This window comes from Paramisgurnus dabryanus, chromosome 6 (genome assembly GCF_030506205.2).
Source record: "Paramisgurnus dabryanus chromosome 6, PD_genome_1.1, whole genome shotgun sequence".
Taxonomy (NCBI): Eukaryota; Metazoa; Chordata; class Actinopteri; order Cypriniformes; family Cobitidae; genus Paramisgurnus; species Paramisgurnus dabryanus.
Window position 1 is genome coordinate 48,522,346 of NC_133342.1, and position 72,089 is coordinate 48,594,434.

General features: G+C 39.2%; 2 protein-coding genes across 3 annotated transcripts in view; both read right to left on the minus strand.

Annotated features, from left to right (window-relative positions):
- Window positions 1-878: 878 nt before the first annotated feature.
- polr2d (RNA polymerase II subunit D) lies at window positions 879-23,911 on the minus strand. 2 transcript variants are annotated; one of them, XM_065272938.1, is made up of 4 exons: window positions 23,707-23,911; window positions 5,607-5,787; window positions 5,192-5,287; window positions 879-1,089 (listed from the first exon to the last, which is right to left on the minus strand). In XM_065272938.1, exons 1-4 carry the CDS (start codon window positions 23,774-23,776, stop codon window positions 1,011-1,013), a joined length of 426 nt encoding a protein of 141 aa, XP_065129010.1. In that variant the 5' UTR covers window positions 23,777-23,911; the 3' UTR covers window positions 879-1,010. The 2 variants fall into 2 exon arrangements, with proteins under 2 accessions (XP_065129010.1, XP_065129011.1); XM_065272939.2 differs by lacking the exon at window positions 879-1,089 and adding an exon at window positions 4,988-5,104.
- A 38,814-nt stretch (window positions 23,912-62,725) lies between these two features.
- cacna1eb (calcium channel, voltage-dependent, R type, alpha 1E subunit b) overlaps window positions 62,726-72,089 on the minus strand; it is a 301,888-nt gene continuing 292,524 nt past the window's right edge. Inside the window, exons 44-45 of the mRNA XM_073815042.1 lie at window positions 63,959-64,101; window positions 62,726-63,705 (exon numbers count right to left, since the gene is read on the minus strand). Coding sequence (XP_073671143.1) covers window positions 63,145-63,705; window positions 63,959-64,101 — 704 coding nt within the window. The 3' untranslated portion in view covers window positions 62,726-63,144. The remainder of the gene's footprint in view (window positions 63,706-63,958; window positions 64,102-72,089) is intronic.

The window sequence follows — 72,089 nt, forward strand, 5'->3', positions numbered from 1 at the left end:
AATCTGGTCATGGTTATTTTGTTATTTTTTTGGTGTTGTTTTTTTATGTCGTCAATAATTTCTAATATGTAACTTTCCTCATATAAAAATGGGGTAGGAGTTTATAAGGTTTTTTTCTTTGTCCTACTCCTGTTCTTCTTGTCATGAAATGTATTTTTGTTGTTTGTTGGATTGTTGTTGTGGCATTTCATGTTGCATTACCATGAAAAGGAACATAAATAAATAAATGAAATATGTCTATATTAAGAAAAATACATACTCTAAAAAGTGACTTAGGTGAGACCTTTGATTACAAATGTTTTTGCTTGAAAATAATGTAGTATTAAATATGAATGTCTATTAAGTAAAAACATGTCTGTCAGTTATATTAAGAAAATATAAAAACTAAAGAAATAAACTTCCCATTCTAATCCAGAGCTCACTTTTGACACCTTGAAGTACTCTTAGTATGCATTTGGTTATTTGGTTTGCTGCCCAAAATACTTTAAGATTCTTGATTTGTTCAGTGAGTAAACACACGAGAAGCACATTAAAAGAGGTGTGGTGAAAGATCTTCAATGTAGTTTCAATGAATAAGATGGTCTCAATTACAGAATGCACAAAACAGGAGTAAACCTTCATCTCTGCAAGAAACTGGGACCAAAACAGAAAAGGTATGCAGCACAAATATGTCAATTAATCAAGAATGAAAGAAGAAAGTTATTCCAGTGTCTGTACAAGCGCAAAACAAATTATTGAAGAGGAAAAAAATCAAATAACCAACTGTCCGCTGTTTTACTGACAGAATGCCAGCACGATTTCACTTTTTCTACTTTTAATTGCAGAACTGTTTCCAACTTTCATGCAGCTGCATATAATGTATAAAAAACACAACAAAGTTTATCATAAAAAAACAAGCTTTATAAACAAAACAAACAATTACAGAAGAGTTAAACAATACTGCCATTATGGCATATACAAGAAAGAGAACTGCAGGCTATGAAAAGCATTTAAAGACATGTCATGGTGTCTTAGTACTGGAAGCTGCGTTTGGTCTGAATGTCATCCAGGATTTGTTGCAACTCCTCATCCTCAAACCGACCTTCCAAACTAGAAAAAAAAGAAAGAAAATACATTAAATAACCAATCAGACAGACTGGTTACATTGTTGAATTCAAACTGAATGAGATGTAATTATTTAAATATACTTCTGTTTATTCTAGTTTAACATGCAAGACACTTTAAGAAACTACATTTAGACCCTAGTGAATTAGGGAATATAGACAAATTTTAAATGTACCCTATCTGTCTAAAATACAAGGAAAAGGTAGTGTCCATGCAATTGTGCTCATACTTATAAAAAAGAAGAGCACAGTTGACGTGCATGAAAAATTTCAGTCTGGTTTTTGGCTGCACTATAGTACAGAAACTGCGCTAATTAAAATCACAAATGACTTAGATCTTAGTGCTGCATCTGACACTATAGAGCAGTGGTCACCAACCCTGTTCCTGAAGATCTACTTTCCTGCAGAGTTCACCTCCACACCTGAACCTGACAATCATGCGTTTTATGGCTACCCAAAAAATGGAGGCAGGTGTGCTGAAGCAGAGTTTGATTTAAAGTTGGCAGGAGGGTAGATCTCCAGGAACAGGGTTGGTGACCACTGCTATAGACCATCTCATACCTTTAGACCAACTGCAGAATTACACTAGTATTCAGGGAAACGCAGATTCAGATCATATCCATCTAATCGTTATCACTTTGTTCATATAAATGGGAAATCATCATCAGAAAAAATGCAATTTGAATGTTTGTTTGTTTTCAATGTGCCACCGCAGAGTTAAAGCTACTGCTTATTTAATGCTTTTTCCCTTCACCTGTTCTGTCTTTTACAGACTTTAATATAAAACATACATGAACATTAATTTGTATTTATTTCTGATTGTTTTGTCAATTCAAATGGCACACTCATTTAAGTATTTAGAGTTTTAACGCCGGGTTTTCTGATTTTGTACACTGGCTCGTGTGTTATTAGTTTTTCTGAATTGCTGAAACACTAAACCCCAATCTCTAAACCAGATTCATAGTGGCCTAAACCAATTTGTAAAATCATATACTCTAAACACAAACATGTCACTGCAATGCACTTGTGTGATAAATGCTAAACACAGGCAGGCAAAAGTTGAACACAACTACAACACAGTTGTCATCAAGCAAACACAACAACTCAAAATTCTACAAACTTTTTTCTAATGGTATTTTATACTAATGGTGTGGATTGTAAACAGTCTGAGAGGAAGATGAAGAGTATGAGGAAGAAAAGGACACCAGAGACGATGGAATTGCTGACTTTTTAGAAAATACAACTGCTGCTTACAGTAACATTGAAAACTTACTATTACTTGCAGTACTTACTATATTAAGTATTCGCTATATTCACTGAACTAAACTTGTGATTCCAGTAATAGACATTTTAACAGTATTTATCAAGTGTGTTGTTATGTACAATAAACATGCCTTTTTCTGTAAGCAGATGTCCTGGATGTTGTGTTTACTATTTTTTAAAGTAGTGTCTGATGGATGCTCTGTAGTGTTTTATATTATAGACTTATGTGTGTATGATTAGAAAGATTAGTTTGATTTTGAGCACAGATGAAATGGTTTTGAAGGAATTGTCAATTTTGCTGGAAGAGTTGAGGGTAAGGATGTAACGATACCTCACAGTACGATATTACGTGGTACAAAAATGCCACGATGTTGCATCGTGCATGATGGGGATATTTATACGATGACGTTCTTTTAATTTCATTCGTTAACCGGTCAACACGTGATCTACTCTGCGCCAGCTTCACCTGTGCTTCACCGCAGTCACGCAGACATCGCTCGAGTCACCTGCAGCTTGAACTGAAGGTCAGCAACATGACTTCGGTAGAAACAGAAATTGATATAGATAATGCCCCGTCATCTTTTAAGTCCGACGTCTGGCAGCATTTGGTTTTCATATCACTCAACGTGAATCTTAATCAATCGCACGGACGCGTACACGCACCAAAACATGTCAAGACGCTTACAAAAGCTCAGTGACGCCACGCGGTTGAGATATATCTTATGCAGTTTTAAACAGCTAAATATGGATGTTAACTTCAGGTGTGCTCAACTTTTAAGTTAAAAGGTTATGATTGGCCTGAAGCTGTCAGTTAACAATACAAGATATGTAATCTAGACAGGTGTGTTTAACAAGTTAAAAATAAACTTTATTATCCAAAATGATTTTGATATAAGTACACAAAACAGTAAACTTGACTTATTATAAATAACTTTAAAACACAAACAGAACAATATATAACTTAAATCATTGGCCGTTTTGACGAGAATAACGTTATATTGGACTTTTTTATTAAAAAGGAAACTTTTGGAGTAATTACTTATTAACTTTACAGTAAGTTATGTACTTCACAAATCAGTTAGCAACTTACCGTTAAGAAGACAATGATTGACTGACAACATAATAATGTAGGCTAATGTGTAATGTACGGTCTTATTTTCAGAATATTAACTTTAAAATGTTGATTATTCTTCATAGTTAATCGTAAACTGTTGTAATATGCTTATGAATTGCGAATGTAATGCTCAGTTAACTTAAATAAACCAGGCTTGATGACTTATGCGACTTCCAATAAACAACCTTCAGATTGAGACGGCCTAAAGCGCTCTGATTCTACCTCTATTCATTTAACCGTAACTCCTGAAGCATTTGCACCATCAAAAAGTTTGAATTGTTCCTAAAAGAAGACAATTGCTTTTTTTGGAAATATATGGTTTATTACGGTACGTTCTTGCTTTCTGTCCACCAATCGCTGCTGTTTGTGGAGATCTGAAGAGGGAGTGCGTTAGGTACGAGTGTGTTGCAGCAGAAAACAATATTAAAGTCTAAAATATAAAACTGTGTAACACTAAAGTTGACACGCTGTTGGTGGCTCGTGACTCGATGGCCTGACTCTTTAAGTTGATTTTCAATAAAGCAGTGTTGATTTTTTTTTAGCTTCTGGGTCCTCTATGTTTCGGAACCTGGCAAATCCTCAGGTAAGCCACTGGCTAGTTGGTTAAATTACGTTACCCCGAAAAAGATTTTTGCTTATACAAAACTAAATTTAAGGATTGTTTCTCGCCAAGCCCACAGTATACAATCAGATCACAACACCTGAAATATAGCTTATGGCACAATTTGCGCCGTGGAGTATGACAAAGTGCGAGAGGTTTCCTTTTAGAGACCCACCATCCCATCATACACTTTCCTCCGCCACTGATTAGTTATTCAGCGTTTTAAAGTACTATTTTACTTTCTGCGGACAACGCTTTCCGGGAATGAACGGAGGTAAGAAATTTAAGACTTGAGTAAATTAAATTTAAGACCTAGGATAAAAATCTGGGTGTTTTTAAGACTTTTGGTTACCCTGGAACCCTGGTTTAATGTGTTCTGTAAGAAACGTTCATAATGGCTGCATATCTGTGACTTATACGCCGATACAGATATATCTGTGACATGCTCATATCGGCCGATAAAATCGGTCAGCTCTAATAAATTGGCAGCATTGATTTTCCAAAAAGGTTCTGTTCACACATGACCTTTTAACTGCAATTTACCAGTAAATTACCAGTAAAGACTGTATGTGTAATTTTCACAGCATATCGCTAAAAATATGCAGGATATATGTTTTATTTAATAAATAAAATTATCCAGTGTAAATAATAATTAGATGCTGTCTATATTGTCAGATACTATTTGCAACTCAGTATTTCTGTACATTAACAGAATAAAATATAACAACATAATTGTAATAAATATAATCATTTACACTTGAAATGGATTCTGGATAATTGTAAGAATAAAAGCTGTCCCTACACTGAACCCTTATCCTACCCTATATAAACTTTTATTCTTAATAAACACTCCAACTTTATTTTCTCTTTTCAAACAAGTTCTTCATTTTTATTGATGTAATCTTATACAAAAAGGGAGAAAAGCGATGTTGGCAAAATGTGGATTTAATCCAGCGACATCGTGCCAAAAGGCTGTTCCACGAACCTTAGGCTGTGCCTGCGCCACTGAAGCAGTTGATTTCACTGTAAATTTAGTGCTCTAATCAGACATTGGTGGGTGTAAATACTCAACACCATAATAATTTTCTCATGGCTTGATCTTAAACTGACCTAGGAATGAGGGCTTTGGCCTCCTCGGCAGCCTCTGGACACAGATTGGCCAAACTTGCCAACTCAAACTTGTGAAGTTTCTTCTGCAACAGTAAGCTGTAAAACATGGGCATATATTTGTCAGATGTGTAAAAAAAACTAAACTACGAATATCACACACTGGCAGATTTCTCACTTAAATTTTGTCAATTTCTGTTGTTCAAATTTCCAATGGCTTCCTTTTAGAAAAATGAATAACTCCGCAAACTGAATGATTCAAAGCATGCATTATTTTGTCAAAAATAAAATTGTAACCATCTAAAATTTTATCCGGGGCAACTTCCAAACTTGGTTGATTTGACAGTGAATGACCCAAGCATCAGGCTCTTAAGACACATGGAGAAAGACTTAAGCACACATGTTAGATGGCATTTACCTGCGCACACTAGCGATGGTCTCCCTGTTTTTGAAGCGGCTGAATCTGGCGGTATAGTTCAGGGTCTTCATGAAAACCTCAGACAGCTCCTGCTCGTCCTCTGCACTTTCATTCTGCTGCTTTCGATGCTCCAGTAACATGTGAACTTCTGAGTTTAGCAACGTCTCGGCATTCTCAAACTCTGAGATAAAGAAAGCTTTCGTCAAAAACTCCAACAGACTGTTAATTCTACTGTGATGATGACGACAACATATTCAAATAACTCCGTTAAAAATAATGACAAATAGTGTTGTTTAAAATATTCTTTTTTTTTACAATACAATAGTATTAATGCAACAGCAGTATATTTCTGTCTTAACCTACTTTTTCCCTCCTACGACTTTTTGTTCCTCCTAAACAAAAAAGTTGGGAGGTTTTTCTCTTAGGGGGATTTTCAACCCCGGGGAGTCAGCCGACATTGGTTTAACTTAGCACCCTCTTCTATACAGTACATTATTAATACGCTCACTTGTAAAGTTTCTTCATAGCCGCTGTATTTTGCTACTTATATTGTCTGTCCATTTTTATGTGTTTCCCCTGCTTCTATTAATGTAGAGCTGCTTTGAAACAATTAACAATTGTGAAAAGCGCTATATAAATAAAATTAAATTAAAAAATTTAATTGAATTAAAAAATCTAAAAAATTGAAAAAATATTGTTAAAAATATCGATATTTTGATAAATATCAATACTGAAAATGTAAAACGATTCCAATACTCTTGTCCCGCGGAATCGATACTCCAAGACGAGCTGCGCATTGTTTTTTTGTAACTCTGCAAACACCAGCTGCGCATTCTCGCTCTCTCTTTTTCTTTTAAACAGCGCGCGCACACACACAATGCACGTGAATGCAGTGCTCGTGCTCCGCCTCCTCGTCTCGTTCGCTCTGATTTAACAGTACAAGAAACCCAAGCAGTAGTGCTGAATGGAGGTGTTTTCGGATGCCAGTCAATAGGAAGCCGGAGGACACAAGTGAAGGAAGGCAAATATGCGTTGCTACAGAGCCGTGTGCTAACCCCGCTAGCAAAGCACTGAAGGACCGACACGCCGACGAGAGATTGTTAAAAATCCCTAAGTATTAATTCTAGACTTACCTAATTGTTGTTGATATGCGTGTTGCCACGTTTTTTTTTTTTTTGCCTGTAATGATCCAAGTTAATACAATCGCCTCACAGTTATCAGACTTAGGAAATTTGACCGCATTTTAGCTGACAAGAAAATACTTTTACTGTTGTAAAAAGTAAATGAACCCAGATACTGTTGTGCTTTAAGTTCAAAAAAACATGCCATTTATTAACCCTCATGTCATTCAGTGAGGTATATTTTCACATTTGCACTATAATCTGTTTATCATATAAATGTTAATGTATTAACTAACATTTACAAACAAAAAGCAATACATTTGTTTAACTTCTTACACTCTGAGGCTATTTTGGGGATTTTTGCCTGGATTTGGCCTACCCAATTTCAAAAGCTTCCCATACCCACATGCAGAGGTGCACATACAAAAGTTTGGTATCATTTTACAGGAAACCCTTTGAAATTACATAAAACATTGTTAAAAGTGCTAAACATGGTTGTATGTGTTGTCAGTTCTCTAATAAGCACAAAAATAAATAGGCGCTTTTTGATGTTTTTTTTCTAAAGTCTGTATTTAAAAGTGTATAACTCTGGCCCTGAGTGGTAACGAAACCTCCAGACAGTTTTGTTTGATTCCAGCAATTGCCAGCTTACAGAGGAAAAAGGAATTTTTTCTCTATCATAATAAATGCAAAAGTTATTTTACTCCAACTGATGGGAGGACTAATACGCTTATGGTGTACAATTTCTGCCAAAAAACATTTGAAGTGCTCCCATAACCACATACAGTGGAATAAATGCAATATCTTTATATCATTTTGCAAAAATCCCTTTGAAGTTACATAAAAAGCTGTTGTTTGTGACAAATAGTGTTATTTATGTGGTTTTTCATATGCTAAAACACCAAATTTTCTTTTTTTATGTTGTAAATACTATCTTTGATAGTGTATAACTCTGGTTCTGTGTGCTCTAGCAGACTGCAGACAGTTCTGGTTGTTACCAGCAGCAGACAGTAAACACCCAAAAAAAGAATGAACTCTTTAGCATGTTGCATTCAAAAGTTATTCTCATTTTACTGAAGTGTGCGAAAATAAATTTTTCATATAAATATTAATTTTTTGTTTTCCACATATAATAAATAGCAAGGGATTAATTATGCACACAACCAAAGAAAATGCTGTGAATGGACTCATTTTTTAGAGTAGGACCTAAAATAAAAGATGGTGTATCATTTGTGGCTATATGTGCTATCTGAGGCAGTCCACACTCAAGTTTCCCATATGTTTACAAAAGACAATTTTTTACCTCATTATTCATTCGATGATTGTTAGATAGGTGATGATAATAGGACAAAAATAATGCTGCAGACTTATTCCTGAGACTGAGAGCTTTCATTTGATATAAGACTTGCCCATGTTTGTCATACTTGAAAAACATGAAATATATGAATATTAAAAGATATTAAAAAATATCGGGGGGGTGATGGTGTAAATTAATTGTAAATAACTTTCTTACAGTAAAAGATATGTCAAAGTGATGCATATCTGCAGAAAGTAGAGAGTCTAAGCTTTCAAACAGTATCTCATATGTGGTACTGGGTCCATGACAGACCATTACAAATTACAGGAATATTTTATATTAAGTCAAAATAAGATAATTCTGGACCCGGTACAGGGTCCACAGAGTTAAAGAAGTTAAGTACTTGTTTATCTTTTTTTTACTATGCTAATGCTCACTAGAGAAAAACTGAGATAATGCTGCTAAAATTATTCATTGCTCTCATTTATTTGGTATATTTTGATATATTTCATATTTTGCTTAAATAGTTAATATATCTACTGTTCATGTGTTCATTTATTAGTGTGCTATATGATTAGAATGTTGTCCTGTTTTTAAAATAAAGCACAGCAATGAGATTTGAGAGTGTTTCTCCCTTTTCAGGAAAGTATCGGAAAAGTATCGGAATCGAAATCCTTGACACCGTAACGGTATCGAAACAATAATTTTGGTATCGTGACAACACTAACTGAACACTGCCATGATTTATAATAACTAATGTTCTTGTAACTTGTAAATCTTTTTTAAATTATTGTTTTTAAATTTTAAATTATACTAGATGTAGCAAAAAGCACTATACACATTTTACATTTTGTGTTTGTGTAATTTTAAATTGTTCAAGAAAAATACAGTAGCATTGGATCGGCAGGTATCGGTATTAGAGCCAACCAATTTATTGTTTTGCTGATTTTATCGGCCAATATGAGACTGTCAGAAATATATATCTGTATCGGTGTATAAGTCGCAAATATGCAGCCGATATGAACGTTTCTTACAGAACACATTAAATGCTTTTGAAAGATGTAAGTACTTGTTTGTGCAGCAGTGTGCGCACTATTGGTTGCTAATGGCAACCCAGGTCACTCACTGGAGTGACGCCAGCCAATCCCCCACCCCCTTCAGTTCAGGTGGCGGCTCTCACGCTGTGTCTTCACAACATTTTTACACCTGGTATTAAGACGTGCTTTACTCGACTGTATTATAAGTGGACGAGAGAGACACATTCCTGTTTACATTTGGTGTTTTTAATCTGTCTCTTTTGTCCACTTGCGAGTTATTAAAATGCAAGCGGGAGAAATGACGCGAGACGGAGAAATTACACATTTAAACTACGTGCAGTCGTGCACTTATATAACAGTATATGAGATAACAGCTACTTGTGTTGTTACTGAACATGCTCATTTCAGAGCAATTGATTTAATAATCTCGCACAGCTTTACACCCTCGCTAAATAAAAGAGGTGGGTTCGTGTTATAAAAACGTTGTGCAATACATTACACATTAGCCTACATCAGTAGTTTGTCAGTCAAGCATTGTCTTCGTAACCGGGAGTTGCTAACTAATTTGTGAAGTACACAACTTACTGTAAAGCTAATAAACAATGACTTCATAAGTTTCCTTTTCAATAAAAGCCCAATATATAACGTTATTCTACAAATCTACAAATGATGCAAGTTTTATGTATTTTGTTCTGTTTGTGTTTTAAAGTTATTTATAATAAGTCAAGTTTACCATTTGTCACGTCAGTGTTTCCCATACGTTGATTTATTCATGGCGCACCGCCACAGAATCAGCGCTGGCCGCCACAAATAGATATTTCATGATCCCCATTTACATTTATATTTTACTGTTTAAAAACGTCTTAATTCATTGTTGCAAGCACCCAGTGCGCACTCCCTTTCTATGTTGCATGCAGCGCGCGCCTCTCTCTCTCTCTCTCTCTCTCTCTCTCTCACATGAGCGTGAAAAGGTGGCGGTGTTTCAATGTCCGTTCCTCCATATACTTTCTTTTTCGCGTAAACGTCAACAGTCACAGATTTTACTGACAAAGAAGACGGCGATGACTTGACGAAAGGTTAGCATTAGTGTTTCCCACACACACACACCCGTTCTCTCCCTCTCTATAATGCGATATGCCTGCGCACGTGTTTTGTAGTAACTTTGTGTAACAGTTACTGTGTATTCTCTCATATTTCTGAATTTGCACCCAATTGTTTGCGCTATACGCGACAATAAAACTCGCATTTAAATAAAAAGGGGCTCATAACAAGACATTGATGAGAAGAGCAATGTAAATGTATGGTGATTTATATACCAGCTGTAAACATACACGTACGTTTCGCAATTTCCTGTTATTTTGCGGGTTTCTTTCAAATATAAAAGCGCTTAAGCATTTACTTGTATTCTAGGCGAAAAACAAGTCAGTGGCAAATCAGTTCCTGAATAACACGACACAAACTTTAAAAAGTCAAATTCACTTCTCAGAGGCACAGAACTGTTTCTGAAACTGACGTTCTCCCCAAACTGAAATTAAACACAGTGTTTCGAGTTTTTCTCGTCTGTGTCATGTTGATATCAAGAAGCAACATGCACATGACGACGAGAGAGGTGACCTGCTGCGCAATCGAGTTACCCCTCCCACTTCTGAATGTTTAACTGAGATTTCTAATCCCGTCCGAATTGACCATCAATATTACAGACGTCCTGTGGTAAAATTACATTACGCCATCTACATTCAACCATAAAACTAATCCCATCCGAATAGGGCTATAGTCTGCTCATTTTATGTCTGACAACAGAACTGATAATATGTAAATAATAGCAATCAGTTGTGTTAAAATGCAATATAACGTGACAGATCAAAGAGTAGAAGTGAAACACATTTCAGGTGCCAACACTCGATCAAACCGGATCAAACGCAAACACGTGATGACGTCACATATATGCTAATTAGAGTGTGACGTTCTCACCGCCACAAGTCTCTCAAAATCCTGTGGGAAACACTGCACGTCAATATAAGTGTTTGATCACCACACTTGTGAGTGATCATTGCATTGCATTGTATTTATTTATATATAGTAGGATATTCTGTTAATGTATATAGTGTATTCTATGTACAGTACTGTAGTATAATATACTGTAGCATGTGTGTGCTGTACTATAATATTAACCTAAAGAATATCGGCCGATATATCGTAGGAGTGACCCGAATAGTCGAAGATTCGATGCATCGATAGGAGAAGCCTGATTCAACTACCAATCTCACAGTCGAATCTTCGCAGATGTGTTATGAAATGAGGATCATTCAATTTTGGCCGTTATCTGATATCACATATTACAGCTTTCTCCCAATATATTAATATACAGCATATTATGATAATGCTGCAAATAATATGTGAAGTAGCAGCTTTTAATAAATATTTTTAAAATGCGTTAATAAATCCAACAACCTGTGACAGGGCTACAGGTCCATAAGAGGTTTCTATGTTAATAAACCATTGCCTCTTAGTTTCTACATTTAAAAGACAAAGCTGGCAATTCTGGCTATACTTTCGTTCTTTAAATAATTTCTTTATTTTATTTTATTTATAAATCACTTTGGGTTATCTGATTTAACTATTTGGCTTGTGTTTTCTTTCTGTGCACTTCAGGCGCATATTGCACATATTTGTTCTGCACCTTGTTACTTGGGACCTTATTTTATTTAAAAAAAAATTATTTATTATAAACGTAAATTCTGATCTAATTTAAGTCTGTACATTTTGGATTGCTTTTCGTTGTATCGATGTTGCGCTATTGCGTGCTGGCCATGTTTGCGCATGCAATTTAGCCGGACGCGCTAGGTGCTCTGCGTCTCATATTTAGGAGTTCATCAAACTAAACATTAAAAAACTGATTTTTTTCGAGGGGTATAAGTTTTTTAAATGTATTTAAAACAGAGTGGTTATCTTGTCAAAAGTTAAACTACAAAGCAGGTAAGCAGTTTCTTTAAATTTAGGTGATGAAAAGAAAAAAATCTGCACCGAACCTGCCTGACACGACTGTCTTTCTTGTGATTTAATATTATGGTCAGTGTTCACTTTCAAATGATATCAAAGAGATTCCTGAAATAAATAATATCATCCGGTCTTTCTGTACCTAAAGTGAATACAGAGATGATCAAAGCAAGCAGGTATTTCTGTGCTAAATAATAATGCGTAGTGTCTATAAAATCATTAATTTCAGTGATTTTCTTGTTATAAATTAACGTTTAATGAATTGTATATAAAGCTTAGTTTTTATCATTTACAGTAACAATCACAAATTATATGTCATTTCTCATTTGTCGTTTTTTTTTAGTCACGACTGCTTTGACGCACTAAATCTCTAAATTAAATAAAAACACTGAATTGTAGCCGGGGGTTTCCAAGGCAGGATCACCTTTGGTATTTTTTAGATGTAGTTATCAAAAGTTTTTTTTTGTGTGATGTTCTGTAGATCATTGCTTAAAAATGTTATGAGGAATAATTAAACAAATGTTGTACCTGGTCTGACCCCCTCCCAACCCATGCAAATACACATTGGCGTAGGTTCCGGGTCGGTTTTCATTTATACTTTTGCTTCATCGTCCGTGTCAACGTGCAAACACACGTGCAGACTGCTGGTGGGCAGACTGCTGCTTGGCAAGTTAAACCACAAACGAAGAAGAAACAGCAACTTGTTGTGTATTATTTGAGAAGACCAGCAATGATGAAATAAATAAACAGCAACTTTTTGTTTGAGTTAAATCACTCTTCAACTTAATTTTGTGTGGTTATGGAGCATTTGGATCTCTGGTTAGTGTTACAAGTCCCTGTGGTGGTAAAGACTGGGTGCGTGTTTGACATTGCATTGAGCTGTGTAGAGCGGAGTATCATATGACATCAGTAATTTAACATGTATGATTCAAATCGCTTAAAATGATAGCAAAAGACTTAAAGGGACACTTCACCCATTTGCATAAAGCTTTGTATAGTTAGAACCCCAGTCATGTTTTTGAATGGTCATGCATCATTTCCTCAGTTGCCGCTGAGACAGGAGAAATACAGATTTCAGTGTTGCACTTCCTTCTTTCAATGATGTAAAAATCATCATTTTGCATCATTGAAAGCAGGAAGTCGGTCCAATATCTTTGTTGAGGGAGTGAGACTACAAACACCCCTTTTCTCGGTCAAATAGGCACCAAATTCAAAATGTATGTTACATTTCACCTACAAATATAACACACTTTCAATAAAGATTAATGTTTCTACGGGTGAAATGCTCCTTTAAGGCTGCTTAATATTATGAAGCTTGTGCTTTGACTGGACGTGTTTAAAAGCATGCTAATGATGCGTATCCACAACAGGAGTTAAACTTTCTGTCCAGTACATAACTTAGTTTAAGTCTTGCATTTTGTGCAGATGCAGGTTGTTTAATACATTTATGTTGTATATAAGGCTTAATATTATGTAAAGTGTGTCATATAAAAAGCGCATCAGTTTGTGTTTATTAACCATTTAGTTTCACTTCATCACACAGCTATTCCTGTTAAAACATTTTATTTCCTTAATAATCTAGTATGTGTTCAATTCTCTCTCATAGTTTCTTCAAAATTAAGTTTTATATGAGTGTTTTTAATAAAAATATTTCGCCCTTTTCATTGCCCCACCCTCAGTTAACCCAGTACTCATTTTTTCAGACCTATGGATTAATCGAAATGAAAAAAAATTACATACATGCACATCCCTATTATGAATCCAAAAGCAGTAAATACTGTGAATGTTTGGAAGATCTTTCTAAATCTGATCTTTAATAAATTATTTTTTTTTTCAAAATGTGGTGTTTTTGGAAGGATCCTACCCATATCTAAGAGGTTTAAAAAAGTATAAATAAAGACAACATTTAAGTTTTTTTTTGTGTGTTGTTTAAAATTATCTGGCCTTTCATTTGATGTGTCGTATGTTTATGTTTAAAGAAAATCATTTTCTGGAGGGTATTAAAATTTTGTGAAAAATGTAAAAAAAATGCTGGCACTGGCTGGCAACTTAAAAAAAAAACGCTGGCGGGGAAAGAGTTTGAATCACAGTGACTTTATAGACAGGTGTCAATTAACTCACTTATTTAGGTATTACGTGACAAGTAGCTCTCTACCACTTTTTTTTTAGAAAGTAGCTCTCCAATGACAAAAGGTTGGAGAACCCTGGCATAGAGCTTTCGCACGACTATAAATCGGGCTTTAGATATCAGTGCCCAGTTAAAAAAAACGGCATAGAACTCAATTTCATCCCGGGCCACATCGGCATTACGGTTACTCTCAAAGGGCCGGTTGAATTTGAACAACTGCATGAACGTATCAACTCTTTTATTACTGTACATTGCATAATTTTCTCTGCATTTGATTTCTATTGGTTTTGTTAATAACTCAATTAATATAGCTTTGAAAGTAGAACCCCTGGCAAATAATGACAAAGTGTATACACTGTAAAAAATCCAATGAATGAAATGTTGGACGGGCAAAAATATATAACTTAAACCAATTTTTTTGTTTGAGCTAGTTGAGAAGACATATTATTTTAAGTCTAGATAAATCTGTGTTTAAAACATTAAATGAATGGTTATTTTCAAATCCCGTCAACATTCAGAATGGCTAGTGTTGACTGAAATAATTAAGACAAATCAGGTAAATATGTGGAGTTATGACAGCTTTGTTTCCTGACAACAAAATGCTCCTAATATTACTGTTATTTGGTCACAAAATGTAATTGTAGAGTTGTTCAGGCGTGAAAGTATGTGCTTAAAGTTTAAATATGCGGTCGGTTAATAAAGATAGCGTCTATTTAAAAGTGTGCTCGGACACTTTCGGACAGAGCTCCATATGAGCTCAATATGAGCTCCAGAAAATCACCGGCGCTTAAGTGCTCACATCCCGCCCAGCACAGCCTCGGCAAGCGCATCAGAAATCGACTGCTGCCTCTGATATCTCTGTGGCGTTTAAACGTGATTTAATTCATTTTAATTTCTCATACTTAACAATGAAAGGGTTATGTTTTAAATCATATTTTAGGATTGCACTTAATTGATATCGCTGTTGAGTGATGTTTCATATCTTTTACATTTGTTATAACCGGACTGCATGCGAATTTGAACTTCAGAGCTGAAGCAGCGGGTGGAGAAATAGTCCCAATATCATAACAATCTTAAATAAAACTTCTAAATATACCCGTGTGTGTACCCGTGTGCGCGCGCGTGTGTGTATGCATGTACAGTATGTGCGTGAGTTTTTAACTTAAAATGTCTTAACTCGGAAGAATCTGGATCACAGGTCATTTCTTCTGAGATTAATCCGCACCTAACAGCAGGAATCACTCACTGTTTTACACAAGGACACAAGTCATCAGCCGTTTCCTCAAGTTCACGTCAGGTAAGTGTTTGTAAATAAATGTTAATTTTAGACTATATTAATTGGCAAAGAAGCAAATACTCAATGTTTTTGTAAAGATATAAGTTATATAAAGGTGTGTTATGTTATGTGTCCGAGTTAAAGTGGAGCTATTTTAGTTAAGATTACCGGACAGGGTTTATTACTCCGTCTTAATTATAATTGGGACATTTTTACAAACAAACCTTATAAAATACAATACTGGCATGCATTTTGAGACAAAACAATAGCACTCATATGTTAAGAGATGTCAGTATTTTAGTCAGTGATAAGAGAAAACCGCCCAATAGTGTTTAATTTAATTACGTGTGATGTCTGAGGGAAATTTGGCAATTTTAGGGTATAAAGTCTTTCACCGTCAAGCTTTACTATATTAAACATGTTTTTATTTATGTATTTATATTCCTCTGTTTATCAAACCAGAGCGGTGATGATGTGGAGAGAGGCAGAGAGGGATACATGGCGAAAGAAGTTCTCCTAAATGGCCCTGGAGATGTTCTGACTGATTTTGGAGTGCTTTTGGACTGTTTTATGCTCTCCATTTAGAGAATCTTTAATTCTGTATGTTCAGTCTGTATGATAAGTGAATAAAGCTTTTGTTTTTATGTGACTGAAGTTAATTATTTGTTAACAACACCAGCATAAATTATTTGATAAATAATTTTAAAAAGTTTATTAAAAATTCCCAAATAATAAATATTAATTGAAGTAACACATAAAACATTGAGTAAATACTTATAATTTAATTGACAGAGTCTTTGCTGTAAGTTTTTAAAGATTCAACTGATTAAAACATTTTAGTTGAATGAGCTATAAAGCTAGTTGAGCAAACATACTTTTTTATATTTGAGTCAAAATTGGTCCAACTAAAAAACATCAATCCAGGTAACACTTTGGAGTCAGAAATTGAGTGAACGTAAAATTTCTGTGGAACTAGTTACTAAAAAATAATTCATTGAGCCAACAATTTATTTTTTACAGTGTAGAGTACAACCATTCTACAGATTATTTTAGAAATAATTGTAGTGACAAAAACACATGTTGTATGTGAGTTCCCTTTAAAAAATTTCTGTTATCCTTATTGTGCAGGTCAGAAAATGAGAGGCATTTTAGATACTAATAAAGAGTTTTACCATCTCCACCACAATATGCATTTATAAGACACATATACTCTCTCTTGTCATTTCTTGCCCTCTTTATAAAAAAGCTGTGATTTGTTTACCTGGCTTTGAGTGTCTGATTGACTGACGTCTCATGAGTTCTGTGTTGTAGGCTACAGATCGATAGTTTCAATCGTTTATTAAAAGTAATCAGTTCAGATGAGTCATTAGTTCGCGTTTTTAGCGGGAACAGACGCGTAATAAACTAATCCCAGCTGGACATCGCAAAACATTTCTGTACACGAGACGGAAAATATTCTCTCGCTGGATCCGCGTGAGCATGCGCGAGAGAGGGAGAGAAAGAACGAGCAGATACTGTCCGTTTCCATATGCGGAGGTCACATAAGCAGCGTCATCAAGCCTGGTTTATTTAAGTTAACTGACCATTACATTCGCAAGTCATACGCATATTACAACTATTTACTATAAACAAAGAATAATCTTTAACTTTATAACTGTTAATATTCTGAAACAAGGCAATTTTGATGAGGTATGCAGCCTGGAAATGCGACCTCCGGAGGCTGCAGCGTTCGCATTACGACACGGCCACTCTAGTAGTGCGCGCGTGCGGGGCACTGCTCGTTCTTTCTCATGCAGTCATCAACATTATCACTATAATAACATTACAAAAAGACTTTGGTGGGACAAAAATTAGTTTTGGTGGCTGCTAAAAAATCAATGTAGGAAATAACCTGCAAAAAATAAAACTTTTAATAACAATAAAATAATCTGTAAACTCTCGCGGGCCACATAATTAACATAACTGGTAAACTCTCACGGGCCAGATGAAATGAGGGGGCGGGCCGGATTTGGCCCGCAGGCCTTGAGTTTGACACCCCTGGCATAGAAGTTGAAAAACATGTATAAATAAAGTATAAATATTGCCCTGTCACTCATCTCATTACAGTATGCTATCTGGATATAACTTTGGTTCATAACTTTATAATCTGAAAGTTTAAACAATTGTGCATAATGACACGTGCAGCAACTGCATAGAGTTAAGTCTATTAAGTAGTTTTCAGTAATGCCGTTATTTTGGGGGGAAATGTGAATAATTGCACTACAGCAGTGGTCTCAAACTCCCGGCCCGCGGGCCATTTGCGGCCCGCCCTCCCCCTCTCTGCGGCCCGCGGCACCTTTCAACAATATAACATAATCTGGCCCGCAGAAAGATTTTTATTCACTTTGTTTCATATTCATTTCATTTTTTATTTAAACGTTTAAGGGTTCGTTGACATGTCGCTAGGGTTGTGCCGATAGACGATATCATCGTCCATCGTGATGGTTTACTGACATCACGATGGAGAGACACCATCGTGATGCCACGCCCCCTCCCCACTCCGCTGCGAGTCGACATACACTTACTCTCTTCTATATAGACTATAGTTAACCTAATATCTTTGCGTGAATTGCTCTATAAATTAAATAGAAGACGTGAGACGTGACGTGTGTTAGTCTGAGAAAATATCCTGTCGGGCATTTGATCTTGACTAGGGATGGGCACGGATATTCGAATATTGGAATGGCAATAATAATTCGAATTTAAAAAATGCTATTCGAATGTTTGTTTGTTTTTATTGTGCCACCAAAGGGTAACAACTTATTTAATGCTTTTTCACTTCATCTATCCTGTCTTTTACAGACTTAAATGTAAAATATACATGAACATTAATTTGTATGTATTTCTGATTGTTTGGCAATGCAGATTGCAGACGAATTTAAGTTTTTCCTTTTATCTCCGGGTTTGTCCCCGCCGCGCCGTATTTGGCCACTGGCTCAGTGAGGGCTCACGTGTTATTAAACGTGCTTCCGCCGCCCGAATCAACACATCATGAGAGATTTGTAAGTTTTCTGTTATAAAGTCTACTTTATTTTGTTAATAAAGAGACAGACACGGAGAACGAAATGAAACGGAGAGCATTTATTATATGCGGTGCTCTTTCGAAAATGAACCGGATAACTGCACTTGGCAGTTTAAAGCGAAGCACCGTCTTTGTAAAATGTTGTTAAATTAAGCTAACGTTAGTAACTTTGCACAGTCAAAAATAATGTTTCGAGCCAGCTTACGTTATTTGTAAAATAATGTTAAATACAGATTTTCAATCTTGTTCAATCCGTCTGTTGTTTTTATCGGATAACCATCATCAGGAAGAGTTTTCTCCGCAGCACCGGCATTATTGTATCTAGTCAGAAGAACGGGCTTTCACCGAAGCAGGTAGGATAAATATGGTTTTCTTTATTCACAAATACGTCAAACTAAACTGAGAAGATATTTATATGGCGACTGAGCAGTCGGTTATGTAGATGTGTTTTTTCGTTTGCTCCGGGCTCTTGGTGTTTTGAGTCTGTTTAAATGATGATAGCCTACTTTGTCAAGTCCTCAAACTTTAAACTTCGCAAGTCCTCAAATTTCGCTTAGATTTTGGGTTAGTGTATAATATTTGGTATAATATAATGTATGTAACATCAAACAGTAATGAATTAATACTAACGACCGACTTGAAACTAAGGATTTGACTAGACTTCGCTCCGCATTAAGTTTTAACGCATTTTTTTCTGAAGGATATTTTTTAAGAAGAATTTAAAATATATATATAAATATTTTTACAATGTTTTCAACTTAAAATACATACATATATATATACATACAGAATATAAGTTTAGCTTGCTGTGGATATTTCCTAATTATAAGCCTTCTGTGAAATTATGACAAAATGAAAAATACAAAACACGCATGTCTTAATTAACATAATTTAAATAAACGAATATTCGTTCTTTAAGAGCTTAAATATTCGAAAAATTAAATATTAAAAAAATTAGTAAATTACTGGAAAATGCCCATCCCTAATCTTGACATTGCTAGAATCTTGTCTTTTTACATGTTGTACATTTATCTTAAAATATTTAATTTTGTACAAGAAAACAGCCCATATTAATCATTTATTAGTAGCCTTTTGTAGTGTCTCGGGAGATCGTGCTCATTGTTACATTAAGGCTATACTGCACTGAAGCGGCAGATTAAGATATAAACCCAGAATTCAGGGAACGTCAAGAACAAGAAAACGGGAACAACACTCCGACAGAAACGCGGGATTTACATACACAGACCATGTTTAAATTTAGATGTGTCTGGCCCTGTTCACTTTGTCTAGTTTTAATAAGCTGCGGATTGAAGTGCTGGCTGCTCCCCGCGGTGCTGAAGACCCGCTCTCTGACGGAGTACTGCACATATGCACAGATATTTACGTGCAAAATTTGGAAAGCGCGGAGGAGTCGTTGGGTTAGTAAAATAATGAAATTATAGCTTTTAAATAGAAAAAAATATTTATGTAAAGAGATTAAAAGGTGCTTAAAAGTGCACAACTCTTCTTCAGTGGATTAAAGCTACTTTTTCCCCTTATGTGCAACCTATAGGAAAGAGACATTAGTTGGGATAGTAAAATAACAAAATTATAGATTTTAAGTACAGAATAGTATTTATGTAAAATATATATTAAAATAAAAAGTGCACAACTCTTCTTAAGTGTAAGTAATAAAGTAAAATAACGAATAATAATTATATAATAACGAATAATAACGAAAAATTAAAATACCCCCCCCCCTAACGATATCATCGTCCATCGCTATGGTTTACGTAACCATCGTCAACTGCCAATTTATGGGGACATCGCCCAACCCTACATGTCGCGTCTAACAACGCACGTTAAAACGAGTCAAGGCGTTTCTTTCTAAAGTGCTCAGGAGCGGAAGTTGCGTTCTGTGGCGTGGGTCGCGTCACCCGTTGCTACGCAGCCATGAGCCGCGCGCACTCCATGATTGCGAGGATAACGGAATGCGTGATCGGACTTTAATTCCTCATCTGAACCTCGCGTCAATCATATCATTGTCACCATGCGATCAGTTAATCTGGTCGGGACTTTGTAGTGTTTATCCAGAAGATTTGTTACTTCCGGGTGAATATCAGCTGTTACTCAGAGAAGAGCTGCGGTGGGGCTCACATCAACAAGTCACAACTTCTTATCGAGACACCGCATAATATGAGGCAGAGCCATAGATGTAATGCAACACATAAACTACAGATAAGAAAAATTGCCATCAAAGTGCCCAGGTTAAAAGAGGAAAGGTGAGGAGAAACATACAGAGGATAAAAGTATGAATACTGCTATATATTAATGAAGTATAATATATTATTATGTAGCCTGCTATGCAATTACACCTAGCAGTATTATATTTTTTTCTGTTTAACTAGCTTATGTAACATTGACTACCCATTCATAAGTTTTAGGATCACTTTTACTTATTCATATTTTTCCACATATAATAGCAAATTCATTAAAACTGTGGAATAACAAAGATGGAACGTAATAAAGTCAATACTATGACTGTAAACAATCCAAAACAAATCAAAACACAAACACTTACTGATGGTAATTTTTTTATAATAGTTTATAAATGTATACAGAATTTTGTTTTGTTAGTTTAGTCCAAGGTTTTAATAGGCCTTAGTTATTAAAGAGAAGGTTAAGAAATTATTTACTTATATAAAATAATGTATATTTAAAAGCTAAAAACCACTGCTTATATTATACATTAAATAATAGAATTTTACTTTTTTAAGCTTAAAATAGCTCCGCGGCCCTCCAAATAAATGTCAATCTCAGAAATGGCCCCAAGCCAATTTGAGTTTGAGACCCCTGCATTACAGGCTGATTTAAGGTGTGCCCTAAATTTTCTGCTTGTGCTCCTTAAATTTTCAAACCTTGTCAATGAGCTATGAGGCAATAATAATAATCGTTCATTAATCGTAATCGATGTCAAATGTTAAATAAACCGAGGTTTTAATTTGAGGTTTAATCGTCCAGACCTAATTAACCACTTACCTGTCACTCCACCCTTTTGAGTGGGGGGTGAAAAGTTGATGTGTAGCTTCAAATTAATATAACTTTGGCATTTTTTGGTCTAAAAGACTAATCTTGGTCTTGTTTTAAAGAAGACAATGTAAGGTTTTTCACTAATGTTTCTGGATGTGAAAATATTTAACAGAAAAATTGTTATAGCAGTTTAAATTTATTATAATAATTAAAAATAATGCAATAACATATTAATTTGATAAATAAAATTATAAAAATGAAAATGTTTCACAAAAGTAATAATGTAAACATGAGGCCATATGTCTCAAGCAGTTGTGATCCAAATTTTAAGATAAAATCACAAAAAATGAGGTTTGTGTAACACTTTTAGTGGTTTTACCAACAACGGCCACTAGATGTCAACGGTTTGCTGCATTCTCTTGTCACAAATTGATGAAATACTGTCACTGCATTATTATAACTGCTAAAACGTTTTGAAATATGAAAACTACATTCTTGGAGCTTTCCAATGATATATAGTTTGTCAACATTTTTGAAGATTTATAATATGATATTAGAATTATGAATATATAAAATTAATATGCATTCCTATGGGGGGTGGGGTCATGTATCTAAAAACTGTCACTACATTATTTCTATCATCAGATGACCTTGAAATATAAAAACTACATTCTGAGAGCTTTCCAGTGATATATAGTTTATCAAGATTTTTTAGGTTTACAGTAGGGGTTTAGTGCTAGACATATGTAAAAACAAATTGGGCCTACATGTTGGCCTGTGACCTTTTAGAAATTGACACTCACTACGTCATTTCTTTCCCAAAATTTTGATGAAATATGAAAACTACACTCTAAGAGCTTTCCAAAGATATATAGTTTGACAAGATTGTTTAGGTTTAGAACAGGGTATTAGTGCTATACATATGTAAAAACAAATTGGGTCCACCTGTGGCCCGTGACATTTTAGAAACTGACTCTGACTACGTCATTAAAACTGTGGAATAACAAAGATGGAACGTAATAAAGTCAATACTATGACTGTAAACAATCCAAAACAAATCAAAACACAAACACTTACTGATGGTAATTTTTTTATAATAGTTTATAAATGTATACAGAATTTTGTTTTGTTAGTTTAGTCCAAGGTTTTAATAGGCCTTAGTTATTAAAGAGAAGGTTAAGAAATTATTTACTTATATAAAATAATGTATATTTAAAAGCTAAAAACCACTGCTTATATTATACATTAAATAATAGAATTTTACTTTTTTAAGCTTAAAATAGCTCCGCGGCCCTCCAAATAAATGTCAATCTCAGAAATGGCCCCAAGCCAATTTGAGTTTGAGACCCCTGCATTACAGGCTGATTTAAGGTGTGCCCTAAATTTTCTGCTTGTGCTCCTTAAATTTTCAAACCTTGTCAATGAGCTATGAGGCAATAATAATAATCGTTCATTAATCGTAATCGATGTCAAATGTTAAATAAACCGAGGTTTTAATTTGAGGTTTAATCGTCCAGACCTAATTAACAGTGCTAAAATCTTAGCCCAAGCCGCTACCTTACACATCACATCATAGAAGATGCCTCCGTCACTTTTTAAAATAATTTGTAATAATAAATAGCTATAGTGACATGCAAGATACAAACAATATGTAACGTTAAGCAGGTGCTGGGCAGTATATCAAGTTTTGGTAATATTATCTGTATTTTTTGTCCCAGCAGTATACAGGATGAGACTCAGAAATGTACGCCACAGTGAGGTCAGACACAGGGGACGCGCTTCCCTCAGCACTAAACTGTAAGGTCTTATAATCTTCATTTCTCATTTGATTAAAACGTGTACTACGCTTAGTTTTTCCCTGAACTGTCATCTTTCTGTTCCTTAAAACATCACATTTACCAGGAAAGCATAATCTTATCTTACTACTAATAACACAGTGTCTAAGAACTCTCTTTTGTCGTTGTTGCATGCACATGCCATGTTAATGAACAATAAATACGATGTTAGGTAACTTTTATAGCCTATGATAATATAACCTTCGTTGTTCCTAGATACCATGAATAACATACACCAGCACGAATAAAATCTACATGTAATTATAGCATCCTCACATTTAGAAAACGCGAGCGCTGATAGATATAATGCAAGTTAAGTTATGTGATAAATATTCTCACCTTTAGGAAACATGAGTTGAGACGCGTCTTCCTCTACATCACCCACCTGCGCTGTTCCTCCAGAAGCCATTACACAAACTAAACTGAAATATGAATACCCTTAATAAACAAAACTTCACTTTATACCAAATTCAGTCTCATAACTGCACCTCACACAAACAAACACGCGACCTTCTTCTTCTTCTTCTTCCTGTGAGTTGTTCGAAGCGGTTGACCAAAACCGTTTGCTGCATTTTCGCCACCTGCTGGCATGGAGCGCCAGGCTGCTTTTTCTTCTTTATTGTTTATTGGCGGTTGGCAAACCAGCTTTTGGTGCATTTCCGCCACGTACTGGGATGGAGTGTGAATGGAAAACTACTATAGATTAAAAAAAAAATAATAATAATAATGATAATAAATAAATAAATGAAAAAATAAACTAAAATAAAAAGAAAAACTTCTTTTTGTAACACCTTAAATTCTGTGTATCAACCATGTCTCTCTCAAATATGTAAATAATATAGGGTAGGGGAGAGTGGGGTAAAGTGAGACATTTTTTACCTTTGCTCCCCTCTAAGCGAGCTAAAATGATATATCAGTCAAATTTACACATTTCCCATTAATTCAGGATGTTTCCTAGCTATGGAAATTACCAGAATGTATTCAGGACGAAGAGCAGTGAAAATATGATTGTTTTAAAAAAAGTGGTCTTGTGTCTCACTTCACCCCAGCTTAGGGGTAAACTGAGACAGACCAGAAAAATCAAGGGGGTAAAGTGAACCAGCTCGGGGTAAACTGATCCACTTACTTTTTACACTCTGAAACTACCATAACAGCACATATTGTAACAGATAAAATCCTGACGGCTAGCTTGACAACCACACATTCCAGAACTAATGTTGGACTAGTAACAGAATCAAGGGGATTGGTCAATTAAGAACATTATTTTTCTAAACACTTGAAAGTACAGTAACTCTGAACCAAAATCAAATACAACATAACATAATTCAAAAGTTATATTTTTTGGCCAGTTTTTGCCTTTATTTAACAGTGAGTTTTGGAGAGGACAGGAAAGTACAGGCAGGAGAGAAGGGTATTGGATTGGCAAATGACCACGAGCCGGGAATCGAACTCCCAGAAAGTGTGAAAGCACCACATGTCGGAGCGCTGCCCACTGTAGACCATTGGCTCCGACAAATCAAATTTTTTTAATTAACATTCAAATAACCAGTTAGATTAAAAAATAGTCTGGGGGTCAGAACAAAGGACCCTTAGAGCCAGCTAGTGTCTGCGGGTCAGCGCAAAAGACAATCAGAACCATCTATCAATATTTCTATCCCTTGCAGCTGCTCTTACTGTGGGTTCACACCAGACGTGAGTTCAACGATTTGTGCAAGTAGATTACATTCAAAGTTAATGCAAAGACACGATCAGACGCATCCTCGCCTGGGGCGATGCGAATGACGCCATATGAGCGGAGCATTTGCCGCGAAAACACGCACTATTCACCTCAAACATGTCTTCGCCCAAGTTGAAAATATTTATCTCGAACGAAAAATTTGCATGACACAATGTTAAATCCTGTGAGTAATCTAGAGTGAGTAATGCTACGTACACACCAAATGCGGGGCAGTGCGTTACTTGATCTAGATTACTCGCAGGATTTAACATTGTGTAATGCAAATTTTTCGCTCAAGTTGAATATTTTCAAATTGGGCGAAGACATGTTTGCGGCGAATAGCGCGTGTTTTCGTGGAAAACACGCCACCCATATCACGTCATTCGCATCGCCACATGCGAGGACGTGTCTGATTGCGTCTTTGCATTGACTTTGTATGTAATCTACTTGCGCAAATTGTTGAACTTGTGTCTGGTGTGAACCCACAGTACCATGATGCCTCGCGTTTGGTGTGTACATAGCATTAGAGAATTCTTTCCTTCCTTTACCTAAGCAGCTGCACTCTCCATCTCCTCAAGGGGTGTTTTTCCCCAGGCTGTCTTCCTGGTGTATTGACTAGGCATAATGGTTTTTCTGCAATGTTTATAACATTAAAAATAAAACATATGTAATGTAATATTACATTAAAATATGTTTTAGACTAAACTGAACTTGTGCCTCATGTCTCACTTTACCCCACATCATTTGTCTCACTTTACCCCACCACCACATTTTGGAAAAAAACTCTCTCTCTTGGAAATTCAGGCTAATCTTCAGCTAGCATCAACACAAGGTTTTATATGTTGGTAGTTCATAAACATGTGTGATATAAGTTTTTCTACCTGAATCAATTTGCTTTGACACAACAGTTGATTAAGTTGACAGCAAGAAAATTTACTTTTACAAGCAAAAAATATATTTTTGTGAAAAAAACATGTTAACCACAGCAGCATGAGGTCCTGTCCTTCATGGCCAAGGGGAAATTTGAGGGGCTTAAAAACATAATGGTCATAGGACCACAAATGTGTTCAGTTGCCTAGATACAGGGGGTGTCTCACTTTACCCGATGTCTCACTTTACCCCACTCTCCCCTACACTTTTGGTTGTACCCGTGCACTCTAAAAATAAATCTTTTATTGCTAACTGAACTTTCAGTTCCTTTAGTTCATCCACAAATTGAACTCGTTCATTATTATATGCTTGACAGTGAACAAGCACATGCTCCACTGTTTCTGCCACTCCACAATGGATGCATCCATCTGTCTCACTTTTACCTAACATGTGTAAATAATAATTTAATCTGGTCTGCCCAATGCATAGCCTCGAAATAATTATATCATCTCTTCTCGATCCATATTTTCTCCTATCATTCCCCACTGTATCCTGAATATTATACAGATGTCTGCCCTTTAACTACTTATTCCAGTTGTCTTGCCAGATATTTATAACAGCTTTTCTTATACTTAGCTTCAGCTTTGCTTAATGGAATCTTTATGTCAACTTCATCCTTATTTAATCCATTTATTTTATCCACTATCTCATTTCCCTCAACTCCAACATGAGCTGGTACCCATACAAATTTTATATTTTTGTCTAGTGGATATATTCTGTAAAAAAATTGTAATATAAGATATGTCTTGTATCTGACTTTCCACTTTTCAAGCTGCACAAAGCTGAGAATGAATCAGAGCATATAACTGTACCCTTAATATTAGAGTCTTCCACCCAAATCATTGATATGAATATTGCCATAAGTTCTGTTGTAAATACTGATATATCATTAACAGTACTCTGATCAATATGAGGCGCTAGGCTTCATATGACTTGAAAGTGTTTTATTTATTTTTTATTGAAGAACATGATTGAGGACAAAGGTAAAAGGTCACACTATAATTATTGTATCCATTAAATAAATGTAACATCTGTATATCAAACTGTGACACAAACATGTACATAGAAACATGAAAAAAATTGTTAATAGCTTAAAGAAAAAACTGTGAAAAACAAAAAGGGATAATAAGAAATAAAGAAAAAAAAAAAACGTGATTGTAAGACATCAAGTTATGTATCTTTTAAAGGGATAGTTCACTTTAAAATGAAAATTCTGTCATCATTTCCTCATCTTCATGTTGTTCTAAACCTGATGGGAGTTCATCTGTTTGCAGATTAAAATGCAGATTTAAAACATTTAAAAAATCAGGGTCACCATTAACTTACTGTTCAACGGAAGATGCCTGCTGTGTTTTTACTTCGGACTGAAGAAAATTACTTGCATCTGTAAAAAACAAACGCATTACAACACCAAACTCAGCATGCTCAGGATCTGGCGGACACCAGTACCGGTTCGGAAGAAGTTTATAAGGTTGCGGGCACAGAACAAAGTGTTTAAAGTGCTGAGAAATTAAAGATATGTGTTGAATCATCGTTTCATCGTCCATCTGTTAGAAACGATCACTCGAGCCATGAAGGGCTACAGTCGGTGAGTTAACTTGTTTGCTACATAACGTTTACATACAAAACACTTAAAATACAATACAAATAACAATTGCATAAGTGTCTAACATGGGTGTTTTTTTTTGTCATCTCTGTAGAATTTTTCGGTCAGCCCTTAGAAAAAGTAACCATGGTTTTATTATATTAGTCATATGGTTTTTGTATTTCGGAGATTAATTTAACTCTTATTAAGCGCGAGTGATTTACATGTTAAGTCAATGCAAAGACGCAATTAGGCATCCTGCGGCGCGGAATGCGCAAATTAACTGTTGCCGTGGGAAACACACAAGTTGAAAAATCTGAACTTCGGTGGATTTCCATGCCGCGTTAACCAATCAGGACCTTGCTGTAGTAGTGACATGATAACAGGAAGCGAGCAGAGTGTCGGAGTCTCAGCAGAGTTGCAGAAGCCCCTCCCATGACTCCCATGACGCGAATTTCCCCGTGATTGTCTCAAATGACTAGAATTTCATGCGCGGCTTTCACGCGCGAATGAACTCAAATGTTCAAGCTTCCAACTACGAGTATTTTTACCGCCTCTACCGCGGTTGGTGGGAATGCACCATTACATAAATAGCAAACTTTATATGTGGGTATACTTATGTGTATTTACAGACCCGTTATACAAAACGTCACAGATGTGCTGCTTTATTCGCTTGTGTATGTGAGGCTCGTTTGAAGCCCTGACTTGCACAGGCCCAATAGTGCAAAAGCGGATAATGACCCTGAGAGCTAAGCTGGCGGGGGCCTTGTACCCCTGGTAGCTTCAAGCAGGCCAGACAGGTCGAAGGCGAGACACCAGACGAAACCTAGTCCACCCTGCCAGCCTGCGCACCGAGGTCAAAGTGCTGCAAACCAATTGCTCTTTCTCCATAAAATATAGTTCACATTTTTATCAGCTTAAAAAAATCGCCACGTTTTGTTTTGTGCCACCATAGGCTACTTACTCATGTAACTACTCATGTATTAATTAATCTAAGTTGAGGTAAGATTATAGTAAAATTTAGTTTTTTCCTTTACAATAGTGATTGTATAAAGGTAGGTAATTAATCTTAAACTGATTTGTTGTTTCAATATGATGTAAGGATAACGCAGACAGAGCGGGATCCATTTTCGAATTTTTTATTAAAACAAACTGATCTAACAAACAAATCCAAATCGTAAGGCGGGAGGGTAAACAGAGACCGGCAGGCAGGTCGATAACAATAAGCAGTCCAATCCAGGCAAACAGGTACAGAAAAAAATCAAACAGGCAAAAGGTCATAAACAGGCAGTCAGAATAATACTCAGAATAAACGCTTTGTATGCAGGGTAAACTGGCAATACTTCACGTCTGGCCTAGGCCAGCTTGAAGCTTAAGAAAGGCTAAGCAGGAAATTAACAGAAAAGCAGAGGGCGGCGCCATGTCAGTACTCCGGAGAGGGCTCCCTCTGGTGGCGCGGCAGTATGGACATTACAGGCTCTGCGTTGGGGTCGTACTCCGCATGATAGGGTTTCAGCAGGGAAACATGAAAGGAAGGAGAAATTGTATAATTAACAGGGAGTTCCAATTGAAAAGTAACATGATGATTCTGAAAGGTCCTACGTACCTCGGACTTAGTTTCTTGGAGGGTAGTTGGAGCTTAAGATCCCGTGTCGAGAACCAGACCCTTTGGCCAGGTTGATATGGGGGTTAGGTTAGCGTGGACGGTTAGCGTGGAGTTCCTGGCTCCTGATGGCTCTCTGGAGTCTTACATGGGCGGTTTCCCAAATTTCTCCACTCTTCCTCATCCAATTTTCATAGCAGGGACAACAGACGGTACTCCCGAACAGGGGAACATGGGTGGTTGGTAATCAAGTACGCATTTAAAGGGGCTGAGGTTGGTGGATGAGTGTCTCAAAGAGTTCTGTGCGTACTCGGCCCAGGGAAGGAACTCTGACCAGCGATGCTGTTCTTTGCTGCAGTAGGACCTTAGGTATCTACCAATTTCCTGATTCAGGCATTCAACTTGTCCATTAGACTGGGAGTGATAACCAGAGGTTAGGTTGCATTTGTGACCCGTCAAGGAAACCAGTGACACAAGTCGGCAGCACAAGTTTCGAGAAAATGAGAATCAAAGTTTTTTTTTCAAAATTTGTGATTTTCGTTTTATTGCAGAATCTGTTAGTTGAGATCACGAAGCCTCTCCATGTTTGAGATAGCAGTATTTGTATATTTAAAAGCGTACATTTTGCGGTTGAAATCAGCTTGTTTTTCCGGAGATTCTAGCGTGCAGCGGGGGGCGTCATTGTCTATGTGTATATTTACAGTCTGTATAAGCGGCTTGTGTTTTCGCCCCTGCCTCCAAAAGGAACAGCGTGACTACTAAATAAGGATAGTTTGCCCCAAAATTAAAATAATGTAATTAATGACTAACCCTTATGTCGTTCTAAACTCGGAAGACCTCCGTTCATCTTTGGAACACAGTTTAAGATGTTTTAACGTTAGATTTAGTCCGAGAGCTTTCTGTCCCCTTCATTGAAAATCTATGTACGGTTTCCATGTCCAGAAAGGTAATAAAAACATAATCAAAGTAGTCCATGTGACATCAGTGGGTCAGTAAGAATGTGTTGAAGCATCGGAAATACAGTTTGGTCCAAAAATAACAAGAATTACGACTTTATTCAGCATTCTTTTCTCTTCCGGCTCGAGCGTGAAGTCATGTGACTGTAGTGATGTGAAAACAAAAAGCCCACGAGGGGGCAACACAACATAAACATGAAATAACAATACTGACTAGACATAAACACTCTGATAAAACATTAAACTGAATAAACATGAAAGACTGCATAACAAGACATGGTTTCAACACAATGATCCAGAACCAAACAAGAGACAAGAGGAGATTAAATAGGGAAACTTAACGAGGGTAAAACAGGTGCACGGGATGAATTAATAATGAATAATTAACAGGGAGAACAAGAGGGCGGGGACTAAAGACGAGACACCAGAGGCACATGCCACAATAAACAAGGCATGGCCTCTACATTAAACAAGAGACTGTCAGAACTCTGCCATCACAATAAAACATTAATATAAAATCAAACTCTCGTGGCAGAGTCCTGACAGTAGCCTCCCCCTAAAGCCCGGAATACACTGCACGATTTTTGTCCTCTTATAAGATCATTACCTTATCACACTGTGCGACATGTATTGTTTAAACTCGGGTACGAGAGGCATGTAGACTGTACGATGATGACATGGAAGCTTCGGCGGCTGCGTCACATGTTGCGCAACGTCACCAGCATGCGCTCGTGGTAAACAAATACCGGCGCGCAGGTCGTAGCAGCAAACACACTGTGCGGTGATCATGCAGAATTTCTGACACTGCCAGAAAACTATCGTAGGCTATCTTTGGACGCAAGACCGGGAAAACGGTCGTCTTTGAACCTCTCTCACTGTACGACATAGGACCACCGATGAAGAGCCACGATCATAGAAATCGTGACGATAGTTTCACGATGGCAATATTTCGTCTGGGACAGCCAATTATCGTGCAGTGTATCCCGGGCTTTAGGAGCGACAGACGCTCCTCAGGGGAACACACAAGACAAAACTAAAACACTAGACAAAACAGACATGAGGCCAATGGGTACACAAAACAAAGTCCATGAAACAAAGTCTGTAGTCACAGCTCCGCGGGACAAGTCGACCGCGAGAGCTGTGCGGGATGGGACAACTGCGCAGGCTAGGCGGCTCCGGCCACGCTGAACGCCAAGCTTCTGCGGCTCCGGTCGCGCAGGACGCGCTGGCTTTGGCGGCTACAGCCGCGCTGAACGCGCTGGCTTGGGCGGCTCCGGCCGCGCTGAACTGTGCTGGCTGGGCGGCTCCGGCTGCGCTGAACTGTGCTGGCTGGGCGGCTCCGGCTGCGCTGAACTGTGCTGGCTGGGCGGCTCCGGCTACGCTGAACTGTGCTGGCTGGGCGGCTCCAGCTACGCTGGACGCTGGCTTGGGCAGCTCCGGCTGCGCAGGACGTGCTGACTTGGGCGGCTCCGACTGCGCTGGACACGCTGGCTTGGGAAAACTGAAAACAAAAAGCCCACGAGGGGGCAACACAACATAAACACGAAATAACAATACTGACTAGACATAAACACTCTGATAAAACATTAAACTGAATAAACATGAAAGACTGCATAACAAGACATGGTTTCAACACAATGATCCAGCACCAGACAAGAGACAAAAGGAGATTAAATAGGGAAACTTAACGAGGGTAAAACAGGAGCACGGGATGAACTAATAATGAATAATTAACAGGGAGAACAAGAGGGCGGGGACTAAAGACGAGACACCAGAGGCACATGCCACAATAAACAAGGCATGGCCTCCACATTAAACAAGAGACTGTCAGAACTCTGCCATCACAATAAAACATAAATATAAAATCAAACTCTCGTGGCAGAGTCCTGACAGTAGCCTCCCCCTAAAGCCCGGAATACACTGCACAATTTTTGTCCTCTTATAAGATCATTACCTTATCACACTGTGCGACATGTATTGTTTAAACTCGGGTACGAGAGGCATGTAGACTGTATGATGATGACACGGAAGCTTCGGCGGCTGCGTCACACGTTGCGCAACGTCACCAGCATGCGCTCGTGGTAAACAAATACCGGCGCGCAGGTCGTAGCAGCAAACACACTGTGCGGTGAACATGCAGAATTTCTGACACTGCCAGAAAACTATCGTAGGCTATCTTTGGACGCAAGACCGGGAAAACTGCCGTCTTTGAACCTCTCTCACTGTACGACATAGGACCACCGATGAAGAGCCACGATCACAGAAATCGTGACGATAGTTTCACGATGGCAATCTTTCGTCTGGGACAGCCAATTATCGTTCAGTGTGGCCCGGGCTTTAGGAGCGACAGACGCTCCTCAGGGGAACACACAAGACAAAACCAAAACACTAGACAAAACAGACATGAGTCCATGGGTACACAAAACAAAGTCCATGAAACAAAGTCTGTAGTCACAGCTCCGCGGGACAAGTCGACCGCGAGAGCTGTGCGGGACGGGACAACTGCGGAGGCTAGGCCGCTCCGGCCGCGCTGAACGCCAAGCTTCTGCGGCTCCGGTCGCGCAGGACGTGCTGGCTTTGGCGGCTACGGCCGCGCTGAACGCGCTGACTTGGGTGGCTCCGGCCGCGCTGAACTGTGCTGGCTGGGCGGCTCCGGCTGCGCTGAACTGTGCTGGCTGGGCGGCTCCGGCTACGCTGAACTGTGCTGGCTGGGCGGCTCCGGCTATGCTGGACTCGCTGGCTTGGGCGGCTCCGGCTGCGCAGGACGTGCTGACTTGGGCGGCTCCGACTGCGCTGGACACGCTGGCTTGGGAAAACTGAAAACAAAAAGCCCACGAGGGGGCAACACAACATAAACATGAAATAACAATACTGACTAGACATAAACACTCTGATAAACATTAAACTGAATAAACATGAAAGACTGCATAGGATTTCTGAGTTCCTATATTCAAATGGCCACAACTTCTCCAAATTTTAGCACATTTCCATGTGTTACACACCGTTGGAAAGCTTAGAAACTGCACTTTCAGAATATGTAAATAACTCAAAATGGCTCAGATCCGACTTGTATCCCTACCAATGTTCCCTCTAATTTTTTTCAGCACTGAGCAAATTCTTTTTTTTCTGAGCGCACATTTTTAGTACTGTGAGCAATTCGCAACCACACGACCTGCCGAAAATGACCACGAGCTTGCGTTAACCATAGGAGATTCAAAGAGATGACAGTGTAGCGTGTAACGGGGTTAAGTGTATACACACGTATAATGTTCAATGTGGGCCTGTGTATCAGAAGAGAAAGGCACGGCTACTGGAGAGAGGAGAGCAGTATGACAGGTAAGTAAAAGATCAACACAGAGTCTTGGTTTCTGATTATTTGTAGATTTATATTGAAAATATTAATTTAAGAAAGTGTTTCTCTTTTCTGTATCTTGCTTAAGGAATATAAATCTCAAATACAAGAAACAATATGCAATAAATCCCAATACTCCTCTTTGAAATTTACCAGGTACCTGGGTTTAGCAGATTGAACCGTTCAACTCAAGCTGAAAATCAGTTCTCATATACTACAGAGCAAATATATAAATAAATAAATAAAATACTTGTAAAAGTGTAACACTGTTTCATTTTGTTTGTAATCCAAATTAATGATTCACTTAAATGACTCAGTTGGGTTGAATTCATGAACCAATTGACTCGGTTCAAAGGACCGTTCCTTTAAATAGTTTAAATAGTTCAGTTCAAAGTAAGTGTCCTTTGAAGAAAATCAAAGAAAATACGGAAAATGAAGTTTCAGCGAATTCACGTCCTAGTAGTTGTCCGAAACAAAAAGGAAAAATATCCTCCTACCAGTTCTGATGATTCAAAGCACAGTTCTGGTTGTCTCGCCTTTTTGTATACACCTTCAGTATATACTTAATTGTCTCGCGTGTCCAAGATGGAGCAGGAGAACTTTACAGATGTTCGCAATTCTCACAAAAAAACCCAGCCTTGTAAAAACACAAGGCAGAACAGTAATTAATATTCAATTCAACAGATTTATCAATAATCATCATGTAAACATTTCAAATAACAACCTAACTCAGGGTTTCAACACTTATTGAACATATGTTATTTTTTCACATTTACGTTACTTGACTGTTAACTTTCAAATGTAAATAGCTTCAGCTCGTTCGTTATATACCAACGGCCAATGTAAACAAACTAATAAAACTCATAGTTTGCTGCCAAATTTGCAACACTTATGCCATAATGTCAAGTTAATATTTAGAATATAACTCACCAAAGCATAAATTTTAACTTCTTATTTAAAAGAAGAAGTTCATTCGAAGTGTTTTGATGCTCTGTGATTCTGAATCTGCCTCCGTTCTAATTCTCTATTTTGCTCTCTCCTCACTCTAGCGACAGCTTTTCCAAGTTATCACATCACATCAGGAATCCAATAATTTGTTTTAAATCACTGTTTTGAATCACTTTTTCCTCTTAATAAATATTTTAGTTTCTTGAGATCGCCCCGTGCAGCTGCTCATCTGACTCGCTCATCTGACTCGCTCTCACTTTGTGCTCGTGCTGGAAGCGGCACCTGTGTGAACTGAATGCGCTGCTACCATTGGCTCATAAAAGTGTCTGTCACCGTAGCAAGATCAGCGATTGGTTGAAAGTTTCTTCTCCTTCTAGAACACTCGCCTTCACTCTCTCTTAATTCTTTTACAACAGCAAATGCATCAATGTTTATGTGCGGTCTGAAAAATGTGCGGGGTCTGACAAATCTATTGCGCGGCCACTTTGACTGGCCTGCGCGGCCGCGCACGCGCGCAGCTTAAAGGGAACATTGATCCCTACTTTACGTGACTGGTCACATTTATATCAACCTGATTGTAGAAAGCTTTCCAAATCTGTGAGGTTGTGACACACAAGACTCATGTTTTAACCGCTCAATGTACATCTTTTATGATTTTATTTATATTTGAGTTTTAACTAGGTTTTACATGTAGTCTTAGACATTTTATTCCATTTTATCTCTTACTTTTAATTTGTGTGTATGTCTTTTATTTTGATATGGTCTACCTGTCATGTGAGTGCTGAGTTACCTATCAGCTGAGTTACAAATAGTTGTAATACTGGATGTTAAATAATCAACTTTAGTTTATTTATGAAGAGACACTATAAAACAATCAAACCTAGGGTGGTGTTGCTAACCCAAATTTGACCCTCAGGTTGAACTGGTAACAGACATGAAACTCTCTGTTCTCCTAATCTCTTCATCACAAAGGCTTTGGCAATGTTAGCCTTAAGGCTCACATCACTGAGTATCTGCTGAAATATATGATGTAATGTATACATATTATGTGGTTCTAAGATTGTAATTTAATATTAATGTTTAGTATTATTTTAAAGGTCATGGTGCGATGAGTAAAAAGGTCTAATTTCTATAAGTCTAAGATAAGATGGATTAAGGTTTTAGAACTTTGGATAGAAGATGCATTTCTTGTAGAGGTGGGTTTTTGCCTTGATATTCCTGGCTAGTTTGACCAGGTGCTCTTTAGTATCACTTGGCACAGGTCAAACTGGATTTTGACCAGGTGTTCTTTAGTATCACTTGGTACAGGTCAAACTAGATTTGGGTAGTTTTCTCAAGCTGTGTATAAAAGGTGGCATGGCAAAACATTCTGGGAGCCATTCTGTACCCAGAAGCTCCCACACTCTGTGTGTATTCAAACCTTATGGAGACATCCTGTAACCAGGAGAGCTCCCACACTTTGTGTGCGTATTAAAACATCATGGAAGAAATCTTTAACAAGAATCTTCTTAGACCACTTTGTGTGTCTTTAATTGCCAGGTATGATTTTGACATTGTGCTGATCTTTTTAGTTGTGGATATTTTTGATTGATGAATGATTGATTTAAGTGTAACCTGCCTGGCAAAATAAATTGTTAACATCTGTTCATTTTAAACCATGTCAAGTCTTTTATTATATTTTATAAATATACCGGAGGGGGGTAGATTAGGAATTACCTTGACTGAAAATATGACTGAGTTAAAGGAATATTCCATTTTCTTAAAAGAAAAATCCAGATAATTTACTCACCACCATGTCATCCAAAATGTTGATGTCTTTCTTTGATCAGTCGAGAAGAAATTATGTTTTTTGAGGAAAACATTGCAGGATTTTTCTCATTTTAATGGACTTTAATGGACACCACCACTTAACACTTAACTCAACACTTAACAGTTTTTTCAACGGAGTTTCAAAGGACTCTAAACAATCCCAAACGAGGCATAAGGGTCTTATCTAGCAAAACGATTTTCATTTTTGACAATAAAAATAACAAATATCCACTTTTAAAGCACAACTTCTCGTTTAGATGCGCTAGCTTGACCTGACGCAATACGTCATCACGTCAAGAGGTCACAGAGGACGGACGCGAAACTCCGCCCCAGTGTTTACAAATGTGGTGAAAGAGGACCGTTCCTACGTTGTTGTATGTCAACTGATACTAATTAATGTCTTTGTGTCAGTTTATTGTTTAAAATGGTCCGCAAATGTGCGTTTTATATATGTAACACGTGACCTCCCTACGTCACTACCCATTTACGTTAGGTCGCGCTGGACCAGACCTAAACGAAAAGTTGTGCTTTAAAAGTGTATATTTGTTATTTTTCTTCTCAAAAATGACAATCGTTTTGCTAGATAAGACCCTTATGCCTCGTTTGGGATCGTTTATTGTCCTTTGAAACTCCGTTGAAAAAAACTGTTAAGTGTTGAATTAAGTGTTAATTGTTGGTGTCCATTAAAGTCCATTAAAATGAGAAAAATCCTGCAATGTTTTCCTCAAAAAACATAATTTCAGCTCGACTGAACAAAGAAAGACATCAACATTTTGGATGACATTGTGGTGAGTAAATTATCTGGATTTTTCTTTTAAGAAAATGGAATATTCCTTTAATTCCCACTTTTGTAGGTTGGAGGTTATAATGACTCAATCTCAATATAGATGGATCCTCATATTTTATTGTGTGTTTGGATAAACCTCTAACTTTAAGTTAAGAAGGAGAAATGCCTCTACACCCAGCTGTATGGAACTGCCTTAAGCACCTCCAGGAATACATTATATTCTCTATTTGAATGTAATTCATTCTAAATAATTAAGAGAACAAAATATAATAATAATTATATAAATTGTGATCAGCATCAGAATAACATTGATAATTTATAAATTGGAGTCAGATTATAATTTAACCACAGAGGTCAAAGAAACAAATTAAATAAATGGAATTATTCTTCTAGAAGCGCTACGGACGGCAAGAACACGTGATACCTTCACCACGCCATCGGATACCTTCGTTGGACCAGTGGGTGGCATCTTACATAGTTAAAAGGGGTCAGATCTTACTGTGTGAGGTTAAAACAATGGTAAAAGGATGACAAACAAGTGAAATGAAATTAAATAAGTGTATTTACAAGATCACAATGAACTTAAAACAACACATTAAAACTAAGACTGTTAAAAGAAAGGAATACAAGAAATCCAAACCTAAAACAATCTAAAAGTTCAAGCATGTGTCACACGGTGACGATCTTTCCAGGGGCGGAACCAAAGTTAGGAGAGTTTGGTTCCGCCCGGAAGTGGTTCCGCCCGGACCGGAAAAGACGAACACCGGACTTCCGGTAAGCGCCGCGAGCGGGAAAATCAGCGAATTACACACAGGTGTGTGTAGTTAACATTAGCGGTTGATGATTGGAGTAAATGACGAGCAGGGCAGTATAAAGGATGATCCAAAACCACAGTTTGTTGTTCAGTTTGGGTTCAGTTGTTGGCCTCGTTTGGTGCTGTTGGTGCGTTTACTGCTGGGCTGCTTTTCCTCTCAGGCTGAAGCTGGTGTGGCTGTGTGGGACGAAGTAAACCATAGTGGTTGGAAGACGATTGGAGACTACTGGATACTGAAACGAAACAAAAGGAGAAGCGGAGTTAGCGTGAGTGTTGCTATATTGAGGATATTGTAACACAAGTGAAATCGCTGTGCAACCCTGTTTGGGGGAAGAGACGCTCTGTTCTGTGAGGCTGGGAGTAATCGCCTGTGTGTATTAAAAAGGAGAGCATCAGAGAAGATCTTACAGTGACTGTATGAAACATTGAGTTTGAGACACACGGTATACTAACCTGTTTCGTAGCGAACGATTCCAGTAAAAGGAGGACAGCCCTACCCTTAAACAGTGTGGTGGGTGAGCCGGAGGAGGACAACTTGGGCTATCACAGCGACGTGAATGCTTACTGGGCCGTGCTAACCATCGTCTAAACGGACTCCGGTGAAGTGAAGGAAGACGGGGCGTCCTAAGTGTTCACTTTGAGTGCGGTGGGTAAATCGGTGTTGTTGTGGAAATTTCATTTTGACGTGGTGCTGTGTACTGCTGTGTGTGTATTGTCAGAAAACCCCCCGCCTTCGCTAACCTCGCCGTGGGAGAACGAAAAGGCTGCCGGTTTCAGTTATGATTATCTAGCCTATGCTGTGAGTGAACTCTGGATGTATAATATTACTGTGGTGTTCGTCAGCAGTCATCCTTTGTATCTGGGTTGTTCTGCAGAGTGGTGGTGAAGAGTTGGACCGTTAGAGGCTGTGTGAGTATAACTAAAGATTAATGCTGCTTGCACATACATCTACATAACGCTTACTGTTGCAGAGTGAGGTGGAGTAAATCTCGTCTGTCCCGAGGCCTCTTCAAAGGGGCGCCCCTGTCCAGTTGCTCTACAGTCTAGGAAGTGGAGAGGGCAGCGCTCGGCTCGGTGAGACAGCGTAGCATTTTCCCCTCTGAAGCCGCAGCAGCCGTTGGGAGGTTTTGCCCCCGACGCTGCCTCACCAAACAGTCCCCAACCATCTGGCAAATCGTGAGAGCCTGGTCACTGTAAGTCCACCACATTTCATCCAAATACAAGGTCTATATAAATCGACTGTTATCTGACCAGGAGTGTTACGGCGTGGAGAGTAAGAGAGAGAAAGAGAACGAGAAAACCCTACCTGTACCGTACTTACTGTACGTTGTCTCAAGCGGAGAGGTGAGAGAAACCTAGCAGTCTGAATAACCCACTTTGTGTCTCAGTCCGCAGCCTGTGGAGAGAAAGAGAGAGAAAGAGAACGAGAAAGTCCTACCTGTACCATACTTATTGTACGTCGTCTCAAGCAGAGAGGTGAGAGAAAACCTAGCAGTCTGAATAACCCACTTTGTGTTTCATTCCGCAGCCTGTGGAGAGAAAGAGAGAGAAAGAGAACGAGAAAGTCCTACCTGTACCGTACTTACTGTACGTCGTCTCAAGCGGAGAGGTGAGAGAAAACCTAGCAGTCTGAATAACCCACTTTGTGTCTCAGTCCGCAGCCTGTGGAGAGAAAGAGAGAGAGAGCACGAGAAAGCCCTACCTGTACCGTACTTACTGTACGTCGTCTCAAGCGGAGAGGTGAGAGAAAACCAGCAGTCTGAATAACCCACTTTTGTGTCTCAGTCCACAGCCTGTGGAGAGAAAGGGAGAGAAAGAGAGTGGAGAAGGGAACGAGCAAAACCTTACCTGTGTTGCAGATACCGTACGTCGTTCCCGGCAGAAAAGGTGAGAGGGAGTCCATCGAAATATAATAAACTGATCTTCTGTGTTCTAGCGGCCGCCTGCAAAGAGGGAGAAAGGAGACATACACGTGAGTCAAAGGAACACTTACGATAACCACCTCCCAGCAACACGTACTGAAGAGACCCGGTGTTGGTCGGAAAAGGGTTCGTGACGAAGGAAGTTTTTAAGAGCTCAACACTTATTGTTGAGCTCTTAACACTTAAGAGCTTAAAACTTATTGTTCACTCTGCCTCCAGGAGGAAGAGGAGGGCGCCACGGGAACCTAAAGCCAGGCGGAGGAGCCTGAGTCCCACATCCCCTGCAGTGTCGTGGATCCTGGACACTTGACTCCAGTGGCCCCCCCTTTTTTTTGCACTCTTCCGTTCACGGCCCACCTGGAGGGCAGGACGAAGAAGTTTAGTTTTAAATCCCTTACCCCTCCCCATTTCCATTTTTAATTAATTTAAATAAAGTTTATGCTTTTATATTTAGGTGCACTTGTGTTTGTCTGGTCATTGGGTTGGCTTTGGGGACCTCCTCGAGGTGGAAGTTAAGAAGGGGTGTGGCTTAGTTATAGCAGCAGCCAGTCCCGCCTTGTGACACATGTTAAAAGTCCAAATGTGCAAAGTGTTCTCCAGAGTATATACAATCCAATTTATAGTGATAATCCAAACTCTGGAAAGGTAAGTTCAATAAAAGCAACTCCACACACCAGCAACAGTTTGGTTGAGCTTTAGCATTAGCTACCCATGTACCTTTAAGTACCTTGTGTTTGTAAATACACTTATTTAATTTCATTTCACTTGTTTGTCTCATCATTTTAACTCTTTTAATCTCACACAGTTAAATCTGACCCCTTTTATCTATTTGTGACACAACCGATAGGGCTGATCGTTACATAGTGGTGGCCCGTACGGGGATTATTTAAGATTGTAAACACTGTGTTGAGAATTGTTAAAAGATGATGAATAACTCTGTAAATGTTGCTTCTTTTAAAACATCTGCTGGTTTTAATGATGAGCAGGTTTTACACAAATGTGAATGTAAATTGTTGCGTGCTGAAGTTTCATATCTTAAAAGTATTGTTTTAAATCTGGAGAAGGATTTTAAAGACTCTGTTGAAAGTAATCTTAACCGTGAAGTGTGTTTTAGAGAGGCTGTGGATTTTAAATTCTGTAAGCTGGAGGAATCTGTGAAGGATGCCGTGGCCACGCTGGAGAAAGACGTGGTTGATTGTTTTAAACGGCGAGACAAGAAATGGGTAAAGCAACTGGAACAAAACGAGCATCCAGAAGCCGCTGTCTCCCCACCTTCATCAACTGCCTACCCAGCACCACCCACGATCTCCCCTGGTATTCCTCCTGACATCAGTCCCACCACCTTGAACACTTCACGAACCTTCAACAGAGCAACTGACCAAGAACTCTGTGCCACAACATCAGCAGGGCCAGATTTCAACTACATCTTCTCCATCCTCCCTTTATCCAGAGACATATTCAGCATCACGCAGGTTGATGATGCCACGCTCCAGGAGCTGACCATCTCTCCACCCACATCCCAGAACAACAACATCAGCGTGAGGAGTCACCAGGGCCCGCTGTATCGTCAGATCCAGAAGGACAACGACCAGGGCAGGATACAGCTTATCATTCTTCAGGCCCTGGTCCAACGGACAATACAGCACCTCCATTCAAGGACTAAGGAGAAGCATCACTGTTGGCTAAAGACTCTCCTCAGGATCCTAGAGGTGGCCTGGTGGCCTACCATCCGCAAAGACGTCTGGACATTTGTAAAGAACACCCAAGGGTGTGGTGTGGAGAACGAGGAGTATGCCGTCATCGACCTCAAACCATCTTCACAGCCTCAACATCACTGTTCATCACCAGCTACAACTACTTCTCACCATCAGACCACGAAGCCGGAAAGGAGGAAATACCAGGGGGAGCAGCGTGCCAGGAAAGCTGGGTTCTTCAGGACCCCGGGAGGAGCGGCGCCACCTACCCAGGGATGCCCAGTCTGGTTTTGGATCCCACCTCTCTTACGTATTTCCACAGATTCCTCCGGCAAGCTAGTGCCGATGTGGGAGGGCCTAGCAGGTACTAATTTTTCACAAAGACATTTTAATGCACACGTACAAGAGGAGACCCACAAGATGGACAATGGCTGACAGTACCTTGAAAGGACTAGTTTCTACCCCGAGGCGGTAAGCTTGGGGGGGGGGCTATGTGACACTGCCATTTTCGTTAATAAAGTTTTAAATATGGATATTTCTACAACAACACCGCGTGGATTACCCTCAGAAGACCTTTGTTTATCATCCTGGAGCCTTTGGATTTAATTTGTGAAGGATGGACGCACTTTTTTGGCTTGAAGGTCGTGGACTATGGGTGGACCTTGTAACATTACATTTAATCAACTGAAAGATCTAAAATATTTTCTAAAATATCCGAAAATGTGTTTGTCTGAAAAACGATGGACATATGCAACTCGGACAGCTTGGGGGTGAGTAAATCATGGGTTTAATATCGTTTTTGGCCGAACTATCCCTTTATTTAATTTCTTTTCACTTGTTTGTCTCATCATTTTAACTCTTTTAATATCACACAGTTAAATCTGATCCCTTTTATCTATTTGTGACACAACCAATAGGGCTGATTGTTACAAGGTGAACTGGGTGCCACGATCTGAGACAATGTCTTCCGGGATTCCATAATTTCTGAATACATGGTGAAACATTGCGTCAGCAGTTTCCATAGCGGTGGGTAATCCTCTGAGGGGAACAAGACGGCAGGAATTTTAAAACCGGTCTATAATGACAAGGATGGTAGTGAAATTGTTGGAAACGGGGAGATCTGTAATGAAGTCGATACTGAGGTGTGACCAGGGACGTTGTGGAATGGGTAGAGGTTTTAACAGACCGCAGCGGAGTTCCTTGGGGGTCTTTGACTGGGCACAGATACGGCAGGAGTTTACAAAGTTTGTGGCATCATTGTTCATGGTGGGCCACCAAAAGGATGTTCTCATGAGTGCTATGGTGAGTGAAATACCTGGGTGTCCAGAACTGAGGGAACCATGAACCCATTGCAGGATACAGGGGCGAAGAGACATAGGAACGTAGGTTTTCTCGGGAGGACATTCTGGTGGTATGGGGTCTTGCTGGTACTCCTGCTGAATTTCCTGCATAATGTCCCATGAGATGGGAGCTATGATGAAAGATGGTGGTATGATAGACACAGGGGTACGATCAAAAGGTGTAGGGTCGTGGTAGAGGGAAAGTGCGTCTGCTTTGCCATTCTTATCTCCAGGCCTGTAGGTAATCGAGAAGTTAAATCTGGTGAAAAACAAAGACCATCTTGCCTGTCATGCGTTGAGTCGTCTCCCTTGACATATTCTAAATTTTTGTGGTCAGTGAGTATGATGAAGTGATGGTTTGCACCCTCCAGCCACTGTCTCCATTCTTCCAAGGCAGCTTTAATAGAAAGAAGTTCTTTTTTTCCCACATAGTAATTTTGTTCAGCAGAGGTGAGCTTTTGGGAGAAATATGCACACGAATACATTTTGTTGGATGGTCCTTGACGTTGGGATAGAACAGCCCCTATACCTGTGTCAGATGCGTCCACTTCCACGATAAATTGCTTTTCAGGATCAGGGTGTTTCAGAATGGGGCTGACGTAAAACATACTTTAAGCTGCTGAAATGCTTTTTCTGCCTGGGGGTTCCAAGATAGTTTCTTAGGCTTGCCTTTGAGTAGTGACGAGAGTGGGGCTGCAACCATGCTGTAGTTTCGGATTAATCTTTGGTAGAAATGTGCAAATCCAAGGAATCTCTGGAGCTCTTTGGTGGTACGTGGAGTGGGCCATTCTGTGACTGCCTTGACCTATGAGTTGTCCATTCCACTCCCTGTGAACAAGGAAATTAGTTTTGAAGACATGAAACTCATATTTCTCAACTTTCACATATAACTAGTTCTTGAGTAGACGAGACAGAACTTCTTTTACATGGCTAATGTGGTCCTCCATATTGTTGGAATAAATGAGTATATCATCAATGTATGCAATGACATATTGGTTGAGGAGATCTCTGAACACTTTATTGATAAACGACTGAAACACTGCTGGTGAGTTGGATAGCCCATACGGCATCACAAGATATTCATAGTGCCCCCTAGTGGTGTGGAATGCAGTTTTCCACTCGTCACCTTCTCGGATTTGTATGAGGTTGTAGGCCCTACGTAGATCGAGCTTGGTGTAGATTTTGGCTTCTCGGAGCTGTTCTAGGGCAGAAGGGACACGAGGTAAAGGATAAGGGAATTTAACTGTGATGTTGTTCAAACCATTGTAATCGATACATGGCCTAAGACCCCCATCCTTCTTCTCTAAAAAAAGAAGCCAGCAGCAGCAGGAGAGGTGGAGGAGCGGATAAATCCATTCTTTAAGGCTTCAGAAATATAATCTTCCATGGCACGAGTTTCTGGCTGGGATAGCGGGTATACCTTACTCTTGGGGGGCATAGCATTAGGGAGTAATTCTATGGCGCAGTCCCACGGTCTGTGGGGAGGTAACTCCGTAGCTTTAGATTTACTAAAAACTTCAGAAAATTCATTGTACAGATCAGGAATTTTAATGTCCTTACCAGACGGGCTTTCAACACTGGTAGAAAGGCAGGGTTTGGGCATGGGGTGCTTGATGCAATGATCCAAGCAGCGAGATGACCACTGTAATATCGCTCCAGACCTCCAGTTAATCTTGGGATTGTGTGCCACAAGCCATGGATGTCCCAGAATGATGTCATAGCGTGGTGAGGAGATAACATATAGGGTCACGGTTTCCAGGTGGAGTGATCCTACTTGAAGAGTTAGTGGAAAAGTGCGATGAGTGATACCATTACCAATGGAAAGATCGTTTATGGCATTGATATGCAGAGGTGGCAGACATGGTAGAACAGGAATCTGATATTTCTTAATAGTATCTTCACTAATGAGATTTAATGCAGAGCCAGAGTCAATTAATGCTGTGAATGACAGGGTATCATCATCGTGAATTATCTTCACTTCTTGAGAACACATTTTCGTGGCAAGGAGAAAGGGCTTTGGTTTGGGTTACCAGATTGTTGTATCGTGGATCCCCTCCATCCCCAGGTCGCCCATGTCTGGGCCTAATCCTAACCCTAACCGGGCATGAATCGATGCGATGTCCAGGTTTTTCACAGTAAAAACAGAGATTGAGGTTGCGTAAGCATTCCTCCATAGTGAGCGGGGAAAAACCTAAATGCATCGGTTCTTCGTTGTTCGAAGAATTAACAGGGTAGTTCAAAATCTTGTGGGCGGCACTCGTATCACTCGAAGAAATTCTCACATTAGGTTAAGCGGGTACATTGCGGGTAATAAGTTTACTATTTTCCCAGTTGACCCGAAGACCCAAAGAGCGAGGTGTTTTAGAGTTAAATCTCTGTGATCGCATCTGACGTGATTGCGTTATTATGAGCCAATCGTCTAGATATGCGAGAATGCGCACACCCTTCTCTCTCAGGGGTTTTAATGCCCCCTCCACTACTGTGGTGAATACACAGGGCGAGAGAGAGTGCCCGAATGGGCGGACTTTGTACTGGTATGCTTGCGCCTCAAACGCAAAGCGGTGCCGAGGGAGAATCGATACATGAAAGTACGTGTCCTTCATGTCGGTAGATGTGAACCAGTCGTCTGGACGAATTCATGGAAATATGCTTTTGGGCGTCAGCTATGGCATTTAATCTAACCCAAAAGTCGCACACACAAAAACCAAGCGCGAGCGAGAGATACTAGCGTGCAGAACACTATTCGCGCGCGGAAAAGCATACTCGCGAACGCGCAGAACACTATTCGCACGCAAAAGTAAGTTTTATAAGTTGGGTAAGAGTGCCAGTTCGTGGATATTGGCGGAAATATGGATTGCCCTAAAAACAGTAATTGGCAGGGAAGCGTTTCCTCTTAATTGAAGAGATAACTTAAAAAGAGAAACCCATATCATGTTTTTTAAATTAACATTCTGGCTAGGATATTTTAATGTAATCAATGGAAATGTTTCATAGCACATATTTCGTTGTGGATACTATGACAGACCAGTCTGGCCCCCAGACTCAAATGTGACCAGTTACGGAAAGTAGTGACACAAGTCAGATCTGGGCAATTTTGAGTTATTCACAGATTGAAAGTGCATTTTCTAAGCTTTCCAACGATGTGTAACACATGGAAATCTGATAAGATTTGGAGAAGTTGTGGCCATTTGAATATAGGAACTCAGAAATACTCAAACCGAGAAAATCGAGATGAAAGGGACTCTTCTTTCCAACTAGGGGAGACAATAGGGCTCATTTACATCTCATTTAGCTAAGCCATACCCCCTGTAAAGCAGTTTTGAGATACAGATGTTCTAGCATCATATGTAGTATTTTATGACCAAATGACATGCAAAAATAAAATTTTTTTACATTTGTGGGGATCACAAGTCGAAACTAGTCTGTTTCAGATTATCCAATGACCATTTTTGTCCACAAATGCGTATAATCCGTGAAATATAGATGTATAGTCTATTGTTTACATCAGATTTCGCATTAATGTCTGGTAATACAATATAGTATACAATCTGAGGACTATTTACATTGTAACATGTAAGGGTATATGAGATTAGACTCCGTTAAACACATGAACCCGCCTTCAAAGTTTGTATTTAAAATAGGGAGGTAGTATAATAGATCATCCAAACAGCGCTGTCGAAAACGTGACGTCCTTTAGAGATGTTACCAATCCCTCGCTAGTTCCTCCATCAGCCAATGACTTCATGGAAAATATTGATAGACAAAACATGTAGGCAATTATATAAAGAATACAACAATCTCTGTGTAACTTCTGTGTTTGGACAGCTGTTTCATGCTGCGCTGCAAGAACTGACAAAGAGATGACGACAAAGTACCACAAGAGCGAGTTGAAATTAAAGTACTCCGTAAGATTTCTTGAAGAGCTCTCGCGGTACTTTGACTTCATCCGACTGCGGCGCCGCATAAAGTCAGTGACACGGCTGACGTACGATGCGGCTGACTGTTATTTGTTCCGCCCCAGCTTCTTTTATTTTTCTTTTGTTTTGTGCGCCAGAGCTTCATTTACAGTCTGTGGAGACGCACGCTATAAGTTTGAAAAAAAAAACAACTTAGCAAACATGTCTGAGGAACAGGGCAGCCACGTCACTACAGTCACGTGACTTCACGCTCGAGCCGGAAGAGAAGACGATGTTGAATAAAGTCGTAATTCTGCTATTTTTGGACCAAACTGTATTTCCGATGCTTCAACACAATCTGACTGACCCACTGATGTCACATGGATTACTTTGATGATGTTTTTATTACCTTTCTAGACATAGAAACCATACATAGATTTTCAATGAAGGGGATAGAAAGCTCTCTGACTAAATCTAACGTTAAAACATCTTAAACTGTGTTCCGAAGATGAACGGGAGGTCTTCCGAGTTTAGAACGACATAAGGGTAAGTCATTAATTACATTATTTTCATTTTTGGGCGAACGCACTCCCTGTTAGTTACAAGCACTAACTCTACGTAAAGTTAATATCATTGTTAACTACATGGATTATGGATGTCTGATTGGCTGTTGACACAAATAGGTTGTGTAAAGTTTTTTTTATTTACAATTTACTGCAAATTTCCTTGTTTTACCTCTTTCTTCTCCGTCATCGACATTTCGACCAGATTTGGATGTAATTCTGAGATAGCAGGTGCCTGAGGGAAAAAACTAGGTCACTGGTGATTGGTTACAAACAACCAATTACAGATGCAGAGACATCAGTCAATGTCCCGCTCCCAAAGTCCCAAAAGTCATCTTGATCGAGCGAGCATGAGTGGTGCAGCTGCGCGAGCACATAGAGAGTCGAGCGAGCACACATCCCAGCCCTTGCTCGCGTGACTGCATTTGTGGCACTTAGCAGAGCTGCGTGCTTGCAAGGACACTTTTCAGCACGCAAATAGTGTTCTGCGCACTAGTATCTCTCACTCACGCGTTGCTTTTGTGCCAATAGGACATTGATTTCTGCATGAAGTACGTGCGCATCGGCAGCTTTCACAGTAGTGAAACGAGTGCCTGAGAATTTTGGGGGCGTCCGGAAGAATTGAATCGCATAGCCAACACGAATTGTGCCTAAAAGCCAATGCACTGAGCTGGGAAGCTTTTTCCATACCCCCATATAGCGTGCGAGAGGAACTAAAGGCATGACTGCTGTACCCATGACGGGAGGGCATATCGACTGCACTGACTGTGTTGTGTGATGTAAGGTGGGAGAATGGGAGAGACTCTGTTGAGGACGTCCCAAGCTGCTCCATACACCCAATGGCGAAGGAGGAAGAGGAGGACACCAAGTTATGAGCCTATGCATGCCTCCCGAGCTCCCGTGAAGGGTCAGAGAACGAGAAGTTATGAGCCCTCTCGAGTCTCTGGTTCCCTTCAGAAGACCTGGAGATGAAAGTGGAATTCGCTCTTTTTGAGTGTGTGCCGGCTGAGACGCCGGCAGAACAAACCAAGGATTTCCCACCTGGCCCTCTTCTGGGGGGGTGCCTTCACCAACTCCCAAAGATCGATCCCCTCCATCTCCAGGTCGCCCATCTCTGGGCCGCTTAGACTTATATTTTCCACCTCTATGTAGCAGTACGGCACCGAGTGGGTACTAGAGTTGAATAAGATTTACCACACTGTTACCAGATGACAATATATGATCGACTACGCCACCCTGGAAACCCAGGGAAATAGCCCTAAGGGCACACAGGTTCGTTCTGAGTGGGTGGGTGAGAGGACATGAGTCAGATATAGAAAAGTTTTATTTGTCAATATTCTATAAATAGTTGGAAATTTCACTTTAAAACTTAGACTGGCATTTTAAACATGATCAAGAAGAAGCTACTCAAGACACAAAACAATTCTTAATTTTAAGAAACTCAAGAGCAGGGGTATCTGGAGGTCCAGGCCGGCTGCCAAATTTGGAAACCTACTCGCCAAAATAATCCACTACAAATACCCACACACACACGTGAAGGGTTAAAATGTCAGAAGACATACAGCACTAAGTGTGAATACACCACACAAATGGCGACGTTGCTTGTATCCTCCAGAAACCCCCTAGCTCCTGTAACCAGACAAAAATTGAAAACACACAAAAAAAAATACAATCCAAAATAATAACACATGTCAAATAATCCAAGGGTCTAACCACATCACATAAATAAGACCCAATACCACAAAACACATTGACATTAACATTAAATTAAACCAAATAAACATACATATGAGGTGCTTCAGACCAGTGGAAGTGAATAAACTGGGGCCAGATGAAACGCCCAACCAGTTTGCACAGTCAGAGGAATAGTGGACACCATACCCAGTAGCCACGTATAGTAGAATCACAACGGTTGCTATGGGGTTAAACGTCGAGGCAAAACAGCGACGCAGTCGCAATTATACACGATCACAGTTCAGCATTGGTACGCTCTCGCGAATAGCCCAAGAGGCTCTCAGTTATGCAGGGAAGTCCTGCTGAGCAGAAAGATAATATTAAAAACAGAAACAAATATTAACACACAAAGCTATAAGTGTACATACCGCAGAACAATCCCACCGCGCAAACCGCTTTGCAGTCGCGCACCATCTTGCAGTAAAGCAACTCAGTCAGGAACACCATGCCATCAATGACATGCTATCAATGCCACCAAAAACAAAATGTAAATAATTAGCCGCGGTCAATTTCTTGCTATATAAAACCGGCTACTCATACCTGTGTGGCGTGGGCAGCCAATACACAGCAGACGAGGAAACCAGCTTACAGTCCAAGCCTTTGGCAACCACGGATGATGTCACAAGGCCGATTCCAAGACGCATGCCATATGACAAACACACATCCCTTATATCAACCAAGAAAGGGGCGGGGCTTAAATTAAGCACAGGTGAATGAAATCCTCACTAACGAATTCAGTCACCCTGCTACATCTGAAAAGCGCGCTGAGTGGGCAGGGCGGACTGCGGGCAACCAGTTCCTCGCATCTTTTTAGAAGAGCCCCAGGGAGGAACGGAGACGGCCGCTGCAGGACGCTCTTGGTGAGGGGCAGGCTGAGGTGCCGATGTTGACGGGGCAGGAGCGGGGCCCTTCCGGCATGGCATGATAAGAGCGATGGTCTCAGTCTGTCGTTAGGCCACAGAGAATTGCTGGGCAAACTCTCAACCTTCTTGCCAAACAGGCCAGCCTAGGAAACCGGAGCATTCAGGAGGCGGGATTTATCACCGTCCTTCATGCCTGCCAGGCACAGCCAGAGATGGCATTCCTGAACCACCAAGGTGGACATGGCATGATCAATGGCACGTGTGGTGACCTTGGTCGCACAAAGCGCCAGATCAGTAGCCGCACAAAGTTCTGTGAAGACCGCTAGTATGTGACATCCCTCGTGCAGATCCTTCAGAGCCTTAGCCTGATGAACCTGCAGTAATGTCATAGCATGCAGGGCTGAAGCTGCCTCCCTACAAGCCCAATAGGCAGCCACCGTTAGTCCGGAACACTGTTTACAAGCCTGTGAGGGAAGAGTAGGCTGGTCTCACTAGGAGGAAGTGACACCGGCCGGACACAACTGCATCGCGACCAGGCGCTACACTGACGGGATACCAGTATACCCCCTGACAGCTCCATCCTCGAGAGAGGTGAGGGCTGATACGGCCAGTTCCAGGCGGAAAACAGGTTTTCCACGACAGCATCAAGTCCTCATGCACCTAGTGGAAGAAAGGCACGGGGGGTGAGGACTGGGAAGCATCAACACCTCCGAAGTACCAATCATCAAGGTGGAAGGGTTTGGGTGGGGGAGGTTTAGACCTCTCCAATCCGACCGCTGCCCGAGCGAGCATGGCTGCCATCTCGGGGTCAAACACAGCATCCCCAACCCTTCGTGAAGAAGGGAGCGGATCTGGTTCGGCCTCCGAAGGTGACAACCCCTCCTCTGATGTTATAGTGAACACCGCATCCGAGGGAGGCACAACAGAGGGCGAGGACACCGTAGAACACGGGTCCATTGGAACCTCCACTGATGACAGATCAGGGAGCTGAGAGCCGCTGGGCGAACCAGCGGACCGATTCAGCACCGTTATACAGAGGTCTCCCTTCGCAAGCTTTGAGTGCAGGCAACATAGGGACACCAACTTTCAACCTGGCAATTCTTCCGGTCCTCCCAATGGCCAATTCGGGCCTGGAAAGATGCAGCAATGACAGTAGCCAGTTACAAGTCAGTCCAAAGAAAAACACAGTATTGTAAATGTTATTATAATTTCTTTATATAACTGTAATGGTTTTGTCTTGTTTTGTTGTCAGGTCTTTTATTTTGAAATCATGTCACGCTTCACCATTCACTTCCTGTTTGTCACTATAAAACCAGTTCAATCACATTATCATATTCCCAATTATTGTTAGTGTAACCGCTGCAATTCTAAGCGTTCTTGTTTCCTGTATTCATGTTTTGGATGTTCATGGTTTTGACCTCTTTGCCTTAATTTTAGCAAACTTTATTTAAACAGGAGAAATCATATTGAGACTATAGTCTCTCTTTTAAATGATCCCTGGCCAAGAAAGGCAGCACTTAAAATCGAATAACACCCCAATAGAACATCTAACAAAGACAAAAGTTAGTACAACAAAAATAAAAATAACATAATAACCAAGACAGACAACAACAACAATCTATATACATTCACAAATATACTTGAAGGTTTCACAGACATATAATTTAAAATCCTTAAGTGATATAATAGTGCCTAACTTCAACTGTTTCTGCAAAACATTCCAGGTTGAGGGGGCATTTTAACGGAAAGCAATTTTGCCAAATTCAGATTTAACAGCAGGTATCCTAAAAAGAATGCTGCTTTTTATCTAAAATTATATCTGTTGTTTTCTACTAAAGAGAAGACTGATAAATAAGAGGGAAACAGTCCAATTATTCCCTTATAAATAAAAGTAAGCCAATGATGCTGTCTACGAATTGAAAGCGGAGGCCAACCTGATAAACTATACAGATTACAATGATGTGTAGAACAATCTGCTTTAGTACAAAACGTAAAGCAGAATGATAAATAGAGTCCAGTGAACATAAAACAGACTTTGCTGCATGCATATACAAGATATCTCCATAGTCTATAACAGAAAAAAAGGTAGCAGCAACAAGTTCCTTTCTTACTTTCAAAATTAAAACAAGCCTTATTTACGGTGGCCTCGAGGTGCGAAAATAAATTACAATGGTAAATTACTTATTTACAAGATTAAAAACAAATATACAAGTTTTTTAACAAATTTACAAGTTTTTTTAACAAATTTACTAGTTTCAAACCCGGAAGTATTGCCGTGAATCACATGAGAGATGTGAATGTGATGTTCTGTATTAGGCTGTACATCCTATTGACAGAAAGAGAGTTATAATATATAACCTTAAAGGGATATTGGACCTTATTTTCAGGTAAGTGAAATAGTTTTAGTTAGCTAACGCTAGCTTTCCAAGTTGCACACGTTTTTGGATGGCAGTAATCAAATTAATTCACTGACTTTCTCATTAGATTACAGACAACACGAGAGGGTGCTTCAAACTTTTTACTCAGGACTGCATTGTTCGTTTGCTCCCGGGGTTACATAAACTGAAACGGGTAAGCCTGATGAGTTTGTTTACATGGTGCTGTAAACTCCAAACCCAGAAGAACACTTCAGAGGAATCAAGGGTGCGTTAAGTCAGTGGTTCTCAAACTTTTTCAGCTTGAGGCCCCCCTCGGGTACAGTGCATTCCTTCGCGGCCCCGGCCCCCAGTTTGAGAACCACTGCGTTAAGTTGTTTGATTATATAATCGGAATAATCTTTAAAAGCTTCGAATTTTATGTAATGAGACGATTTGTTAAAATTATCTAAATTTATACTATAAATTATATTTACATTTAATCATTTAAACCTCTCTGAATGTGATGGTACTGTAATGTTTTATCAAACTACAAATACTCTAATGTTGCCTAAGCAAACTGACATTTATAGATAGACTGCCAAGACTGAAATCATGATTATGTTCATTTCCAGTGTCTGTGATATTGAAACACTAAAGGAAGAAGAGGAGGACCACCATTTGTTTCCTGATCAGAACACAAGAGAAGAGTGAGAAAAAAAATTAAGCATGTAATTCATTGATGAAAATTAGAACAATTAAATCTCATGACGTCCTTGATCTTTCTTTTTTTACATGTAATTTTCTCATCTTTCTCAATACACAGATCTAACAGTGATTCTGGGGCATTGCAAGACTTGATTTCCTGGAAACATCTCCTATTACGGAAGATTATCGCAACATTTGTGTCTTGGATCAGTTTTTCTTGTTTCTCTGCCGTATGAGGCAGGGGGCTCTTTTCGCAGATTTAGCTGTAAGGTTTAAAGTTCACGTTTTTCCTGATCCCATTTTTTAAACTTTAGTTGGTGTGTAATGTTGCTGTTAGAGCATAAATAATATCTGTAAAATGATAAAGCTCAAAATTCTATGCCAAGCGATATATTTTCTTTAATAAAATTTCCCTTTTAAAGCCTACAGCGAACGGCCGGTTTGGACTACAGCCCTCTACTTCCCGATTGAATGACATCCAAAGAAGAGTTTTTTTTACTAACCTCCACCCACAGGAATACGTCAGTCGCCAGCCAAGCTCAAATGGCTCTGCTAAGCTAAGCTGCTGTTGAATTACAGCACACTAAACAAGCTACACAATCAGAACTAGATACATATTTCTGAAGGAGGGACTTTATAGAACAAGGAAGACATCAGCTCATTTTTAGGAAAGTAAAAACAGTGCTAAAGAGATAAGTAATTATGTGAAAAATACTGCGTATTTTTTAAACACAAAACATGAACACACACTATATTGCACACCTTAACATAATCATAGTTTGTGTTAAATACTCTCATTCTCACGGCACCCATTCACTGCAGAGGATCCCATTGTAAGCAATGTAATGCTTAATTTCTCCAAATCTGTTCCAATGAAAAACAAACCATCTATATCTTGGGTGAAAAATTCCTTTAATCCCAAAAACAAACTTTTTACTTTGCTTTATTGTTACAATTTGTACAGTTGATAGAAAATATACATTGGAACAAATTTATATACAGTTGTGTGAAAAAGTGTTAGCCCCCATCCAGATTTCCCATGTTATTATTGCATATTTGTCACACGTTACAGTTTTTTTCGATTGCTAAACGCCAGTGGGCACAACTGGAGTCACATGTGCAAAACTCTAACTACAGTCTGCACAGCAGCAGTTCATGTGGACCAAACTCTAGTTCGTTTTTCATTGCTTGAACACAGTTTTCAAAACTTTACACACTTATTCCATGACTTTAATCACAACCTGCACAACACTGTGGATTTACAGCACTTTGTTCAAATGCTAACACACTGCTGTCAAAACTGTGAATCACACATTCAAAACACAATTGATTTCAGCCTTGTACTTTCAAACACTGCTGATTGCAATTTCATATAAATATAAATTCCAATTTCATATATATATTTCATTTATATATAATATTACCTTTCATGTACTTTAAGTTTCTACCTTTTTTCTCATTACTGTAATTCCGTAAATTACTACAGACAACTGAAGCAAACTGCTAATTTTCATTTACCCTAAAAAATTATGATGTTCTAAAAAAATATTGTGATAAATCAATAAATAAATCATTCTTTAAAGAAAACATTACTTGGTGTGACATCACTGAAATTGTTAAAACTGTAAAGATATAAAGTTAGTATTTTGTGTATTGGTGTTTGATGTTAGTGTTTTTCCTCTCAGTGTGTTGTGAGTGACAGTGTGTGTTATCTCAGTGAGGGTTGTGTTTAGTGTTTGGCTGCACGGAGCTGTTTTGAGCCATATGTTAAGAGTTGTGCTCAGGTGACTTTTGGTAGTGCAGACTGTAGTTAGAGTTTTGCACATGTAGCTCCAGTTGTGCCCACTGTCGTTTAGCAATCGAAAAAAACTGTAATGTTTCAGATCATCAAACCAATTTAAATATTAGTCAAAGAATATAACACGAGTGAACACAACATGCAGTTTTTAAATGAAGGGTTTTATTATTAAGGGAAAAAAATCAAAACTACATGGCCCTGTGTAAAAAAGTGTGTTAGTACCCACTGGCTTTTAATGTAAATATGTTTGGTTCTAAAAATGTACATATATATTTTTTCATACTTGAGACAATATACATTGAAGTTCATTTATAAATAAAACTATATTTTGAACAATGAGTGAAATTAAGTTTCTTAAATGTAAAAATAAGTTGTTCTAAAACTGTATAGTTATTTACTTAACACGTATCTAATGTGTGCCTTGTGTGCCTTGTGTGTGTGTGTGTGTGTGTGTGTGTGTGTGTGTGTGTGTGTGTGTGTGTGTGTGTGCGTGTGCGTGTGTGTGTGTGTGTGTGTGTGTGTGTGTGTGTGTGTGTGTGCGTGTGTGTCTGTGTGTGTACCTGGTAATTATCACGTTGGTAATTATCAAAGATAGGAATACCAGTGTTTTTGTGACCTTGTGGGGACATTTTGATGTCCCCATGAGAAAACAAGCTTATAAATCAAACAGAATGATGTTTCTTGAAAATATGAAGTAGCTGAAAGGTTTTTGTGATGGTTGGGTTTAGGGAATGGGGTAGGTAAGGGGAATAGAATATACAGTTTGTATGGCATAAAATGCATTACGTCTGTGGAATGTCCCCACAAAACATGGAAACCAGAATGTGTGTGTGTGTGTGTGTGCGTGCGTGTGTGCGTGCGTGCGTGCGTGTGTGTGTGTGTGTGTGTGTGTCCTGGGTTTATAAGCATGTGTTGGGCAGCCAGTAGTTAAAAAAGAACGAGTCCAGCTTAATTTTTACTGGCCAGTTCTGGTTTTGACAAAAAAAATCACACCATGTTATCCGTGATTCCTCTGAAGTGTCCTCCTGGGTTGGAGTTTACAGCACCATGTAAACAAACTCATCACGCTTACCCATTTCAGTTTATGTAACCCCGGGAGCGAACGAACAATGCAGACCTGAGTAAAAAGTTTGAAGCACCCTCTCGTGTTGTCTGTAATCTAATGAGAAAGTCAGTGAATTATTTTGATAACTGCCATCCAAAACGTGTGCAACTTGGAAAGCTAGCGTTAGCTAACTTAAACTATTTCACTTACCTGAAAATAAGGTCCAATATCCATTTGAGTCACTCGTGAATCGATGAAAGATTATATATTATAACTCTCTTTCTGTCAATAGGATGTACAGCCTAATACACAACATCGCATTTGCATCTCTCATGTGATTCACGGCGATACTTTCGGGTTTCTTCCCACCGGAGGCTCAGATGCGTGACGTCAGCGTATGGTTCCTACCCTTTCCGTAAAACACGTAAATTTGTTTCAAAACTTGTAAAATTGTTCACTCATTGTAAATTTGTTTAAAACTTGCACTTTTGTTCGCTCATTGTAAATTTGTTTAAAAAACTTGTAAATGTATTCACTCATTGTAAATTTGTTAAAAAACTTGTAAAATTGTTAAAAAAAACTTGTAAATTTGTTAAAAAACTTGTACATTTGTAAAAAAAACCTTGTACATTTGTTTTTAATCTTGTAAATAAGTAATTTACCATTGTAATTTAGTATTGCCTTTCCAGGCCACGGTACTTATTCCTATAAAAAAACCTAATTTAACTCAACTTTTTTTTTACCAGGTAATCTACATGAGGTTTGAATGTAAGCTTATCATCCAGTAAAAACCCAAATAATAATAACATGACACTCTTTTTGGCATTAAGTACCAATTTTAATTTAATTAAATTATTTTGTAGAGTAATGAAGGCATCCTGCAGTTTCTTTAATGCCTCATATGGAGTTTTAGCAATACTGTATATGATAGTATGTATACGAGAGATGTACGGCTGCATTTATATTTGTACAAATACCATTTATGTAGATTGTAAACAATAAAGGTCCTAATATGGAGGTACTCCAACAATTAGTTTTGCCTTCGCAAGTGACATATTGATATCTACTATACGAATATTTTTCAAACCATTTAACAACATTATCAGACATTCCAATTTAAGACATACATTTTAACAAAATGGTATGATCAACCCAACCTGAGAGATCAATGAATAAGGCTGCACAAGATTCTTTACAATCAATAGCACTAATAATATCATCAACTACCTTTATGGCTGCTGTGATGGTACTATACCCTTTCCTGAAACCTGACTGAGAAGAAATAAGAATATTATTTACTGTTAAAAAGTTCTTTAACTGATCACTAACCAATGATTCAAAGACTTTGGCCAATACTGAGAGTTTTGAGATAGGACGATAATTGTCCATATTAGTTGGATCCCCATTTTTAAAAAGTGGGATTACATGCGCTGTCTTCAAAGATAGATGTATACTGTTTTGTTCTAAAGATAAATTAAAAATATAGTTATTGGATCAACAATGATATGAGCTACAAGTTTCAAAAGTAAAGGGGCAATCCCATCAGGACCAGCTGACTTTTTACAATCTATGTTTTTTAAAGCGACTAAAACCTTATCCCTTGAAATTTCTTCAAAAGTAAAAAGGTTGGAACTCCAAGCATTGGGGTGAAAAAACACTGGAGATGAAAGAGATTCTTGCTCTGATTTAAATAGGAGGCCAACAGTGGCAAAGTGATTGTTAAAAAGATCAACTATATCCTATAATTCTATCTGTGATTTGAACGTTATTAACATTTACAATTTTAGGAAGTGCTGAAAATGAAGAGTTTTGTATCGTTTTTAATGAATTTATAGTTTTCCAAAATTTTGCTGGATTTTTTAAATTTCTTGTTGTCTCATCAAGATAAAACTGTGACTTAACTTTACGTATTTGTGTAGTACATTTGTTTTTTAATATCTACAGATGTGTATAATAGTATTTTAGTTATATTTTCCAAGCATCTGTGATTTTTCAGTGTTTGTCTTGGGAAAAAATTTACTTTTCTTTACTAAAAAAAATGTTCACTACATTCTAAAGCATAGAATCATACTGTGTATTCATTATAAATTGCTAATTAAAATTGATTTAATGCCTAATTACATAAAAAGTGTGTACTATTACTTTCTAGAGTAAAAGTATGATTTTTTTTATTTAAGTAAAAGTACAAAAAAATTACTAGATGTTTAATGTACTTAAATATTAAATATAAACCATAACTTGAAATTATGAAATGTAGTGGAGTAAACATTTTGATAATATGTTTTGGAATGTATGTTTTCCAAAGAAAAACACTAATAAAATACGAATAATTGAAAATTTACTTTTATGTAGAAAGTAAAAATACTTAAGTACTATACAACTCTGAATATATAAAACATAGCCCAATCATTTTCTAGCCTAGATTTTGGATTACATTTTTGGATTACCCTGTTTGGATATGTTTGCCTGCCCTTTTGGGATACTTTAATAAAACTTCTCTGCATATGGATTTGTCTCTCGCTCTACTTCGCTGTTTGTTAGCAGCCCTTGTTTTACAGAATACTTTGCCTATACCAGAATCCAGCGGAGGATTATTTATTCCAGCCAGCAGATGGATCCAGCGTTTTTGCTAATCGCCAAGGCAACCGCTCCATTGAGAAGTATGTTGAGGACTTCCTGAATTTAAGGGACCAGGTAGGCTCTCAAGGATTTGTTTCATAATGGACTTAATGAGGATTTAAGTCAGCATATACAACAAAATGCCTCAACCTGGTCCTTAGAGCAATATATTGACTTTGCGTCCTTTTTACTGTGGGAACGGTAGATGAAGAGCACTACAGTTCAACCACAACTACTGCACAAGAACCATCTCATGTTATGTCTGGTTCACAAAAGCCAGTTAAAGCCATGCCTATGTCTGTCTCTGTTTCCAAGATGGCCGCCACCATACCTATCTCTGTTTCCAAGATGGCTACCACCATGCCTGTGTCTGTCTCTGTTTCCAAGATGGCTGCCGCCAAATCTGTCCCTGTTCCCAAGATGGCTGCTGCCATGCCTGTGTCTGTTTTCAAGATTGCTGCTGCCTTACCTGTATCTGTGCCCAAGATGGCTGTCACTATGCCAGCACCTGTTTTGAAGATGGCTACCGCTATACCTGTACCTGTTGTCCAGAGAGACATCACCACGACCACACCTGTCTTCCAGAGGGCCACTGTCATCCCTGCACCTGCTATCAAGATGGCCGCCGTGCCTACACCTGAGCCACTTCACAAGATGGCTGTCACACCCAAGCCACTTCACAAAATGGCTGCCTCACCAACCTCTCCAGTTCATGCCAAGACCCGACAATTGATGTCTAGTTGGATGGATGACCAGTTGATGTCTGTACAGACAGCTAGGATTCTAAGTCCAGTTATGTCCAGTTTAAAGGTTCCTATGGCAATGGAGCTATGTCCTTTGAATTCTGTGCTTCCTGTATTTGCCATGGCCCTGTGGTGTGTGTGTGGTATGTTTATCAAGCCCATGAATCTGAATCATCTGATACACCTTCTGTCACGGTGACTCACCTGGTTCACCTGAGTTCGCCTGGTTCACCCGAGTCATCCTGGTCCCATGACCAGGGGCGTCGCTAGACCCCTTTTACTGGGGCACGTGCCCCAGTGTAAATCTTTTGTGCCCCAGTGTAAATCTCAAGTTTAAATTTTAGCAGTTAACTAGTGCAATCCTTTACAAAGACAATCGCAGCAAAAACGGATCTTTATGCAAAGTAGTTACTCAATTTAGGCTTGTAAAAGCGATGAAGCATTCGCATTGACGCGTGCACGCACGTATCCATGGCCGCGCGCGTTTGCGTTCACCGCGCACAACCGCATTCAAAAGGTGACGCCATGCGAGTGCTTATGAAAGCATAACGAAACTAAAGTAAGTTTCTAAATAATAATGCTAATCTTATTTTGACTCGATCATTATTGGCTTCTGTAGATGGACATCAGAAATGTTTTGTGCAAAGCAGGGAAAGAGAAGAAGAAAGGAGAGATGAAACGTTTAAGGGAGGTTAGACAAACTACATCCTGACCCTGTCAGGTCTCAAACATTAGAGGAAAATCTCAGGAAAACCTCTTGTCAAGTCTAAAGAATTGCATTGTTGCTGAGAAAATCAACAGATTCTGTATTTGTTCTGTATGTTCTGTATTTTCAGATATGAAATTAATATTTAGTTTACTAATATTTAACTCTAGAACACTAACTTACATAACAGTTAGCAGTAACTGTGACTGAGATTATATAGTATAGCAGTCATAAAATGACTGGTTTCTTAAAATATTCTTGTAAAAATAAGTTATTAATCATTGCTATCATTGTATAATGTAGAAAATATTTCTCTGCTGTCATTATTTCCAAACATGTTATGCCATTTATGCCTCCAAACATGTTAATAATGTTAGGTATGATGAAGAATACACTTGTATATATCTTTTGCAGTAACTGTTGCACTGTAGAATAGTGGCTTAAGCAAAGGATATTGTATAGAAGTATTGCACACTTCTTGCACACAGCAGGCTTTCAAAAAAAAGTCAGCAAAAAATGGGGGGCCTGTGCCCCAGTAAAGCTTTATGTCTAGCAACGCCCCTGCCCATGACCCTGGTCCGTCCTGGCCCCACGACCCTGAGCTTCTTGTCTCAATCAAGTCTGCTGAGCCTAACTTTCCTGAATTCCCTGTCATGACCATAAGGCCCGTTTCTAAGTTTCCTGAGTTTTATGTGGAGGCCGAGATAGTTACCTCTGTTAGTTCACTATGTCTTGTAGGTCAGCTAAGATGGTTACTCCTAAGCTCCAAAACTCTCTGCCTGGCTCAAGATGAACATTTAATGGGCTTATTGAATCAACTGCATTTATGGTCCTGTTGTCTGATTACTTTGGTCTGCCAGCCTCTCTTTCTGATATTTCTGTCTCCAGGTCCAGAGCACCACCAGCGCCACCCTGGTGTCCTATGTCTCCTGTACCTGTTCCCATGTCGGCAGAAGCTCCCCTAATTATTTTTTGGGGGTGGTAGGACCCGGACGCATGGAGGAGGCAGAGGACAACGAAGCCAAGGTGTCCAATTTTCCACGTCTGCCCCGCAATCCAGGTCCATGTCTGCCCCATGATCCAGGTCAACTGCTGCCTCATGACCCTGGTCCGTCCTGGCCCCACGACCCTGGTCCGTCCGATACTTTAGGGGAAAGAGTTAATAAAACTTCTCTGCATATGGAATTGTCTCTCGCTCTAACTCGCTTTTTGTAAGCAGCCCTTGTTATAATAACTTATTTGCATAACAGTGGTCCGGCCCCTTTGACAGATATTATGTTATCATGTTTTTAATGTGTTTTATTGTGCTACTTAGATGTATTTTTAGTTATGAAGGTCCAACTGCAGTCCAGCTGCAGTCTGATTGATATTAATTGGAATGCACAATCAAAAAACTTTTTTTTTATTTGGAACCAAACTCTGCATGTCATTAATCCTTACAGTAAACCAATCTTCCTTATCCTGCCATTACTTACCACTATCCTGTTTCATCTTTTTCTCTTACTTTTTCATTTTTGGCTGCAGAATCGCAAGTTTAACGTGATATGCCTATGCCAGTTTGAAACAGGTGGTAAAAGCATCAAGAGCATACGAGCAGAATGAGAGGGGGCCCCACTGAGGGGGATTCAGACATGCAGTTGAGTTACGTTTTATTAATATAAAAATTTCGGATTGTTAAAAAATTCAGCCCTCGGGTGCCCCCTCAAATGCGGGGCCCAGGCAAATGCCATATGCTACGCCTCAGACTATTAGCATAGCGCTATCTACAGGTGTGGGGTGAAACCGCAGTGAAAGCTTTGTTATTAAATGAGCATTATTAAAAGGGCATGAGTGTTTGTATTTGAAATGGTCTTGACATCAATTTTTTATTGTTTGATTTGGATATTTGACCTGCTTTTTTGACAGCAGTGTTTGATGTCAATCTCACATCATTATTTGAATATCAATTGACCACTAGGACACATTTTAAAAGGAGATGTGAAAAACGGATGGTGTTTGAGCAACTTTATATTTTCACCACTGGAAGAAATTGCTGTCCAAGCAGACCTTAAGATTATGTTTTCAAGTCTTTACTAACATTTTTTATTAAATTGATATCAAGGTGCCTGCTGGGAGTAGACATGAGGCACTTCTTGATTACCTCATAAATTTACCACCTAACCATGACCACAGCTTTCAAGGTATCAAAAATCCATTAAAAATTTACCATCTTTAATGTCTTAAAGACAAGGAAGAGTATTTAACATTTCACATTCCAAATGTCCCTAAAACATGCTTCCAAACTAAAGATTAAAGATTTTTTTATCAAAGAATAGGTCTTGTTCAAAACAGCTATTTTCAACTTTACAACAATATTTGGTAACACTTTCTATGACACACATGTTTATATTGAATTATAACCCCCTTTATAATTATTTATAGGCAGTTTACTCAAGCTTAACTTGACTCAAGCTCCTAGTGACAGCAGTCTGTATCCTGCAAGAGTCATCTTAGTTTGGGGGAAATATCACAGTAAAACAGTCAGGTGAGTTGTGTGTTAGTGAAGAACTGAGAATATTGTTGTTATTGTTTTTTCAAAACTCTGAATGAAAAAGCCCCAAGAAACAAACACAGCAGAAAACTAAACAGGGTAAAATACAACATTTTATTGATTTTAATAAAGTTATCATGGTGTTTATCCATTTAAATAGTTTATTTTCAAAAGCATATTCTGAATTGATCTGACATCAGATTTAAATGTGATACCTTTATCGTTTCTCTGAACCTTTGTGAGAGTTTTCCCTTCATTACAGCTGTCATTATTTTATAATTTGTATAAACAGAACTTTGAATGCAAAGTTTAAACATAACTTTATATTTGAAAAAAAAAAAATTTGTAATATATATAAAGTAGTTAATCATCCGTCAAAAGTCTATACTGCCCATTTACTTAAAGCCTTTTTGAATTTTTTAAACATTTTGAAGCAGTAGTATTTTCATTATTAGGACATTTAAAAATTGTGGGTGCAGAAATTAATTGTACAATGAAATTTAGAAAAAAACATGGTAAGACAAGCCATTAACATTCTTTCCCCACCAGGAAATAAAGCTTCCAAAAGGCCCTGATATGTGTGTTTTTTTCCAATTAAGTGAAATGTGAATATAAGAGGTCTTTCCTCCCTCCTCATGAGTATGTTTATATATTTAAACAACGCCTCTTATATATTGCTCTTCCTTCTATGAAGATGAGTGTCCACCTCAATGTCCTTAAATCCCTTTGTGTCCAGTAGTGTCTCTTGAATACCAACAATTCTAGTACTTGTCATCTTCCGTGTCACTGAGGGCTTCACCACCAGCAACAGATACACTCTGTGCAAGTCTCTTCCGGAAGTGTCCATTGGGAACCTGCCACCCAACGCGTGACCTTGTTCGCACAGATGCGCTGATCGTGTTAGCACGGCCCAGACTGGTGGCCACCGCGGCCTCAAAAGTGAGAGTTTCCATAGGCGCTGAAGTGTCCGGGCTGTGCTCATCCTCTTGCAGAGCAAGAAAGGAATCAGAAGGGTACTGGTGGGCAGACGAACTCAGATATTCATCCACTTTAAAATGTAGGCTCTCCTGCTGTCTCACTCGTTTCTCCTGCTGGTCTTCGGCACTGTTATCCCATATAGCAGGACCGCAACAGGCTAACATCTGCTGGATGGCAGGGTCATCGTCATCCTCATTAGTTTGCGGTGAAGACTGCGTGTGGCACACTAATGGCGAGTAGGAAATATGAGGACGTGAGCAGGTGGAGGTTTGGGATAGACGACGTTTACCGCTCGGTGTGCTGGACTCTGAGGTGGAGGGAACAGGGCTCTCTGAGCTGTTGCCCTAAAAAGAGATCATATTTAGGACTGTGAATCAAGTAATAACATTTTTTAGTTTTTTTTCACGTGACTCATAGTGTTTTCCACTGCTAGCCTATAATGCACCAATTTCACTCATCAGGCTGACAATTTGATGATTTATGCAGGTACCTTGTAAAATCACCTGTGATGTGATCTGCAGCAATTTTCATGCCTAAGTCGTTGACTTGAGTTAAGAAAGCGCCTTTAGAAAAAGATGATTTGAGCTGTTTGTTTACCTGTCTAGTGACACCATGTATCCTCTCTTCACTGGGAGACCGGGAGCGGGCAGATTTACAGTTATCTGGGGACAGTTGCAGTCGCTGCTCTTTGGGGCGCCCACGCACCTTTTCCATGTACTGGGTTTGGTCTGAACGGGAAACTGTGTAAGAGTGATGCAGATGGTAAATGTCACGTAAACAAGGCAGATAAACTACAGTATACAAATTATATGTGACGAGAGGATGCATCTATTATGAAATAAACATTTGGGCCATTCCTACAATACAGTAACTTTTATGTCCCCAGTACAAGTTATGGTATTAACCACACGGGACAGCTGTTTAATGTATGTATTTGCATTTGAATAGAGCCGCGTTACTGCTTCTGGACATTTTTTAATAAAACAACGCCCCTCCATCTTCTTCATTGGATAACTACCTTCCTTATGTGCTCATGGGAATGAACACTTCGGGATCTTGCTGGAAGTAATATTTCATCCAGGTACTTTTTGCCTTCTGTTTGGAATAGTATGAATTCAGACATACTACTTCTTCTTTTCACCTATTATATAGTATGGAAGTAGGTGTTTCAGACTAACAACTGTATAACCTATTTTTAAATAAGTAAATACTTAATTGATTTAATGTATATGCAGGCCAATATGCTTACCATTCAGTTTACATCAAATCAATGTCATGGTTTGGATGTCAAATTGATGTCACATGGACATTTCAATGATGTGTGTTTCATTGATATTTACTGAATAATATGTATTCTTTGTTAGCCTGATTAACATTAAGTAGCCTTTTTCCTAACTGGGGCCTCAGACAGCATCTACTGTCCCTGTGGTCAACTGATGTTTAAAACACATAAAGATTGACATCAAACATCCCTGTTTTAACTTTAACAAGTTATGAATTGTTTTTATTGAAAATGTTCATGTAAATTGAAGAACAGTGAAAAGTCAAGTTACCGTCTTTGAAATGATTAAAATTCTACTCGTATGCAGTGTTGTGTCTAATGTAAATAGTGAAACTGTGTGTAGTAAAATAACTTTTAGATTTCACTATGTTATCACCGAAAATTGAATCAGACAAGATTAAGGGACACATTATCTGTTGGTTAAATCAATAATTATACATTAGCATATAATATTGTTATTATGTGTTTGTCCATAACGGGGTAGACATTTTTTCAACAATTTCTTTAAAACATTTGTAAAAATTGAAAAGTGGTCTTTCAATTTTTTAAGTGTATTAACTCTTTCCCCGCCATTGACAAGATATCTCGAGATATCTCTTAAATCCACCAGGTGGCGCTCTTCCGCAACTTATAAAAACTAGGGAACTTATAAAAACCTAGGGCAAACAGCTGTATCTCCGTGTATGTTTTAAAGATCGCTTTGCATCTGATCTCTATCAAAAGTCCTTCACAAAAATGGAATTATCTCAGCTTTTTGCTCAAAATTTGGTGTTTTTGATGAAACCTACACATATTTGAGAGGTGATAAAAACAGAACACATGAAGGTAGGATGAAACTGATATTTTTTTGTTTGAAAGCAGAGGGTCTGTCCTTTTATTTCATATATTGTATGTTTATATATTTAAAAAGAAGCATTTTCTGGAAGGCATTAAAACTGTGAAAATCATGAAAAATGCTGGCGGTGAAAGAGTTAAAGTCCAAAAGTTATAGAATTGTAGCAACGACCCATTTCTGTAACACTTTCTATGAAGCCTGTATGTATAATGGCAAGTAAGGGCCTATGATGCAGGCATAATGCCTCATAAAAACGTCTCCGTTACGACTGTAACCGTGGTTCCCTGAGATAGGGAACAAACGTTACGTCATGAAATTACACTTTGGGTAAAAACGCCATAGCCTTCACGCATCTAAATAATCTGTAAAACTAGTCTGTCTTATAGGTGGCGAGTGACGTCAAGAGTGCGACAGAACCGGAAGGTATATAATGGGGGCGCCAGCAATGCATTAGAGCTGAAGATCTTTGCCCGAACCCGACGGGACCCGTCGGGACCCGACGGGCTCGGGCGGGTTCGGGCTTCCTTCCTAACATTTTACACGGGCTCGGGGCGGGCTCGGGCTTGCGCTCCGGCTTTGTGAGGTAAATGAGCGGTCAAGTTCAATCAGTAGCGCAGGATCGCGCTGAATTCATTTACAGTGGATTGGATTTAATGATTTTCCTCATCAAAAACTTGTAGCCTAATCTTGGTGAGTAGGTTTTTCAATGTATAACTAAATATGAATCGAGTCTTAAATACATAATTTAGACAGAGGATATAGACTAATGTTGGCAGTAATGGAGAGAAGTGCCGACGCAAATCCCGCGGAGCCTTTCTCTTAATTTCGTTATTGCCAAATACCCATCTTAATTCAGAATGTATTATCTTAATTTAATTCGTTAAGAAATAATAATTTTATTGGCATATTTATAGTGTATTGCATAAGCCTATTTAGAATGAGATGTTGCAATGTTACAGATGACTTATTTTATTTCTTTGTTTCAACTTCCAAGTGGCGTGTAGATTATTAGTCATGAATAAATAATGTTAAAACCTGTGTAAATTTCTCATTCTTGACAAAAGCTGTGTGTGTGCGCACATTTAAATAGTGTCGGGCTATAAACGGGTTCGGGCTTTTAAATAGCTGTCAATCTAAATGTACGTTCGGGTTCGGGCTGCATTCTGTCGGGCTCCGGACATTTCGGGCCTAACTTTTAAGGCCCGATTACAGCTCTACAATGCATTACAGTTTCTGGAAATGAAGCAAGCGCTACAGGCACAAGGAGACGCAGCGTTTCATTCCCTTTCTCAAGGAACTGAGGTTAAAGTCTAGGGGTGTGCAGCGGAGTCAGTTTTTGTATCTGTTTGTATCTGTAACAATCTCAAAATTATTTGTATCTGTATTTGTTTTCGGATGGAACCGGAAGTTGGCGGGGTCTTAAACCGGAAGTTTGTCATATTACATGAAAATGGCATTTTAAATGAATTTTTGTTTTTATTATAATTATAACTTCAATAACTGTAAATTTTTATTAAAAATAATAGTACAATTTTTTTTATCAAAAAGACAAATAACTTGATTCTCATTATTAATAGGCATGGAAAACAATCTTCTCATTTTCAAAGCCTCATACAGCTTGTGACTATGTGCGTTGAACTTGAGAGCGTGTATAACCTTTAAGCATTTATTGTGTCTTTCAGCGCAGTTACATATTTGACCCATTCTGTCTAAATGAATGGGAGGTATTCAGGAAAAATAAGTAGCCTACATTAATCACTCGTCTAGCGATTCAAAAACTCTAGTAATTAAACATCTAAAAGGATCGTTATTTGTACGTTTTCTGAGAGTGAAATGATTAACCAAATATACTAAGATGCGTGTCATGTCTGAATTGGTTTCGGTTTAAAAACATGCAGGAATTTCCTAACAAGACATAATAAGTGTATTTTTTGTTGCTCTGCCAACTTTTGAAAGGGAGGACAAAAAGCATCGAGAACCAGTGTCCTAGCCACAGGTCTCAGGTGAACTTGCCAGGAGCGAACTCCAGAAATGAAAGAGAAGCAGACAATGTCTGAAGGTCACCTACCCTCAGAGAGGTGATGGCTAACAGAAATGATCATTTGAATGACAGATGTTTTTCTGTACGGAATTCAATATGTTCAAAGGGTGCTGTAGTCATTCATACTCAAACTACCGTAAGGTCCCATGCTGAAACTCACTTGAGTAGGAGGCCTCATCCTCAAAATCCCACACATTAAACAAACCACTAATGGATGGCTCTAAAGACCTCTCTGTCAGAGGGGAGTGAAAAGCAGCTATAGCTGCTGTATATACTCTTAAAGTTGATGGCATAAGACCTGAAGAAGGTCTTGTAGGAACTCCAGTACAGAAACCACTGGGCAGGTAACTGGGTTAAAGGCGCAAAAGAGGATGTTTCCGCCGACTGAGAATCCAATGACCGTTACTGAGTTTTTTAAATGAGCGCATGCGTAAGAACAGCCTCCCTCCTTCACAGCTCATTTCTAGGGAATGCCTTCCAAAACTCGTGCACGAGTATTTGAACACGAGTGTTTGTTTACCACTGGCATATGCTGTGTCGCGTCAGTGGATTCATTATGTGAAATGATATGATAATAAACACATAAGACGTAAAGTTAGATCATTCAACGCTACTCCCATTTCAAATAGCATGTAGCAGACTGGTCACTGCCTTACAACTACAGTACACAAACAACGTCGATATACCTGAATAACAGTACAACAATAATTATTCCACAAAGAAAGAATAATCACTGTTACCTGTCGAGAAGAATTTTTGCGAACTGCGCGTCTGTATTGACACCTCTCTGTTCCTTCATTGCTCTCCAGTGTTGAAATGTTTCTCCAATAACGACTTTGGTTACATTAAGTTACGTTCTTCTGACAATTTTCTCCTTTTCTCAGCGACTTAAGAAGTCTTTCTTTTACGTCCTCCTTCGGGTTTCTTCTCTTCCGTGGTGCAAATTCGAGGAGGAAAGCAGAAGCGACAATGAAAACAAACCGAAACTAAAGACGGAGTTCATGCGTTATGCGCATGCGTCACTTGTGTAAAGTTACTGGAGCGTGCACGTCTCTCACAAGGAACGTAATGGCAGTGATTGACAAGCCAGAGGGCCAATCGTTCATGCGATGATTACGTCAACGATTGGCTGATATTTTAAGGCCCTACCTTATGCACAGATGACATATATTAAATTTATTACTTTCAGTGAACCTAATAAATAGTCTTTTATCATTTAGTAAAGACAGTTTCAAGTAATATAGCAAAAATGTATTAAACAAACATCCTCTTTTCCACCTTTAATGTTTCTCTCATTACACCAGAGAGTAAAAACTCTCCACTTTAAAGTGTATAGATTCCTGGTGGATGTATAGAGATGTGGAAGTATGCACCTCTCGGATCTATTGTGGTGAACCAGTCATCGGATCTGATTTCAGCCACGATACCCGGAATAACTAACATTTTGAACTTGTATTTACCGATTGAGAAGCCCTCCATCCTTCTTGGGAACTATAAAATACAGTCTGTGTAACCTGGTATGAATCTCTGGTGGGGGGGCATTCTCAATTGCCCCTTTTTCCAGGAGAGTTAAAACCTCTTTTTATAACACCATTGCTTGCATGGTGTGATGAACGAGGCACCTGCCTCGTCCCCCGATCACCACCAGAGGGAGCCATCCCCCGAATTTTAATGCTCATTTTGGACTTCATTTCCCATGATCCCACATACCGGGACTGTATCCCATCATGAACCCTTTAAATACTCCACTTGGACATTCTTTCAGTTCAAAGTCTTGATTTGCCACGGCTGTCTTTACTGAGGGTTTTCCCTGTCTGTTTATACTCTGGTTTGTGACTTTGATCTGTTTATCCTTGATTACGATTGTTTGCTGCCTGTCCTGATGTCTTGCCTGTTATACGACTACGAGTCTGCCTGTCCCTTGAATTGTGTTGTTGGTGTATAACCTGTTCTGTTTTACATTGAGAGACAATAAAGACTGCAAATGGATCCTTAGCCTCACGGTGCATCATTACAGAAGACTTCGCCAAACAGTGATCCAGCGGCTGCCTCTCAACTTACCATGGAGCTCTCTGCACAAGCTCAACAGTTAGCAGGCCATCAATAACAACTGGCGTGACTTACCAACATCACGGAGGAACTAGTCGTCGCTCTGCAGGGTTTAAGAGGTATTTCTCCCACAGCTAATCCTACCGCTGCCATTACAGCTCCGCCTTCTCTTACTCAAGGGTTTTCTGATGCAATGCTCTCCCTTTGTAACACAACAACAATCTCTCTACCCCACTGATGCCAGTCGGATTGCTTTTGTTTGCTCGTTACTCACAGGTAAGTCATTAGATTGGGCTACCACTGTTTGGAGGGAAGATGGTATTCTGTATTTCCCTCGTTTAACAATTTCCTTGCTCAGTTCCGCAGCGTATTCATACACGCCGCCGGAGGAGAGAGTGCAGAGGAGCGTTTAGTACAAATATCTCAAGGAAATCGTTCTGCAGCGGACAACGCATTGGCTTTCCGCACACTCGCTGCTCAAGCAGGCTGGGATGAGAAGCCGCTAAAGCTTATTTATCGCAAGGGACTTAACCATGAGTTACAGTTGGAGCTGGCTTGCCGTGATGAGGGAAGAGATTTATCAGCATTCATCAACTTGTCCATTCAGATTGATAATCTGCTACAAACCCGTGGCACACCAGTACACCCTCAACCGACTAAATCAACCAAACCTATGCAACTTGGATATACCCGTCTCACCCCAGAACAGAGAGAACACTGACTTCACAACCAACTCTGCTTGTACTGTGGTAAACCTGGACATCTGCTATCCACCTGCCCTACCCGACCACCCAACAAACGAAACACCATGGTGTGTTCCAACATTTTCACTTCACGTTCTCAGAATACCGTGCAAATCCATGTACAGTTAATGACACAGGGGAGATAATTGAAACTCTGGCACTCATTGACTCGAAACTTGAAATTTCATGTCTGAGAAATTTGCTAAGCTTAATGATGTTCCATTAACCGAATGTCTCTCTCATTTGGCAGTGGAGGTGATAGACGGTTGCCCCTTAGGAGAAGGGAAGATTCAGTTCACCACAGACGGCATCAGTTTACAAATAGGTTTGGATCACCAAGAATTAATTCAATTTCATATCATCTCCTCTCCACATCACTCTCTCATTCTGGGTATGCCCTGTCTACAGCTTCACAATCCTGTAATCTCCTGGAAGGATCATCAGATTGTTCACTGGGATAGTTCATGCACTCTACGCTGTCAACCCACTGAGGTACCACTCCAAATAAATTCAACCATTCATACTTCACAGCCCTCTGAAATACCCGGACTTCCTGAAGTATATCATGACCTATTTGAAGCCTTCAGCAAAGCTAAAGCTACCAGTTTGCCACCACATTGCCCTAATGACTGTTCCATCGAACTCCTGCCCAACGCTACACCACCCAAGGATCGAATTTTCCCTTTATCACAACCAGAATCCGAAGCTATGAAAAAATACATCAAGGAGGAGCTGGAGAAGGGATTCATTCGACACTCTGTTTTACCTGCTTCATCTGGCTTCTTTTTTGGAGGACGTCCGTGCATTGATTACCGTGCTTTGAACGAAGTTTCGCTATCCCTTACCTCTTGTACCATCAGCCCTGGAACAACTCAGAGCCGTGAGATACTTCACAAAATTAGGACTTCGGCACGCATACAATCTCATTCACATCAAGGAGGGTGATGAATGGAAGACAGCTTTCTCTACACAGTCTGGACACTATGAATACTTAGTGATGCCCTTCGGGCTATCTAACAGTCCTTCAGTGTTTCAATCCTTCATAAATGATGTTTTCCCGGGATATGCTGGATCGCTGCGTCATTGTGTACATCGATGACATTCTCATCCATTCAGAAACCCTTGAAGAACACATTCAACATGTGAGAGCAGTCCTGAAATGTCTAATTCAATATCAACTCTACGCCAAGGCTGAAAAATGTGAATTCGACCAAACGTCTACGTCATTCTTAGGATACATCATTTCTGCAGAAGGGGTAGCCATGGACGACACTAAGGTACGCGCAGTCCTCACCTGGCCCCAACCTAAAACCATTAAAGAGCTTCAACGTTTCCTTGGTTTCGCAAACTTTTAGCGACGATTCATCCGAGACTTCAGTACCATGCCGCACCTCTAACCTCCATGACGAAGAAGGGTTCAACCCATCTGTCCTGGTCCCCTAGGGCTCTGATGGCTTTTCAACGACTCAAAGAATGTTTCACAACAGCACCCATACTCCATCATCCTGATCCTACTCAACCTTTTACCGTGGAAGTTGTCGTATCCAACACAGGAATCGGAGCCGTCTTGTCTCAACGTCAAGGTCCAAGTAATAAAGTGTTTCCATGTGCTTACTTCTCACGCAAATTGTCTTCAACAGAACGAAACTATGACGTGGGGGATCGAGAGTTGCTTGCCATGAAAGGAGCCTTTGAAGAATGGCGACATTGGTTGGAGGGCGCACAACATCCTTTTACAGTACTCACAGATCACAAGAACTTAGAATATCTACGTTCCG

Coding starts and splice junctions, on each gene's coding strand:
- polr2d (XM_065272938.1), bottom strand. CDS start 23,776: ATGGCTTCTGGAGGAACAGCGCAGGTGGGTGATGTAGAGGAAGACGCG. Junction 5,788..23,706: donor TCAACTCATGTTTCCTAAAG/GTGAGAATATTT, acceptor TCTTTATCTCAG/AGTTTGAGAATGCCGAGACG. Junction 1,090..5,191: donor GCCAAAGCCCTCATTCCTAG/GTCAGTTTAAGA, acceptor TTTTTTTTCTAG/TTTGGAAGGTCGGTTTGAGG.